The sequence below is a fragment of the Quercus lobata genome, chromosome 11, assembly GCF_001633185.2.
Source record: "Quercus lobata isolate SW786 chromosome 11, ValleyOak3.0 Primary Assembly, whole genome shotgun sequence".
Lineage (NCBI taxonomy): Eukaryota > Viridiplantae > Streptophyta > Magnoliopsida > Fagales > Fagaceae > Quercus > Quercus lobata.
In genome coordinates this window covers 38962372-39032936 of record NC_044914.1, presented here as the reverse complement: position 1 = coordinate 39032936, position 70565 = coordinate 38962372, and the positions used below count along the sequence as shown (strand labels likewise).

Below are 70565 nucleotides of genomic sequence, written 5' to 3'. Positions count from 1 at the left end.
ATATATTTACAATTGAGAAAGGCTTAAGACAATTTGGTTTTCCTTTGAAGGAAACAAAGAAAAAAAAAGTGGGTATGATAAAGAATGGATCTAGGAAGATTACCTTTTTGAGATTTGGCTTAGAATCCACAAAAAACAGAGATACTCAACCAACGACAAGCGGCTAATAACTGGCTGTGAGTAGGGGTGTGCAAAACTTCACCGGAACCGACCCAACCGACCGCCGCCGACGACACCGTCCCGACTGTTGCGCCGACCGAATGAGCCGAGGCCGGCATTCGGACTTCGTCCTCCATTCCGATGCCGGTGCGGTGAAATCACCGGATTGACAAATCCGAAACCGAGCTGTGGCCGAACCGAATCGATACAAGATCTGTTCTGTCGTTTTGTTTTTTTTTTTTTAATGAAGCTGATAAACGACAAAAATTAAAAAAAAAAAAAGAAGCAAAACGGTGCGTTTTATGCTAGGTTTTCAGATTCTCAGGGGTATATAAGTTCGTATGTTTCTCTCAGTATCTTTTAACTCTCTCTCTCGCTCTCGCCTCTCTACTCAAGTCTCGCCTGACGCAGAACACCGGTAAGCCGTAAGCTTCTTCGTGTTTTCAGTTTTGTAGTTTGTCTTCGTGTTTTACTGTGTTTGGGAAAGCTGAAAGCAAGAATGATTTTATTGCCATTGCTGTGTGACTATGTGACTGTGTCTCTCAAAGCAAAGCTTGTGTGAGTGTGACTGTGTCTGTATTGTGTCTTTCTATTTTGTGGGGGGTCCAAGTTGGACTAATGTGAGCTGCTTACACTTCGATATATGTAAGGTTGGATGGATGTAAGCAGCCTGAAAGTTTTATCATTCACAAAGCTGGATACACAGTGTAATCATGTCCAACTCCAAGTAATATAATATTATATATATATATATATTATATATAATACACAGTGTAAGGTTGGCTGCTACACGAAGCTGGATACACAGTATATTCATGTCCAACTCCAAGTAATATAATATTATATTATATATTATATATAATACAGTAATACACAGCCTGTGAGGAATACAAAGAGATTGAGAGGAAAGGAACGATAACGGTTTCCGTTGGAAAGCCTGTTTGATTTGGACGGAGTTATTGGACAGAATGTTGAAACAAAAAATGGAGTTATTAGACAGATAACAAAAATGTGGTTATCTTAGTATTTATGTGCCATGTGGAGTTATTAGACAGATTTTTGTTTCAACATGGTGGGCCTTTTGAGCCCAATATGGTTTTAACCTAATGGGACCCAGTTATGGGCCCAAAATAATGAATTATTGGGCCTATCCAACCAGAATACTGTTTATTCTGTTAATTTTCTGCTGCTAATCTGTTTTTCAATGGCCAAATAAAATTTAGACAAAATTCTATTTTTTTGTGTGTGGAAACTGAGCTATTGGTCAATTTGAATTGTTTTTGTGTAGAAACTGAGCTATGATTTATTTTTTACCCCAGCCTATTTTGTATTCTAGAGTTGATTGAATTGTAGTTTTTATGCACACACTAAGATAATCAAATTGAATATATGTTTTTGTATGGAAACTGAGCTATTGGTCAATTTGAATTTTTTTTTTTGTGGAAACTGAGCTATGGGTTTGAATTTTTTTAGTGGAAACTGAGCGAGGTGAAGTTATCAGCTTGCTTCTTTTGTTTTTGTATGGAAACTGAGCTATGATTTATTTTTTACCCCAGCCTATTTTGTATTCTAGAGTTGATTGAATTGTAGTTTTTTGCAGACACTTAAATAATCAATTTGAATATATGTTTTTAAATATAATGAATGCATTGAATATTTAGTGGAAGACATGAAATAAATGAAATTGAAAAATAACAACATGCTACTAGAGAATCGATGTTGAATTCCAATAGCTAATGTCACATCATTTGGAAAAAAATTGATAGTTTTCCCGTGCATCGCACGGGTTAGCGACTAGTTACTTTTATAGACATGAATTTCAAAAAGAAGAAGAAAGATAAATAAAAAAGAAAGTTGGTAGGCTCTGTAGTCTATACCATTAGCACAAAAGAAATTGGAAAACGATGGGCGCTCCAGAATTCAAATATTAAATAAATAAATAAAATAAAAGACACACTAATCTGATCCTTATCCACCTAGCTCACCGGCTCTAACACACCGCCGCGTATATCAGATCCAAATCCAACGCTCCAGATTTATCTATAGATCCTCCAAACAATCATGATCCGTCTGTCCTTTCCTAAACTCACAACCCATGGTAACAATAACACCACCCAAATCACACAAACGTTAAAAAATAAATATCTTAAAATTCCCAAACAATAAAAAAAATATCTTAATCCTTATCCACTCTGTCTCTCTCTCTCTCTCTCCAATTCAGCCATTGAATCTTTTGGTATAAAATGTAAAAACTGTATCTTCGCGCATAAATTATCTCAAATCCAATCTGAAACTCTCTGATACTAGCATTGGCGTGTGTTTGGACACGATGATAAGGTCATCTCTGATCCGTTCTTCTTGCTATTCTCCTCTTCTCCTCGAAGCCAAAGATGTTACACGTTCATCTTCTTCTTCTTCTTCTTCCTCTGTAAGATTTGCCTATACTACTACTGTAACCTCTTGCTCTTCAAGAAGCGATGCTTTTATTCCAAAGCTTGAGCCTTTTAGCCGACCCAAGTTCGAAAGGATCCTCAAAGACCCACCTTTGATCGAAAAGTCAGAAAACGAGCTCGCTGGTATTAATTAACATTATTTTGCTTTTTTTATATGTGTGAGCTAATGTTTGTGTGTTTTTTTTTGATTGACCCATGTGAGATCTTTGTGAGTTTGGTGGGTTTGTTTGCTTTTTTTTTGGTGTGTTGGTGGTTTTGGTGATCTTTTTGTATGGTTTTGTTTGTTGTTTCAGATTATTGTTCTACTCTAGAAGGAGATGATTCTTATAGCTGTTGGAGAGGTTATTTTGAACTCAAAGAACTTGAAGTAAGTTATTTATTTATTTTATATATATATATATATATATTTATATATATATATATAAATTTATTGTTATTATTATAATTTATAAGTCTATATATGCATCTTTTAAGGCTTCTGGGCATGAGCATAAATTGCTTAGCCCATCAGGGATGAATGAGTTTGTTTTACTGGCTAGAAGGTAGTTCAAAGAATCTAAAATTAATCAAATTGATGTTAAGAAAACAGAGTAAAAGAGCAGAGAATATACTGGGTCTTGTGCTATATATTGCTTTAGTTTTCAGTAATTTAGAATTTTTAGTTTTTGTAATTAAAAAAAAAAAAATTGTTGAGTATAGATATAGTATGTTTCTTTTTGTTTGCCTACATTTCTTGGCAGTCAAATGGGACATGGGATTCAGTTTCTGTAACTGCCTGATTCTGAATGTGTTTGGTTGCTGAGAATATGGAGGGAAACGAAAAACAAATCACCTCCATGTGTCTGTTGGTATGCACGTGCGAGTTGAAGTCCCATGTGGAGGAAAAATGAAGAGCTATAACGTAATTGAATTCAATTTCTTAGGGTTAAGCCTTTAGATAACTTGGTGGTGTCTCAATATGTTATATTAAGCTTCACTTGGAGTCTTCATAAGGTGTATTCTTCTCAAGAGTATCTCATAAAATCCGGAGTTGTTTCCCAAAAAAGAAAATGAAGACATAAAAATTCAGCCTCATTGAGCTATACATACTTAATTCAAGATTGATAATCAGTACAAGCTGTTCATTTTTTTTTTTTTTTCTTTATGGTATTGTTCTTCAGAGGCAGTCACCAAAAGAAGATGTGGAGAAGCTAATTCTTCAAGCAGGGGGCTTAAAGTCCTTAATTGGAGTCTTACACGGCATTGCTGCAATGTTCAAAGGAAAGACTAATGAGTACAATATGGCCAAGCCATTAAACATTGAGGAAGGAGAGAAACTGTGTCCAATACCGGATGGATTGCCGAAATCAACAGAAGAGCTTGAGGAAGAAGAGCAAGCTAGAATGCCTGATTCGCCATACACCCGGATGCTTAGAACCAAGGGGAGGTTCCCTGCATGGTACTCCCCTGCCCCTGACCACGAAACTGACTGATTATTGTGAGCTTTGTGCTGTGTTGAAGGGTTGAGCGAGTTTGAGTCCAGTGGTTAGCTGTAGATATACATTACGGATGTGGTGGTGATAGATGAAAGATTTTCAGACAGGTTGTGTCGAGGCTTTGAGATTTGTCACCATAGGAGTTTCTTGTAAAATTGCTTCAAGTAGCGAACCTTATCTCCTACCATTTAAATCAAGTTTGAGTATATTTCAAAATAGTGTTTGATAATTGATACTATGTAACTATGATATAAATTAGGAATGGCTAATAGCTTGATTTTAGTTGCATCTTCAATCCTCAATGTTTTACTGTACTGAAAATCACAGTTTATTAATGATTTTTCTTGGGAAAATTATGTTGCTCTCTCATCTTAGAATATTTATAATAAAAAAAAAAGAAAAAAAAGAAAGAACCGGTTACGCAGCTGGAGAACCGTTTAAATTTCTTCAAATTAGTGCTGGCAGCCTGGCACACAGAATTAAACCAATTGTTAGCGCGCGTTTGGATCCGCGTTTTAAGTTCAGCGTTTGCATTGTTTTGTTTTGTTTTGTTTTTTGTTTTGTTTTGTTTTGTTTTGTTTTCAAGTGTGTATGAACAGTAATCTATAATGTTCATGCACATGTGCATTCATTGTGCAAGAGATAAATTTTATTGTTCACAGGTTTTACTATTATTCACATATTTAAAAATTATTTTGTAATAATATTTTCAGTTTTCAGCAAAATAAGTTGTATCTAAACAAATTTTAATGTACAATTTTTTTTTTCCATAGTAGTAAATTATGTTGCATCACCACTACAAAAAGGTATCAAAAACCAACGTTGTCAACACCAAAAATATATTCCATCTGCCATGCTCATGAAAGGAAGTTTTGCCTTGAGTTCAATTGATCTATCCTCCTTTAAAAATTACCATGATTTTTAAGTGGAGTTGTAGTGTGTCTTTGTGTTAGAACTCTATTCTCTCTTGTGTGTATGTGTATATGTATGTGTATGTATATTTGTTTTTAATAAATAAGAATGGGTAATTATCTTACGTTGCTTAAGAGAATGTGTTATGTGTAATATAAATTGCTCTATTATCTCTTAAAAGTTACTATGAATTTTTATTAGAGTTGTGATGTGTCTTTGTATTAAAATTTCTTTCCTTTTTTTTCTCTCTGTGTTTATTTAGAGGTACTCTAAAAAAAACTTTTCTTGGGAGAGAGATGAAAGATATCTTTAGGAATAAGTATCAAATCTAGAAAAGATCAATAAAGAACCGCGCCAGCCAACAATTTCCAAAAAAATTAAAACTGTGACAGAAACTCCGGGTTCCTAATTGGTAATTACATGATTAGCTATACAACCCCTATAAATATATATTTTATTGACGACGGTGACTCATATTGCAGCACCCAATGAACTTGAACAACAAACTAACAAGAAAATCAGAGATGTAAAAGATATTTAACATCAGCAGACTAACTTGCAGCACGCCACATTTAAGAATGGTTACAAACGCCCTAAATGCAGAAATAGCTGGGATGATACCAAAACCAAGAAAAATACATTCCTGCCAGCGTTCTCATCATCAAGGAAGATTTTCCGAAAGAGTAATTCTTCAACCAAAGAAAGGGCTTTTAAACGTTCAGATTCATAGAAAATATAAAGTAATTGAAGAAAATAAACTATAGGATGTTCAGCCAAATTAGGAATAATAAATTTCATGCAGACCTTAGAGGCACTCAAAAATCCAACACTTCATGTTGTTCAGCAACTTTAGCTATTGACAAAAGCTCCTGGAAAGATAGCAAAACTAGAGCAACAAGAACAAGCAGGGCCGCCCCAGACATTTGGGGCTAAGGCAACAATTAGAATGGTGCCTTTTTATATTTATGTATTAATTAAATTAATGAATATTTTTATATTATAATCTATTTAATTTAAAACCTATTTTTCTTACCTTTTGATGTGCAAATTGATTAATTAAATTTTTGTATTCAAATTCTTGTAACATTTTTTTTAAAATAATATAGCTAATTCACTTAATCTTTTTTAAAATATTGTGGATCTTAGATAAGATTTTTTTTCTAGTACCTCTTTTTTTCCAAAAGTTTGGGCCCCCCTTCCACTTGGGGCCTTAAGCAATGGCCTAATTGGCCTAGTGGAAGGCCAGCCCTGGGAACAAGTAAAAAAGAGAAGTCATACAAAATCAATGCAGCAGGGGATAACTAATACTTGCAGATATTTATCAAGCTGAATGCATCCCTGTTGACCAAAATCATCCTCTGTACTTGATGAGAATGTCCTTCAGGAGGAAAATGTATTGTATACAACGTCTTTAAGATGCCGATGTAATCGCTCAAAATTCCTGTATCAGCAGTAAAAAAAAAAAAATAAATAAATAAAAAAACCCAAAAGAAAATCCAGACTTGGATGGTGAAACTCCACTTTCTCTAAAATTAAAAAGTAAGCAGTTTGAACATGCATAACAATATAACATAGTAAGTACTAAGCAGGCGTGAATTTCTGACAAGGCTGAGTACAAAAAATTATTTTCACGAACCAAGTCCTATTTTCTGTATCTGTCACTGCTATTTATTAAACTGCAACAGATTTTGATCCAAGTTTCTCAAAGTATGCTCCCATAACCCGCTGAGGCATAAGTATGTAATGCAAGAATTGAGTTAGAATCAGAGCGAGCATTTATGGTGACAAATCCTACCTAGCAAAGCCAAGAAATGTTCTAATATATAACCTCCATTTCCTAATGATTCTACAAGCAGTTCATATTACAGATTTGTAAATCTCATGAAATTTACAGCAAAACAAAAATGCTCACCCGGCACCTGAGCTTCTGAACTTGCCATCCTTCACTGTGAAACACCACGTCTGTAGCACTCATACCATGAAACTCTTCACTGTGCCTGCCGCCAAACTTGGTGCTGTAGACCTCTCAAATAATGGTCCCTCCATGCCCTCCTGTAAATGTCCTTTCTGTATCACTTTGGACTACAAAAGCAGAAGTGCTATGGGATCTCTTAAGCCAACTTTGATTTCCATCAGTTGCAAGAGTATTAGTATGCTCCAATTCACCAAGAAGATGCCCACTCTAGAAAGACAATTCCTTGTTAGGGTCCTGAGAGAAATGCTTCCCAGATTTGTTCGCATTACTTTGATAGAAGATCAATACCAAGTGTTAGCTGCTTTACAGTTCTCTCATCTACTCCTACAGATATTTCAGGCCTGTTGTTTAACGTTTCCGTTCACAGATCTTTACTAGGTATAGATTTTTTCGTTCCAGAACCCATTGTTATAGGAACGGCTATAACAGATCACCTAGTACCAGATGACATTGTTACCAAACATTGAAGTCCTGGTTTTGGAAAGTTAATTTGGCAACCATTCAATTAAAGATGACTTGGTCAATTGTCAATTTTTAGCTATGGTTTTCTTGTTTTATACACGCATGTACACCATATACAATCCAAGCAAAACAAAGTTTCTATATTTGTACTAACAAATTAGAGGAAGCTCCGAATTTTGTGGGTTCTGAAAGAGCAACCACATTTCACGGTGCTAAAGCTGGAGACCTGTTATTCACAACCTCGCAATACCTTTCAATCCACAACTCTCCTCACCCTCCATATAACACCCTTCCCCTCTTTACCTCCCCTGCCTACTATAAGCAGCCTTGGGCCAACCAAGGTGGTCAGCAATGGCTAAACCTCAAATAAAGCAGGCCTTAGGCTGCTTCCTATTCCTCTCCCTTCTCTTCTCTTCTTTTTCAACCTTCTCTCTTGCTTTGTCTGATGCTGAAGCTTCCCTCATTGCTCACCGCCAGCTCTTGTCTCTCCCAGAAAATGGTGATCTTCCCCATGACTTTGAATACGAGGTCGACGTTGTCTTGACCTTTGCCAATGAAAGGCTCCGAAAAGCTTACATCGCGCTTCAGGCATTGAAAAAGGCCATCTACTCTGATCCACTTAACACAACCGGCAATTGGGCTGGTGCTGATGTTTGTGCATATAACGGAGTCTTTTGTGCTCCAGCCCTTGATGACCCCAAATTGAGCGTTGTTGCTGGTGTTGATCTTAACCACGCTGACATTGCCGGATACCTTCCAGTTGAGTTGGGACTCTTGACCGATCTTGCACTATTCCACATTAACTCTAACAGGTTTTGTGGAATTATCCCAGAGAGTTTGTCAAGGCTTACACTTATGTTTGAGTTTGATGCTAGCAACAACCGCTTTGTTGGCAAATTCCCTAACGTCGTCCTCACATGGCCAGAGCTCAAGTATCTTGATCTCAGGTTCAATGACTTCGAAGGGAAATTGCCTCCAGAAATCTTTGAGAAGGATTTGGATGCGTTGTTCTTAAACAACAATCGGTTCAAATCCACCATCCCCAACACACTAGGCAAATCCAAGGTTTCTGTTGTGAGCTTCGCAAACAACAAGTTCAGCGGTTGCATTCCACGTTCCATTGGCGACATGGGAAACACATTGAATGAGATCCTATTCATAGGCAATAACCTTGGTGGTTGCTTCCCTCCAGAAATTGGATTGCTTAACAATGTGACCGTGTTTGCTGCAAGCACTAACGGGTTCATTGGTACCTTGCCAAAAAGCCTGTCAGGGCTAAAGAATGTGGAGGAATTGGACATTTCAAATAACAAGCTAACAGGATATGTGCCTGATAATGTTTGCAAATTGCCTAACTTAGCGAACTTTACCTTCTCTTATAACTACTTCAGTGGGGAGGCCCAAGCATGTGTGCCATCTCCAAAGACGCAAGATGTGGTCTTGAATGACACAAGCAATTGTTTGCCAGGAAGGCCTAAGCAAAAGTCAACCAAGATGTGTTTCCCAGTGGTGACTCGACCTGTGGATTGCAGCAAGAACTGTGGTGGCTCCTCTCAACCTTCTCCAAAACCATCACCACCTAAATCTAACCCAACTCCATCTCCAACACCATCTCCAAAACCATCTCCAACTCCAACTCCAACTCCAAAACCGTCTCCTGTACCAGCACCAGCACCAGGACCAGATCCATATAACAATTCACCTGGTGAAAGGAACCGCCCACCTCCACCACCATCACCCTCACCATCACCCCCACCACCACCACCAGTTCAGTCTCCTCCACCACCAGTACACTCACCACCTCCACCTGTGTATTCTTCTCCACCACCACCACCATCACCCTCACCATCACCCCCACCACTACCACCAGTTCAGTCTCCTCCACCGCCACCACCACCAGTACACTCACCACCTCCACCTGTGTATTCTTCTCCACCACCACCACCACCAGTTCAGTCTCCTCCACCACCAGTCCACTCACCACCACCACCATTACCACCTGCCACCAGTTCACTCTCCACCCCCACCACCCCATTCACCACCTCCACCAGTATTCTCACCTCCCCCACCAGTCCACTCACTCCCACCACCACCACCAGTGTACTCACCTCCACCTCCAGTCCACTCTCCACCACCACCACCACCACCACCCTCCTCCGTTCACTCTCCCCACCACCAGTCCACTCTCCTCCACCCCCAGTTCACTCTCCTCCTCCTCCAGTGCACTCACCCCCACCACCAGTTCACTCTCCACCACCACCACCACCAGTCCACTCTCCTCCACCTCCTGTGCACTCTCCACCACCCCCAGTTCACTCTCCTCCTCCTCCAGTGCACTCACCCCCACCACCAGTTCACTCTCCACCACCTCCTGTGCACTCTCCACCACCCACCGGTGCACTCACTCACTCCACCACCGGTGCACTCCCCTCCACCACCGGTCCACTCTCCACCACCTCCAGTGCACTCACCCCCACCACCCGTGCACTCAACCCCACCTCCGGTGCACTCCCCTCCACCACCGGTCCACTCTCCACCACCTCCAGTGCACTCACCCCCACCACCCGTGCACTCCCCTCCACCTCCGGTGCACTCAACCCCACCTCCGGTGCACTCTCCTCCACCACCAATCCACTCTCCACCACCTCCGGTGCACTCACCCCACCGGTGCACTCCCCTCCACCTCCGGTGCACTCAACCCCACCACCGGTGCACTCCCCTCCACCACCGGTCCACTCTCCACCACCTCCAGTACACTCACCCCCACCACCCGTGCACTCCCCTCCACCTCCGGTGCACTCAACCCCACCACCGGTGCACTCTCCACCACCTCCAGTGCACTCACCCCCACCACCACCAGTTGCTTCTCCTCCTCCTCCTGTACCTGTCATTTCACCACCACCACCAGAGATCATCCTCCCACCAAGCACCGGGTTCCAGTACTCATCGCCTCCTCCGCCACTGTACCCTGGCTACTAAGTAGCGTAATATCATACATATCTTTGCCTTTTATTTCATATAGTAGTTTCAGAACGCTACGTATACACACTCAATTTGTAAGCTCAGCTTCTCATCATTGAATAGTAATATGTTTCTATAATTTTTATTTTTATTTTTTTTATTTAGTAACTTTTTCCCTCAGATAATATTCAATTCTTTATTTTTTTTTCCCTTGTTTTTGGATGTAAAGCAGTTTGTTTAGATACTTCTATGTAACTATTTTTAGTCCAGATTTGGACTAAGCGTACAAATGTGACATTGCAGCTCATCGTTTTCTTTTTTTTCTTTTCTCAATATAAAGATAGGACTAGCTAATGGATGAATGTACAAGGTGTGAGATCCAAGTGAGAGTTCTGCATGCGTACACTCATCATTTTTTGGGCCAATATGATCATGAAATAATCAACTTTCAATGTTAAACCAACACAAACAAATAAGGCTATCATAATTTAGAATCTGTGACTAATAAATTGTTATGTTTCTTCAATATAGCTTTGTATACTTATCCAGTATCTAGATCTTAACTGGGTTTAATACATAAAATTTCTTAGGACCTGTACGCGAAACTTAACTGATTGTGAACTAATGACTAGCTTAAGTTGCAAAACTTTAGGTTCTGAAAGTATGACCAATTTCTGCAAATGATTTTGAGATTATGCCAAAATACTAATTGGATTTACGTGTACACGGTGGCAGGCTAGGATTTAAACACAAGTAATTTATTTGACGAAAATGAATTTTATTAATTTAGTTAACTGAAACCTATTATAACAACATGCACCTGAAAAAAAAAGTGTGTTTTTCTTTTATAACATGGTACAAATTACATCCCATGCGTGTAATAATGGAGAACAACTTTTCGTTTCATCTAATTATTGTTTCATATTCTCTTATGGTTTGATATAACTTTTTTGCATAAAAAAAATATTAATTCAACGAAGTAATTATAAACAATGAAGTTTTAAAAATCTGTAAAGAAGAAAATAAATAAAATAAGAAGGAAGAAAAAAAAAAGCCATACCAAACCAAGATTTTATATATCATTAACTTGCATAATTGCTATTAATTATACTCATTAGCCATTACCAAGAGTAAATTTGAGGAAAAAAAATGTTTTTAAATGCTTGAATTTAACTAAAGGCCCTAGATCCAAATACTAAACAAAGTAAAAAGAGATGAAATCTTAAGTGCAACAGAATATATAGCATCATATATATATTTATATATATTTTTTAAAATTAAGGGCCCATGTCAACATAAGCTTGGGAGTCTAGCCCATAACTTAATGTTAGCCCAAGAGAATGACCAACAGTGGCCAATGTTTTCTCAATCCCTAGACCCACCAACCCAAGGCCCAAATTGCAGAAAAAATGATTTGTAACATATTCTCAAAATTCATTTTAATATAACTGAAATAACCATCTTATAATAGCATGTCAGCATGAGCAATATAAGATAAATCCAACAGTAAATAACTTAGAAAGATGATGACAACCATTGCATCTCCTATTCTATTAGGAAATCTATAAATGAGATACAAAATAATAACAAACACATCATATTCATCACCAGTGAAACTATAATATGATATGAGTTCTTTCATTATAATCATATGGCAAACGATGGCAAACTTGGTTTAGTTGAAGGGAGAGAAAGAGTGTCTAGTTGTATACTGCAGTACTTACTTCAAGTAAGCTTTCTTTCCCATGGGGTGTTTTATGATGTTAAGATGGTGAGGTAAATTTTGTGAAGCTTAGGCCCGTTTGGTAGTTGATGCCAAACATCGTTATTTAAAATGATGTGAAAATTATGGTTTAAAAAGTGTTGGTGAAACACTTGTTTTTAGTGTTCATAAAACAAAACAAAAAATGTGTTTGGTGTCATGATTTAAATAACATGTTTCAGTGTTCGAAAAACATAAATATGTGTTTGGTATGTGTGTGTTTGATTTTTAAAAAAGTTGACACCTTGTACAAAATGAAATTTTTTATTTGAGGAGAGAGAAGAAATCCATATTATACCGTTGCCCTTCTCTTCTCATCAATGTTCCTTTTTTTTCCCTTCTCTTCCTTGAGAGTAGAAAACCAAACCCACACTGTCGTAGTCCTCATCTCCATCGACGCAGCAGAAGATCCACTGTTGGGCTTCATGTTCTTTGGATCTCATCTCCACTGTTAGCACTCCAAGACCTAGCAATGAATTAAGATTTTCTCGCTGTTGAAACCAATGGAAGAAGGTGCCACTTCAACACCGACAACCCGCGGGCCTGCTGCAAATCCAAGTTTGAATCTCACTTTCACCTTGGTTGTTAATGGGTTTTTGTCTAAAGATTGTTATGTTCCTTCTTCATACACTTAATTGAAAAGCTGTGACAATTTAGCAAGAGGGGTTTTGTGAGAGGGTTTGCACGAAATGATAGAAATTTTCAATCATTTCATGCCTCTCATTTCTAGCGTTCATTTGCACATAGGACTTTAGCTCTCAACCCCAATATTACTTGGGGAGAAAAAGACTGTAAAAAAGGTCTACTACGTCTCATTTTTTTTTCTCAACTCCAATATTCCTGTAATTCATTGATCTTAAGAATTAACTTTCTTTTGTTGTGTAGAGGAGACTGAATATTTTTTTTTTAAATTGCAGATTAATAATATTGTCAAGCAATGATGTAATAAATTTATTTGTTTTGGTAAATTTCGGTGTCAATAAGAAAACTATGTTAGGTTGCTATAAATGATGAATATTCCAAACTTTACACTTTGTTTGAACCAAACAGTGCGTAGTTTAGCGGTCGTATTGAGTAATTGGGCATGTAGTCTTTACTGTAGGGTTCGATTTCTTTAGAATTCTATACAATATACTCCTGGGAGTGTGAGGCCCTTTGAATACCAAGCTGAAATCATACTTGGGGGAATCAAATTGTGGAATTTTGTCATGCCTTGAAAAAGAGCTTATTTTAGTTTTAGGATCTCCATCTTCTCTTAACCATGCCTTCAAACTGTTGAGCAGTTCTTCTTAAGGCATTCTGTATTTGGTTATCACTGATCCAAATTGCAATGGTTGTAATGTCTTCATCACTGAATTTTGTCTATTGCTTGTCACTTTTATGTTGAAGTTAGATTATATCTAAATGGTGAAGATAATACCTCTTGAATACTCTGCTACTGTGCATTTTTGACTAACTATCTTCAGTAGCAAATACTCTCGATGTCGCTTCTATACAATTGAAGAATAGTGTTTCAGACCTCTTAAGCTTAGTAAAAATGCCATCTGCTTATGTGCTGGTGCATATCATAGATTTCTGAATATGTACTCAGTTTTCATTGACAAGACTTGAATTCCTTTTATTTTTTTGGTAATATGAAGTAATAATTTACTTCACTTGGCAATGTGCCCTTGGAAGAACTAACGAAGCTTTGTGAATACCAACAAACTATTTTAGGAGGGTGCAATCCTATTTTTATTGGTTACCACTATATACGATTGTAAACATTCTTGCCTTGTATGCGATTGTGCCTTTAATATGATTGTTGAGATATTAGTGGCTTCTTTTTGCAGATGTCGAAAGCAATGCATACTGATATTGATGACGAGCTTCGATTTTGAAATTTGAACTGTTTGTGTGGCTTGAGAGCAAGCGTGAGGATTTCGGATAAGTGAAATGAGAACCAATACAGGCTTTTCCAATGTTGCCCAATGGATGAATGTGGGTTTTTTCAATGGTGTATTCCCTTGAAGATGCCATTGTCATATGCAGAGGACTTACAGCAACTACAAGTAGAGCTGTGTGTATTGCGAAAGGAATTAAGGGTCATGTATGACAAGGTCCAACCTATTGTTGAGACAAAAAGAATGGTAAAGTTTATGTTCATTGGATGATGCCTGCTATGCACCGCTCTTGCACTACTGCTTACTATAATAACAGTGTAAAGGAAATTGTTATGATGGCCACTTCGTTTTTGATGTGTAACCATATTAATTTATTATGTACTAGGGACTTCTCATGAAGCTGACAAGGATACATAGGACAATTTTGCTGATGTTGTGTAATATTTTTGGACAATCTTGACTCTTGTATTTTGCTAGTGCTACATATATGTATGGGGATAAAGTGCATCCATGTCAGTAAAAGTTTATGGGGATGAACTGTAGAATTTCCACTTATTTTTGCATGACTCTCTTGCCTGTTGTTATGGGATAAGTTTTTACGCTATGCATACAATATTTCTCTTTGTTGAACTCTTTTTTTCTGATTCAGGAACTTTATCACAAATTAATGATAGTTCACATTATTGTAGGACCATTTCAAGATGTAATTGCAAAGTACTTTGTAATCATGCTAATGGCTAGGAGGGATTAGATGATCAAATACCCTGTAAATTTAATAATAATAATAATAATAAGGATAGCATTCCAATTTATTTTGTTATACTCATTTACCATTTCAAGATGTAATTGTAAAGTATTTTGTAATAATGCTAACGGCTAGTAGGTTCTTTGTTTAAGAAAAAAAAAATAACAAAACATTAACAACTGACTTTATCGAAATTCATTATGACTTTATCGAAACTCATTATGGTGAATAATTTATTAAATATTCAAAAATAACATAGATCTAATACCATTAATAATAATTAAGTCATTGATCAATAAGAAAAAAGTCAGCCAAGAAGATTTCCATTAACTATTGGACAGCAGCATGCTTCTTAATCAAATATGCACACGAACCCATTCTCAACATGGTAGAATGTATGGTATGATTTCAACAATTTGAATTTATAAAATTGTTTCCTTGTCTGTAGCAATGATCAACTATAGCAGGATTATTATGTCCTCATAGTTGGTACTCATATGGTCAATGGTTATAGATCTATAATGATTTAACTGTGGCCCATGCATGCAAACAAAGAAATTCAAATTCAAAGGTAACTTTTTCACTTATCAAAACGTGGCTTCAGTGTTGCTCATAAGGAGTTTGTCATACTCTTACAAATATTTTCTCTCATCCTTTTAGTTTTAACTTCCATAACACAAAAACAATCAAAGAGTTGGACCTACATCCTTACAAAGTATGCCACCTTCCAATACTACAAACTAGAAGTGCAACAATTTTAACAATATTTACAGGGCCATCTTATCCACAAATACATCTTCCTAGAAACCTCAACCACAGTTGGCTGTGTAATTTGTCCACATGGCAACAATTATCGCATCACGATACTTAGTAATAGTTCGTTGTGCCCGAGGATTAAAAGCTTCTTCATTGCCTCCAGTGCCTACTCGTGCATCTCCTATTATGCTTGCATTGTTGCTATGCATATTTGTACCTTCCCACACATGGAACATTTCATCCGCCCAGTTATACATGCGTATAAAGTTGTGCAGTGCATAGCAAGCGGTCATAATCAGTTGTTGTCTAGATTGTGAGAAGGAGTGCATTTCATTCAAGATCGAGAACCTCGCCTTCAACACGCCAAAGCATTGTTCAATCACCATTCACAATGACGAATGCCTATAATTGAATAACTCTTGTGGGGTTGTAGCCTGCCTGTTTGCACCTCGATATTCCTCGGCATGGTATTGTATAGACTTGTGAGGGGGGAGGAATGCAGTGCCTATTGCATACCCTGAATCAACGAGATAGTACAAACTTGCAATAAGAGTGATTACTTTCTTAATTTTACTTTTTGAATGACATATTTGATTCGTGCAGATTAGTCAATAATGCGTTGTGAAACAAACCTGCACTAGAAGACTTTGAATATATCATTACAAAGTGGCAAAAAATAATTGCATTGGGACCAAAAATAAAGTTACAGTCAATGGCCAGCAAAATCAATTTTGTTTTGTTTAGTTAAAAAGAAGATAGCGCCAAGTACTTGATAAGATAAATCCTAATAGATAACAATCCTAAACTCACTTACAGATAACCAATGACTCTTTTTAAATAAATAATAACAAAATTACACTTTTAAATCCTTGATCTCACCTAGAGACGTATGACTCCCACTTTTTCCATTGGATTCATCTCTCAATTAATAAATATACAGTAGTAAACAAGAAAAGTCAGTGGGTACTTCGAAGAAACAATATAAAGTTGAGACTAGATCTGTCCAACAATGCATTTGCTTATCATTCTTTTCTTTTTCTTTTTTTCATAAACTTCAAATTTCATTCAAAAAGAAAGGAACATGAAGAAATATCCTTCATACAGGCAAGGTTTTAAAACCCAGACTGGACCGTACGGTCCGACCGAAAAAACCTCAAACCGTTCATTTTTGCGGTTCTTTTAGCCTCAAGAACCGCTCTACAGGAAAAAAACAGGGAGTCCTGCGAACCGTGGTTGGACCTCACAGTTCTGAGAACCGTGACCAGACCGCTTCTCACAGTTCTCTACTTCCCTTTGAATCTAAACCTAAAAAATAAAAATAAAAATAAAAATAAAAAATCAACAAAATGGATATTATAGACCGTGCACGGGTTTTTTGGTCAAACCTGGGCTTTTTGTTTGAAAATATTCACTGAAAACTTGCAAGAAGTTTTGAATCTTTCATCGTTGAGAGGATTATCTTGTTTGCTAGAAGTCGAAAGTAGTAGATCTTGTTTGTTAAATTGATGTTTTAGGGGAGATTTTGCTCGGATCTGTTTTGGAAGAAAGGGAGAAGAGTTTGCTCAGATTATTTCTGGAAGAGAGAGGGGCAAGAGAGAAAGAAAACAAGAAGCCTATGAGGGAAAGAAAGAAAAGACTAGCTGGCCTAGTGGTAGTGTACTAGTGGAGTGGGCAGGGGTCTGATGGTTTATGAGGATGGGAAATACTGACATGGGGAAGAGAGTTTGTTTGGGGAAAGGGTAAATTAAATGCATGAGTGGATGTTGCAATTATTTTTATATTTAATTTTAAATGTTAAACTTTTTAATTTAATATATTAAGATAAACAAGAAGCCTGTGAGGGAAATAAGGAACAGACTAGCCGGCCTAGAGGTAGTGTACTAGTGGGCAAGGGTCTAATGGTTTTATGAGCATGGGGAAGACTGACGTGGGAAAGAGAGTTTGTTTGGGGAAATGGTAAATTAAATGCATGAGTGGACATTGCAATTATTTTTATATTTAATTTTAAATGTTAAACTTTTTAAACGTTGAACTTTTTAATTTAATATATTAAGATAAACTTTAAAGTAATATTTTAAGCTAGAAAGTGTTGCATCTCTATATTTATTTGTACTATTTTAATAAAATATTCTATTTGTAATAATTTTATACATTTATTTATATTTAAAATAATTATTAAATTAATTATGACGTTATCACGGTTCGACCCCGATTTGATCTCGATTCGACCTCAAAAACCTTGAACCTCTCCCTTTTACGGTTCAATAAACAGTTCGAGTCTGAAAACCTTGCATACAAGTAGAGTAAGCTACACTAGGAAGATTGTCCTTATTACAGCAAATAGACTCTTTGAAGACCAGGGAGTGTTTTGTAGCAATATGAGCTACAACATTGCACTCTCTTTTGACCCAACAGATGCAAATACTAACAAAGTAAATTTTAAGACTCAAAATGCTGTTAATGATATTATAGATAAACCAATCTGGAGGGACATTATTGGCAAAAAGTGCATCAAAGCAGCCTTCATGGATAGCAATTTGCAATTTGCATTTGCTTATCATTCAACTTACCATTAGTTAGGCACTTTTCTTACTTTTTATTTTTTATTTTTCGTTGTTGGCTTTGAGCAAAACAAATAAAATGGCCAGGACACCCATTGCACTTTACCTATTTATTTTTGTTGAAATGAGAGAGATATAGCACACACACACACAAAAAAAAAAAAAAAAAAAAAAAAAAAAAAAAAAAAAACACACACACACACACACACACACACACATATGAAAAAAAAGGCTGGCATAAGGAGCAATGTACTGATTAGTGGTCCAAAATGCACATCCCTTCCCATAGAAACATCTACTTAGACAACTGAGCATAAAGAGATAGGTTAATTATATAGAATTACACATTCAAACTTACAACAATGAATTAAATAGCAATAACAAATTAGCCTCATATCACACATTCAAATCTTCATAAACTAAACAAATAAGGGTTTTTTTTTTTTTTTTTTGGTGTCAAATGAAGTAACTAGAGAAATTTCTTATTGAATATTTTTCAAATGATGCTCCCAAGTCCTAAACCATTGTGAAAGAAATTAATAAATTACCTTTAGGCGGCCAAGGGAACTCATACTTGACTTGTCTAATTGCGTCATGCGTAACTCTTGAATCATTTGCACTCTCTTCCCATCCTGCATGAACATACGTAAACCGCATCTCGAAGTTGCATGTACACATCACGTTTTGAGTGATGTCACTCCTTTTATCTCTGAATGTGATAGTCCTATTAGATGGCGTAGAAGCACTGATATGTGTCCCATCAATGACTCCCACACATTTTTGTTAACAAAATAGTAATGATTATTATGTATAGGAATCAAAACAATAAAAGCATCGTTCATTAGCTCTGACCATAAAGTATTGTAGGGTGTATTAGGAACTACCTATTGTAGAAGAAATATTTTATAAATTAGAATGAATAAAATGAAGAAGATGTTGAATTCATATTTCTAAAGAAAACATTGTCCTCTATATTTATAGCATTATACCAACATTCTATTAGGTAATGTGAACAAATTGACCAATGTAGACAATCATTGAATTAATAATAAGATACTAGTATAATCTCATACCTCAAACCATGGATAATATTTGTTATTTTTGCGAAGTGAATTAGGAAGCTTGGTTGCATCAGTGTCAGGCCGAAATGATGAGACATCCCAGTGCATGGATAGCCCGTAATGCATGCCGGAACTGCCTTTGAATGGTCTCAAGAGAATGTTTAAAGTGGTTGGAAGTTAGGCGAAAGTCAATATTGTGTCCAACAATAAATAACAATGTTCCAACCGACTCCTCCACTGACACAATACTAGTATCCTCCAAATAATGTCATAACAAACTTGAGGATTTCCTTCTGGAACTTCTTTAACGTACAACTTACCACTCAAAATATTAGTGCACATTGGATGTTTCATGTAGTACTTTTGAACATACGCTGTGGCAATCTCAAGCTCGACATCACTATCATCGTGATTTGAATCGAAGTTGGTCATGATTGAATTACACCTATGGGCAGCCAACAGGTTCACATGAGCCACTGTATATAAGTACACACACACAGATATACATATATACATATATATGGATAGATCTATATATATTGGTGTATGTATATATGTTATTGAATGTATGTATATAAATGTGTGTGTATATATATATATATATATATATATATATGTACGTATGTATGTATGTACATAAACACACACACACACACATATATATATAGTAATATATATGTGTGTGTGTGTGTGTACCAAACTAGGAGTAAAGAACACAATAGTAAAACATATGTGAGCAAATAGGAGGTAAAGAAGACAACAACAAAGCATATGTGATTGATAAATAGCACTAGTCCAAAGCATTATAATAATAAAAAAAGACAACATGCAAACATTTGTCCAAAGCATTGAAATAATACATAGTTTGATCATGGAAATGAAATCAAAATAGGACTAATATGTTCAACCATAAAATCTCATGCCATGACTATCTAAACGAACCACACCATCAACCACCCCTACCACTTCTGCGGTCCCCCACCAACAAACTCAATCTAAGCCTTTCTTCTTTCTACTGTCATAGCAAAGAAAGTAGCCATACTTTGGGGATTATGGAGCTCTGTTATAACCTTGCAATATGTGAAATGATCCACATCTACGTGTTCGTTGAGCAGTTTTACTGCTTGTGTAATTTACAATTGATCACCCCCTACAATAGACTCTCCTGATTAGGGCATACTGTCGATGGACTTATTCGGCCTCCGGCTCCTCATCTCAGTAAACCCCAAAATAGCCTCAGTCATGGTTTCAAGGGAGCCTCATTTCTTCTTCTTTTTTTTCGCTTGAATGAGCCGGTTCAGCTGCTCGCTTTTTAGGTCACCTTCGGCTTTGCCCTTCACCTGGTGTAGGCAGCTCCTCCATGTCGTCCACACTATCGGCGTCGACATTGACATGTACCCCCCGATGATAAGAAGGCTGCATCTAGCTCTCGTTCTTTAGAAATATTTGGAGCTAGTTAGGCAGATGATATATGTAGGAGTTTAGAACCATTTGGAGCTGGTTAGGCAGATGATATATGTAGGAGGCTCGTGGCTGTGTTCGCATTGAAAAGCCTGCCCAACAACTCGTAGTGTTGTAGCCCCTTTTTTGCAAAACTCCTAGCATCGATGGTTGGCCTATTAACAATCATACATATGAGATTAAATAATTTATTTATATAAAAACCAATACAAATGATTTTGGTAATTAATTATGTTCAGCACTTACCGCAATTGCATTAGCCCATTCGCCATCACTTTCTACAATCGTTTTTGCAATGGGGTCCCATCCTATTCTCGTACGTTTGAGGAGCTGGGAGAAGACCCGGTGTCGAACTTTCAATCTTTGATATTTTTGCCTAAGTTGTTCTTTGTTGTAATTTTTATTTGCGCGTAAGTTAAACTCGCGCACAATGAATGTCCATAGTCTTGTCTTGAAATGGCTTAAAGGCATATTCCTTCTAAATTCCTCATCTACTAATATATCTATGAAATGCTTCTCCACTGGGGGAGGCCACAACTTTCCATTTTCAGCATCATTTGTGGCATTTGCCATCTAAATAAATTTTGTTATCCTCATATATACTCCTCATTTGAAATTTTTCGATACAAATAATCAAACAAGAACTTCTTACTTGCTAAACTACCAAGCAACAGACATATAAGAGTGAATCCAACTTAAACAATCTAAATTTTTTTTTACTCACATATTGAAATTTTACAATACAAATAATCAAACATGAACTTCCTATTCACTAAACTACCAAGTAGCAGACATATAAGAGTGAATCCAAGTTAGACAATCATCATGTGCTTCATAAGGTTATAAGGACAAAATGATGAAAATGCCATAACAGAGTTAAAGGGAGAGGTTCATCTTCAAGAGTTAAAGGCAACAACAACCCAAGAAAATGGAAAATAAGTATAACAAGTACATAAGGTATCACAACCATAGATTGATCTGTTATAATTGTTGTATTGTAAGAGTAATAATCATAATATTGTTTTTTCTCACAATACACTGAACAAATTGAAGTGGACATCATATACCAAAAATAACTTCATGAAAGAATATCCAAAGCATAAATTGCTGACTACTCAACAAGTTTACAGTTACACATATAGAGCACAAGGATGTAAACACAACAACACAGAGGCCACAAAATGAAGACAAATTATATCAAACTAGCTACAAAATGATGAACTAGCTACAAAATTATAACAGAACATGCAAAAAAATGACAACAAATTATAATCACATATATAAGAAACTGAAGGGAACATGATAAAATTACAATTTCATTATATAGATGTAGACCAACTAGTAAGGGAACATGGTCAGGGGAGGATGCACTCAAGGGTACTAATGTTCTGTATGGCATCACTGAGGTGGAGGAGGATAAGGATGCAGTGTCTGATTGCATTTGAATGAAGAAGTGAGAGTAAATAAACAACTAACGTGGGTTAATGTGATTTGAGATGAGGTAGGTTTAGATGTGAAAGAAAGCTACTAGAAAATTTGGATAAATTTTAAACATCTTACCTGACCAAACCCTAGGCGACTGTGTGACAAAAGCTCAGAGTAGAGTAGCTGTGGGTGGAGTGAAATTCGTACAAGACTTAGGTCTTTGATTGGGCCTGTGACGGTTGGGGATCTTTACGAAGGGGCAGTTGGGCAAAGAATCTAATTTTTGAGCAAGGATTAAAAGGTTTTACTTCTTTTGCTTATGCGTTGTGAGGAAGAGAGCTTCTACAAGAAGCCGTTGATGGGTCGGTGAGTTATGCGCTGATGGGTTTAAGATGACTTCTGAATTCTGATTTGTTGTGAGGGAGAGCTTAGTGGAGTTTTGTGAGATGGGTTGGTGAGGAGAGTTAATGGCGCAGTCGGTGTGAGTTATGTCACTGGGTGAGTTTATGTGAGATGGCTCGGTGAGAGGTGCTAATGGGTGAGAGTTTAATGCTCTGCTACTGATGGGTGAGAGTTGTTCATTGATGTTGCTTTTGAATTCTGAATTGTTGTGAGGGAGAGCTTAGTGGAGTTTTGTGAGATGGGTTGGTGAGGAGAGTTAATGGCGCAGTCGGTGTGAGTTATGTCATTGGGTGAGTTTATGTGAGATGGCTCGGTGAGAGGTGCTAATGGGTGAGAGTTTAATGCTCTGCTGCTGATGGGTGAGAGTTGTTGATCGATGTTAATGTTATGTGGATTCGGCATGTTAAAGATGAGGCAGAGGCGGGTCTAATGAGAAGAAGAGAAGAGAGAGAAGGTTTGTCACATCAGATGGGACCCATGGGATTTGAAAGTATTTACTGTGTTGCCACTAGAAGTGTTATTTGTTGTTTAAAAATAGGTCCTAGGTGATTTCAAAAAGCATCGTTTAAAACCCATATTTTTAATAACAATTTTCAAACAACATTGAACACAGATACCCTACCAGACATGTGTTTTTTCTTTTGAACACTAGTGTTCAGTGTTTAAACATTGAACACCAGTGTTTAAAATCGGTAACCAAATGGGCTCCTCAAAGTGTAAGACTTCTATGAAAGAGATGAGATGGTGAGAACTATAGCTTTTAATTGAGGCTTTAGTACTGATGGGTTTTACTTAGTAGGTGGTTTTCTACTAATTTCCTCCATTTTATAGAGTTGTTGGGAGTGAAAAGATGAGAGATGGTAGAGATAGAATATGTTTGATCCAGTAGACACTGAGTTTTGACCATTCTTCCTAATTCTTAGCAAAAATGGCAAGTTTGTTACAGTTAAGACACTTGCTCCTCTTTCATAATCCATGCAAGAAATTAAAACTACAAGATTGAATCTTTTCTCAACATTTAAGTTTTGGTTAGGTTTCTAGGCTTTGATTAGCTAGGGAGAATCTCATAAACCCAAGTAATGTTAATTGTAAAGAATGCATGATGAAGTTGGCTTTTGGTTGCTGCACATGAATCACCAAAAGCCTAGGACTTAAAAGAAGACATGCCAAGCTCCTAACCTAGAGTTGCTAGATCTCTACTAGACGGACCCTTATGCCTCCCCAATGATGTTCCTCTAGTTTTCTCTCTTATGATTCATGAATAAATAATATCATTTTTCATGATGAAGTCTGGCCATAGGTGGAAGAAATAAAAGTTTCCCTTCTAATGAAGTTTTGGTCCTAACTTCTCAAGCCATGATTGAAACTTCAAAGAGAAAGAATGTTTTTTCTCTTTATTCCATTTTTGGTGAAAGAAATAAGAGTCTAATCACAAATGATGCTCCAACAACCTCTCTAAATTGAAATAAGTTTTTTTTTTTTTTTTTTTTTTTTTTTTTTTTTTCTAATGAACAGTTACTCTCTTTGCCTAAAGTGAATAGTTAGAGTTTAATTTTTAGAATATTTTAATAATATTTTGGTATCTATTTTTTAACTTGAGTATTTAAATATAATATAGATTTGTTGTTAGCATAAGGATTATAGATGATTTCTTCTCCACTAGCAACTTTCATGGCTAGCTGGCAAATAATTGCAAACCAAGCAGTGTTATTTTCCCAACAATCCCCCTTGGAAATTTTTGTTTCTTTTTGCAATTTGGATGATTTGGAAGTCTAGAAACCATATAGTTTTTAGAAATAAAAACATGAGCCCAAATCTAGCTAAGGAAATCAATCAGCACACCGTTCAATTTTTCCATTGCGTTGGTACATTGAAAGAGGAAGCTTGACCCGCCTCTCCCCGCTTTGCCCCACACGAGTTTTTCTTACCCAATAAGAGGATAAATTTAGATTTTTTAGATTCAACCCACCCCTCCCTGCGTTGATAAGGGTTAAATTGTAAAATTTTCATAAACTAAAACCCTACTATTTAAAACATATTATTAGCTTATTTTATTCTACTTAATGTGGTTCTCTACCTCTTTTTTCTCTTTAGCAAAGTTGGAAATAAGGTACCAATTTTAATGTTTTCTTTTGCTTTTATTAGAAACAAATTTATATACTATTGAATCATTGATTTTGTACTATGAGACTTTTTGTTTTTATTGTGATATTGTCTTGTTAAACTCTTGGATAATATTATTTAGTTTTTGCTAAAAATTATTTTGATTTGATAGGATAAATTTATTTGTAATTTCAAGTATATTTTTATTAATGAAATAGGTTTTATTGAAGAAAATTGTAATAGTTGTGGGCAAATTAACAAGAAGTAGAGTTTTACAAGGTGGGGTGGGGTTTCATGGGGCCCTAAAGGGTGGGGATAGGGCAATAGATTTTTTCTTGTCATGTGAGGTGGGGCGGGGATGGGACAAGACAAAACAATGTGATTCGAGGGCAAAGACCTCATCATTCGACCCCACCCTGGCCTATTGCCATCCCTAGTGCCGGGTGGTTGAAACTCAACACAAATGGTTCGTTACTTGGAAACCTAAGGCTAGCAAGAGAAGGGGGAATTATTCGTGATGAGGATGACAATTGGGTCATGGGATTCTCTAGGAAGATTAGACATACAACTAGTTTCTTAGTCGAGATGTGGAATCTCCTAGATGAATTGATTATTTGCCTCAACCAAAATCTCTCTTTTGTTGAAGTAGAATTAGATGCTAAGTCTATTGTTGATGCTTTAGCTAATTCTTCTCCCTCAAATAATATAGTTTCTCCTTTTGGATGATTGTAGGCAATTGGTCTCCCTATTTCCCCAAGTTCGTATTAGGCACTACTTTTGAGAGGCAAATCGTTGTACAGATAGATTAGCTAGAATTGGAACTAATCAAAACTTAGATTTTATTTTGTATGAAAGTCTGCCTGTGGACTAAGTTGAGATAGTTGAGGCTAATCTTGATGGCATGTATCAGGCTTTTTCCTATAACTCTTTTTGCCCTGTTATTTACTTTTTACTTTTTATGCTATCCTCTTTTTACACCAAAAAAAAAGAAAAAGAAAAAAACTAAACTAGTCAAACTATCGGCTAGTTCTGTTTGGACACGATTCACGAAAGTAGCTACCCAACCGCTTTCAATTCCTTGCTTTGTTATGGGCTAGACTTTGTTGCTTTTGTGCATGGTTTGGAGATTCAAAGTGGGCCGGGGGCCTTTGTTGAGTGAAATGGCCTAGGTGGCCTCTTTTACCCGTGGGAAACGTATTTATTATCCTTCTCCTTTGGGTTTACGTTATTTGTGGTCCCTTTTGGGCTTTCATGCTTATTTGGTGAAGTGATGAAGAAATGGGTTTTCAGGGCATATTGTGTAATCTAGTGTGGAAGGAAAGTAATATACTTGTGGGCTCAATTGGTTAGGCTATCTAGATTTTTGGCTTTTTGTTTTGGTGCAGCATTATTGGTTTACCCTTTTTTGTGAGGTGATGTATGTGGAAAGAATGTTACGCAAAGCCCAACTTGTAGAGTCATGTAGGAATAATTTTATTCAATTTTTTTTGGGCTAATCAAGTAAGTATTACCCCTTTCTCAAAAAAAAAAAAAAAGAAAAAAAGAAAAAGAAAAAAAGAAAAAAAAGAAAGTATTACCCAATAAGATTGATCCCCGTGGCGTAATGTATATGTCCCTTAATAACAGTCTGCAAAATTTTAATATGAGATAACTACAATATTGTTTCCAAAGAAAAAAAAAAACCTACAATATTGTGGATTTGGATTGGTTTAATTGATAAGGTTTTATATAGTAAATGAATAATTTGAAATTGAATCTCGTTTAATAATTTTAAGTTAAGCAAAAGAAAGCTACTTTATTTTGAGAGAGAAAGAAAACTACTTTCATTGTGACTTCTTGTTCTTCTTTATAAAAAAAAAAAAAAAAAAATTTGCAAAAAAGGGGGGTTGTTTTCACTTTTCAATTACAAAAGTTATCTATTTATTTAAAAAATACACGTTAATAAGTAGAAGATGAAAACGACACCGTTCTTCTGACTTGAATTTTACGTTTGGATTGGGAAAATCAGATCGCAAAGACCCTCTCTATCTCTCTTGGTCTTCTCCGAAGAGAGTGTTAAGTCTTTAGAAATTTGAAACAAAGAAATAGTAACAACAGCTTTTACATTTTCCAGAGAGTGTCGACACAAAAATGGAGGGAGAGAACAAACAGTTACTGAACGATGAGAAAGACAAAGAAGCAGTAAAACCGAAACCACAAACAGAAGAAGAAGAAGAAGCGAAATCGGAAACACCGAAAAAAGCCAGTGTCGGTGGTGGTGGTGGCGGAGGAGGAGGAGGGTGGGGCGGTTGGGGTTTCTCTAATCTCTCTGTTTTCTCAGATCTTCAAAAGGCCGCTGAAGAAATCTCTCGTAATGTACGCATTCACATTTCCCCTCTCTCTCTCTAATGTCTAAGCTGTTTTTTGTTTTTTATTTTTTTTTGGGGAAATTAGGGTTTATAGTTGAACTGGTTGAATAATCAAATCCAATTGTTTTTCATTCTTTTTTTCTTTTAATCAATCTGATTGGTTTAGTTTAGTCGCATTGTGCTGCACTAGTTTGGATATTTATTTGAATGTTTGGACAATGTAATTAGTTTTTGGAAATTAGGGTTTTTAGGTGAACTGGTTGAGTTATCAGATCCATTTTCTTCAATCAATTTGATTAGTTTAATGGCATTGTGCTGCAAAAGTTTATTTTTAATATATAATAAATTTAAGTGGTTTCTAATTTTGGAAATTAGGGTTGGTTTATAGGGGAATTGGTTGAATTTATAAGTTCCAATTTTTGGTGTTTGGATTGTGCTGTTTTTGAATGCGTGGCAGTTTTGTTAGTAAAGAATAATTGCATTGTAGATGTTGGTGGTTGTTCAAGAGGTTTGTGAGGAGTGAGGGTTGTGGTTTTGTAGTTTCGGATGTTGAATTGGCTGTAGTGGATTTTTCCCAAGGGGTTTTGGTTCTAGTTTCGCTTATCAAGGAAGAAATTGAGATTGAGATTTCCTCAAGACCAAAACACGAAATTATTTCTTGAAAATCTCATATTATGTCTGAATGTTTCAACTTTTGAGAGCAATGTAGCCATTGTGAATATTAAGCAAAATTATTTCAGAGCATTAAACTATAGTTTACATTGATGTCAAGTCCATAGCTGGGTTGGGCCAATGAGCTATAGCTTAATTGGCACTTCCTTCTCCCATACTAATTGGTTGGAGGGTGAGATCATGAGTTCAAGACCCACCAAGTGTGTGTGTAACTTACCAATTGAAAAGAAAAAAAAAAAAAGTCCATATCTCAATTTTTTCCTATGATCATAACCGATATATATTTGGTATTTTCTCAACTAAAGTCCGGATGTTGAAGTTTTGTACAGCGAATGGTTTTGGAATCTTACATATGTTGCTATCTATGCAACATGAAAGCATTGAATAATGGAATTTTTATGAATTGAGTATCTTAAAATTGATAAGAATTCTCTTCCTTAAAGTTAGACTTCCTTGGAATTGAGAGGGAATTACGTAAACTTTCTGGGCACAGCAGTCTTGCTACTCAATTAGATATATCCCTGATTGTTCAGAAAATGACTTGCTCCAGCAATGTAGTATTAGTGTTATTTTCTCATTCTTCCACCCCATCATCCAGCAGTTTGCTGTTCAATGTCCTTGGTAGATTATTAGATAAATGGTGAGTGGCTATCACTTGCTCAAACATTTCAATTATCAGTGCACTATTATGTATTTTGCATTTTAAATTCCAGTAGTTTGTTGTTCAGTGTCCTTTGGCCAATTATTTGTATTTTTGTTGACCTTGTGGGTGCAGGCTGCTGCTGTTGCTCAGACCGCAGCTAAAAGCATTTCAGACATGCAAATTGCAGATGAGGACACTGAATCTTCTAAGGATGAGGAAGAGGCAGAAGACTCGACCAATGAAAAGGAAAGTGAAGATGATAAAGACAAGATACGGAAAGCTGCTTTGGATAAGTTGGAGAAAGCTAGTGACGAGTCAATCTTTGGCCAGGCAAGTCATACATACGAGTGCTGAAAATTTTTGTTTGTATTGCAAACTCTAATCTGATATTGCATTTCCACTGACCGTGTTTATGGTATGCATTCTTTTGCCATCTCAAATATGGGACATGCAATGGTAAATATGTAATCTTCAGCCTTTACTTCTCTGTTGTTTTTATTGTTTTATTTCTCTATTCTTTTATCCATTGCACTAAATGTTCTTTGATGCTATAGCTGGCATTAATGCAACTTTTTCATGTTTGTCTCTACTCTATTCATATATGAAGAATCATCATTTATTGACATTGCTGTCTAGATTACTCTTGAAAATATGTGGAAGGTATTGATTATGGCATAGTGTCACAAAATGCTTATATTGTAGTTTTAGTCTAATTTAGTTACACAGTTTCACCAGAAATGAGTGTTATTTAATTGATATTTTTATCATTCTCATACTTTGTATTCTGTGTCATTAACCATAGATTGTTTTAAAAAATTTCAATATTTTCAGGGTTTGAAGGTTCTTGACAATTCTGTAGAGAATTTGGCTTCTGGAGCATGGCAAGCGTTAGGAAGTGCATGGAGAGGGGGTTCAGATTTTGTTCACAAGTATGTTCTATTTAAGTTGGATGTGTTTATAATTATACTATTGCTCAATTCTTGCATTTACTTTTAGATAGAAAAAAACAAAGGAGAATATTGCTAGCACATGAGTATTATGTTGTTAGTTTTTGGAGTAAACGTGGTACTTACTGATGCTTGTTTGCCAGAAAGTCGCTTCAATTCCTCCATAAGCTCAATTCTTGCATTTACTTTTAGATAGAAAAAAACAAAGGAGAATATTGCAAGCACATGAGTATTATGTTGTTAGTTTTTGGAGTAAACGTGGTACTTACTGATGCTTGTTTGCCAGAAAGTCGCTTCAATTCCTCCATAAGCTCAATTCTTGCATTTACTTTTAGATAGAAAAAAACAAAGGAGAATATTGCAAGCACATGAGTATTATGTTGTTAGTTTTTGGAGTAAACGTGGTACGTACTGATGCTTGTTTGCCAGAAAGTCGCTTCAATTCCTCCATAAGCTAACTAATATATTAATGTTTTGTTTTGGTACATGGGGCTTACACTTTTTAAGTTATGGTAATCTAACTTGCATTTTGGATATATATTTCTGCGTTTGTCATAGGGCATATTTTCACCCCTAATTTTTGCCTTGTGATGGCACTAAGTATGACTTACTCTCTTAGTTAACAACCCAACAAATCACAAGTGAGTCAACTTTGAGCTTGAGTGAATGCACACACTCAAGCTTACAGGAAGTACAAAGGAACTTTGAGGTGTTTTCCTCACTCAAAACCTACCTTAGCCTGATCAGCCACCCAGGCTTACAAACCCACTGAGTTTACAATGTTTCCCCACAGAGTACACTCTGATTTTTCTCATACACACCCCAACAGCCTAATGTTACTGCCCCTCAACTTGCTGCCACATTATGGGAACAAGTCTGTGCTGATAGAGTGTATTCTTTCTATGTTTCATGATTTTTGAAATCTGTGTGTCTGGATATAGCCAATATCTTATGAAGTTTGGTAACGTAGAAAGATATAATTGTTTTGGCTAATTTGGTAAGTAGGTTAGATGTATCTGAAAGAAGAAATATAAGATATTGTGGGAAGCATAACACAATAGTCAGTTTGTGTTAGAAAAAAATTTAATGGCATTCTTTGCTACATCTATGCCTCTTAAGACAAGTCTGTCGTGATCAGATGCAGTGTTGCTTGCTCCTGTGTCTTTATCCGTGCATTTTGAAGTTGTGAAAATGTAGGATTTAGGGCCTTGTACAATCAGTACAATCAGGCTAGAATGTGTTGTATTAGGATTCAAGTTTCTGTGGGGATTCTTTACAGGTATTGAAGTTAGATACATCTCTAGATTTTTTGACTATGTTAGCTATGTTATTAAAAGCGTGTTTAAAAGCTCGAAGCCCCAGGGTCTAAGTGCTTTGCTTGGCCAAAGTGAAGCTCATTTCAGGAAGCGCGCCTTAGGAACGCTTTTTTGGTGCTTTTTGAAGATGCACAAAGCATGCCTAGACACACCTTTTGATTTTATTGCTAAAAAAGATATTTATTCATAAAATTAATTGCATGATCTTGAAGGAAATGACATGGACCATTGATTTGCTATACATACACCAATCTTAAGGTGTTGTATTATTATTTTTATTTAAATGTCAAAAGATGCAGAAAACGCTAATGTACTATTCCTTCTTATGTTTTTTGGTCTTTGCCTTTTAGATGTATGTTGATTAAACCATATACATCATTTGATCATAACTAGCATGGTTACGTATTTTTATAAAGCACAGGAGAATTATAGAAAATGTAATGTTAAAACTTTTTACGACTAGTTTATTACTATATTGTTCATTGATAATTGTTTTCAATTTACTATATAAAAATATTAAGAAATTGAAATAACTTAAAGTAAAGTTTGAACTTACAAATTATACAATTGCACTAATAATGGGTCAAATATAAAAAAAATTTGAATTTGAATTTGAATTTTCATTATATGTCATGAATATTTCTAATAGAGGTTATAAGATATTATATCTGAAAAATGTGTGCTTTACTTTAATAAGGCAAGCACTTGCGCTTTGTGCCTAGACTCCAAGAGGCCTTTGCGTTTTAAGTATGCTTGATGCGTTTACCAACACTGTTTGTTAGTGCCTTTTACATTCCATACCTTGGGTGTATTTTGGGCATCCCCAGCTCTATTTATTTTCTAATATATTCTATCTATTGGGGAGGTTGGAAGGAAGGAAAGAAAATGGAAAACCCTTGGAGTAGTTCCATTCCATTAGAATTTATGATAGTAAATTCTGCTTAGATTTAAAGGTGCCTTGTTTCTAATATCATTTCATTTTGACAATTTCTGAATTCAGCTCTTTATTTCTTTCACTGGATGATAGTAAATTATGTTCCATTTGATTAGAATTTATGATAGTCTCTTGTTATTATGCTCATCACAAGCAGCTGTTTCATTTGTTGATCAAATGAGTTTTATGTTTTATCTTCTTCAGGATTGAGCATTCTGCTGTTAACCTGGCAGAATCTATTCAGCATGGTGGATTACCAGCACCTGGCTCTGTTGCACCATCAATATTAGAGGTTTGCATGAGTGTGATGATCCATACCATGTTGCTTATTAATGTTGCCAAATTGCTTATTCCTCACCTTCAATGTTACAGACTGGAAAAGCTTTTACAGCAAAGGGAATGCAAGTGCTTGAACTTGTAGGCAAGGAGACCATTGATCTACTAATTACTGAGACTGGTATTGAAGTTGAGAAGAATTCAAAAGAAACTGAACAACAAACTGATGAGGATCAGTTGTACGAGGAAGTGACATTTGATCGATGCTTCTACATATATGGAGGTCCAGAACAGTTGGAGGTCATTTTCTTAACTTTGGAGTTGAATTTTGATAGTTAAAACAATAGTATCATTGAAATTGTTAAAGTTTAATACTGGCAGGAGCTGGAGGCATTGTCCAACCATCATGGCCTGTTATGTAACCGAAGAAAAGCAAAATTATCATCGGAACAGAGACCTGCATTTGATGGGAAGCTTAAACAGGTCCAGCAAATTTTTAGTTTGAGTACTGAAATGGATGGAAATGGTGTAGAGACAGACAAAGGGAAGAAAGTAGAGTCTGGGGCTGAGGGAAGTGATGATGAGATGAAGAAATTACACGACTCAAGTGTTAGCAAGGCTGCTGACATGGCTGTGGGGTAAATTTCTTGTAAAGTTATCATCTTCTCAACAGTTAATGGATGTTGCATGTGATTCTGCACTGGTTTGTTAGTTGTCTTGCTTCAGCTTGCACTTATATATGATTTTTCATTTAGTTCCCATTATCTAATTTCCAAATCTTGTATAGCTGATATGACTGCATGTTGTAATCACTGTTGCTTTATAAAATCCTCTAAGTCTCTTTTTCTTATTACTTATCAAAAAAAAAAAAAACCTCTAAGTCTCTTGTTTATTCTGACTTCTTTTCCCCTCAAGTTCTACATTTTGTGCAAACACAAAGCCAGGATCAAATTATACCAGCTGTAAATCTGTGGATATTTTGATACCAGTAAATGACTTTTTGTGTGATACATTTTGCACTAAGCCCATTTTTAGAATATGTCATTACTCTGTGCCAATTTCCCTTCTCAACTATTAGGTAATTGGAATTGGGAGCTGTCTTGTCCATATTGTACTCAAACTTGAAGTTTCTTTAAAGAAATTTATCTTTGGATTCAGTCTATTTCAACATCACATTCATTTGACATTTGGCATGGATCAACACATACGGGAAACATATAGTTAAATGGTGGAATTGGGGACAGTTGAATGCTTTAGAAATTAGATAGTGCAAGATTGTTAGTTTTAGACTAGCTTTGTAGTGCCAAGAGCCCCCATTCTAACTATCAAATTTATCAAAAAAGAAGAAGCTATTTTTAGTCTAGTGGTTATTCAATCCTCTGTCATACATAAGGGATTTTAGGGTGTGTAGTTTTCTGTCCTGTAGTATTGGTGATACCAGCTGGGTTACTGTTAATGAAATTCTCCATGACCTTGGTAAACACCGTTTTCACTATGCTGCAATTATTGCTTTCAATATTCCAGGTTCACTAATGCATTAGCAGGAGTAGCTGTTAATGATATGATCCAAAGGACTGCTGGCAGAATAGACTCGCTTCACTCAGAGGGAGTTCATGTATGTAGATATTAGGGATTTTATTGGAAACATGTGACCCAAATCTCTTATTTTCAATATGGTTGCTTAATTTTTATTGTTGGTAGTTAAAAATGAAATTATTATTTATATATATATTTTTTGCAGAGACTCTCAGAAATGTGCTGTTTTGCTGTTTCTCAACTGTTGATGCTTGGTAAATCCATTCTTTCTAATGCTAGCAAAGTTCAGGATGAAGTTGCTGATGAGGATATTGCCAAAATTGACTGGCCTGAGGATTCTGTTGAAAAAGCTAAGATAATCAGAACAAAGGCACAGTCAATGACAGGATATGTGGAAGCTGTTTCCAACAGCTTTATTACAGGTTGGTTGTCTAGCACTTCATCTCTTTAGTTGAACTTTTTATTTTTATCAACAGTGCTTGCAAATTAAATATAGTCTTTTTTTCCCGGATACAATTTTCTGTTAGTTGGGAAAACTCACCTCTGATCACTTCTAGTCATATCTTGTTATTTCATATAAAGGAAGTGGCACAGTTTATTTATTCAGAAGTTCACTGTCCAAGATAATGAAGTGATTGCAAATAGCCTTTGAATACTTTGTAGAAGTATAATGTCTTATTTTTCATCAAAAAAGAAGGATAATTTCTTCTGAGCCAATTGATTTATTACTAAGTGAAAGGTTTAAAGATTTCACTACTTAAAAAATTAGAAGACCATGAGATAGTTCTGGTCTATTTAACATAATAAAATTTGAATATCAAATATGAGAAGACCATGAATTTGATTCTGATTTGTTTTAGCATATAGATTTGATGGGATGGAAAAGGATCCCCTTCCATTTAAATCCCCCCAATTTTCTCTAATTTTAATCCAGATGTAAGACATTTGACATTTAAAGAATCCAGAGGTCTTAAAGAACCCATGTGAACTACACAAAATCAAATAAATGCTTCATTTCTCACATCTGGATCTTATACTAAGACTGATTTTATGTACTTTGACATAAAGGTTTGTTTTCATTTATGATTACACTAGACTACAATGTTGAATAAGGGGGATGTATGTCATGAAGCATTCTTTATAATCAAGCAAGGTGTGGACCTTGATGAACTGAGATACCTATAAACTAACTTTAAGTAAAAACAACATTATTATAACCAAGATTTACTCCTATATATTTTTAATCTTTATATATTTATATTTAAGAACTGGTGATGTTTGGTGATGAAAGGCAACTAATTGTGTTGTTAGGAACATTCATGGAAAAAGCTCTGAGATTATGCAGCAAATTCTGTGTGTGTGTGTGTGTGTGTGTGTGCTTGGGAGGGGGAGGATAGAATATGGCTTTATGATGGACAGTCTTTGATATCTTCAGTTATGTGTATGGGACTGGCATGATTATACTCTAACATTAATTTTGACTTTAGAAGATAGCTTTTGGATAAAGGTTTTAAATTTTTTCCCCTACATGCTTTTAACATTTTGGACTTTTTAATATGGTAGGAAGTATTCAGTAAGATGCTCAGTATTTAGTATGGTTCTGGCCAGTTTTTCATTCTTTTATTATTGTTCGACATTTGAATTTTAATACATTGGTCAGGCATATCGGACGTAACGGAAGCTTATTTAGCAGCCATAAAGGGTGCCACAGCTGAATCCCATGAAGTTATTCCACAAACTTCAATCCAGGAAAAAGCCAATGCTTTCTCTGAACATCTGCGTGCAGATCGGATCACAGCTGTGTGCAAAATCCAGGATGGGCTCCAATATTTATCTTATGTAGTCCTTTCAACCTCCATGCCTTCTGCTTGAAAATATTGCTTCCTCTGTGACACACCCTTATTTGTTCAATTAGTTCTGCTTGTAAATAGTTACAGTTTAGAGTGGGTATGATCCCTGATATTGTTTGAAAATCTATGCGCTAACATTTGTTATTGAAGTCAGCCAAGAATAGAAGATACACTCTCTGTCTCCGGAAGTCTTCAACTTGTTTGGAAGTTCCGATTACTGGACATTTTATTTTCCCTTCGAATCATAAATAAATTAAGGAAAAGGAAACATGAAGAGAGAATAAAATTTATGGTAGGCATGGATTTGAGAGCTTGCAGGTGCATTTACCTCAAAGAAGTTTGGCTGCATTCATGTATCCAAGTTTATCTTATTTGTAAGTGCTTTTGAATCCCAATTCCCAATATGGTTTTTATTTTATTTTATTATTTATTATTTCGTTTCTCTCCCAAAAACAAAAAAATAAAAAACGAAAACAAAAAAATAAAAGTTACAGTGGAGTACTGGTTTAAGTGAGTTAACTAGAATAACTTTGGAAAAAGTATCTTATGCATACCACCTCCTAATTTTGTTTTGTTGCTATTTAAAAGAGGCAATGATATTTTTATTTTTATTTTTTAATTATCCATATTTATGTTTCAAAATGTAGACAATTGTACATGAATTATTTATATTTGTTTTGTTGCTATTTAAAAGAGGCAATGATACTCTTAATCCATTTTTATGTTTCAAAATGTGAACAATTCTATATCGGTTATTGATATTTGTTTTGTTGCTATTTAAAAGAGGCAATGATACTTTTACACTTTTTTATTTATAAATTATTATTCATTTTTATGTTTCAAAATGTGAACAATTCTACATCAATTATTAATATTGATGAAACAAGTGAAAGTGGATGAAAATGAGTGACAGAGAATATATATATATATATATATATATATATTAAAAAAAGAACAAAATAATAGAAGTATCTTGTGAGTTGTGACAGGTTGATTATATTTATCTTCTAACTTGTCCCAGTGAAATTGAATTATTTACAACAATCTTTTATCTAGATTAGTAGATTGTTCCAATAAAATAAAATTATTTATAAAAATCTAATTGACTTCTAAAAACTTGGTTTGGAATATTTGCAAAATTAACGATAATTATAGTCAATCCACCTACCTTTGTGTTTCTAATGGACATCAAATTCAAAATTTCCTTAATTTTGGAGTTTATATATGTGTGTTCTAATAAGTATTACTGATTATTAAAAAAAAAAAATTAATTAAAACCCAAGTTTGACTGGAAAAGTACAATTAGGCGTAAGATAAGGATTACAATAACAAAAGTCATAAGAAAGCATTAGTGATAGTTTTCTTTTCAAAATCTCACCAACCATGAGAGACGACGTTCCCACCAGCTTCCCACTTTGCTCCGTCATGTTCAAAATACGCTACCCGTAGGCGGGTGGGAATAGTACTATTTTTCACTGCCTACTTTTTATTTTTTTATTTATTTTAATAACACAAAAAATGTATAACTTTTGCCATAATTCTTTGTGTGACTGAGTGTGATTGGTAAAAAAAGAAAAAAGAAAAAAAAGGGGTTTGTCTGAAAGTAATAGGCAGCGAGTTATCTGCTGGCAAGTAAGAGAGGATTGTAGCAAAAATTGTGAGTGTATTTATGGTAGGAGTAGAAATTTTTTTTCATTGTCTTTTTTCAGACAGCGCTGAAACACTTGCCATCCATGCAATCACAATCTTCCAAACTGTCCAGCTTCATTAATCTAACCAATCCTTTTCCTTCACCCATGAAAAGTCTACATTCAATGAATCTAAAATTAAAGATCCAAAAAAAAAAAAAGAAAGTAAAATACGAGCATAATTCTAAAGGACACACATAATATAGTACGGAATTAATATCTTTCTACACACCAATACCAAAATACTACAAAGAACAAATCGATAGAATGCTAAAAAATTGAGCAAAGAAAAAACCATTCTTATCTATATAATTTGCCTCATCACTACATAAGAACAAAGAAGATTCTAGCAAATAACATTTTGACAAGGTCAAAATAAAACACCACCTAATACCACCAATCATAGGCTCTGCTTTTGTTATAAAATCAACAAAAGGAAAAATACCCATCACATTTCTTTGTCATTGAGTTTCAGCCATGGGAGAGGTAGACTCAGCTTTCATACAACCCATTGACCACAGGCCAAAGCTCAAGCCCATCGAGGTAACTGATGAAATCCCAGTTCTTGACCTCTCCAGTGTGCTCAACTCTGAAAACAGTGACCAACAACTCATCTCTGAGATTGGCAGTGCATGCCAGACCTGGGGGTTCTTCCAGGTGATCAACCATGGAGTCCCAGCTGAGCTTCTCAGAAAAGTAGAGGCTGTGGCTAAGGAATTCTTTGCTGGGTCTTTTGAGGAGAAGAGGAAGGTGCAAAGGGACGCTTTGTATCCCATGGGGTACCATGATAGTGAGCACACTAAAAACGTTAGGGACTGGAAGGAGGTGTTTGATTTTTTGGCCCATGATCCCACAGAGGTACCAGCCTCGCATGAACCTGATGATGAGGGAATTAGAGTTTTGACCAATCAGTGGCCTCAGTACCCGCCCGAGTTCAGGTACTTATTTATTTATTTTATTCAATGAAAGAGTCCAGGTACTTTAATTTGCTTATCCTAGGTAACATGCATGTGTTATATGAAGTAGCAAAAAGTATGTCAATTTTTTTTTTTGATCAAGGTGATTTGGTTGAACTGAGAATAATTGTTATTTGTCCGAATAAAGAAAAAAATTGAATGCAAATAGAATTTGAGGAGATATAGGTACATCTGGTCGAAAATTCTGTTAATAATTATTGGTGGATTTATGAAAGGGAGAAATAGATAATTCCAGAGTTCTACCAATTTGTTAACTTTTCATAAATCAATTGTGAATTTCTACAAAATCATGGATTACGTTGGTTGTCTGCAATTTTTTACATCAAGAGAGAGATTAAAATTTATAGAGCCATGTCAAAATGTCTAAGTCCAGAACATGGTAGGCCTCTAACAGTGCTAATGGCCACATGGGATTGACATTCTGCAGTCTAGGTTTGTGCACAAAGCTGGTTTGAACCTCCAAGATTTTGGTCCAAAATCATATTAAGTAGCAAAAAGAATTTTGTTGGCAACAACATTTCCAATTGGCATTGCAGATTCATGTTCTGTTCTCATATCCTATACCAGGGAATTTGTTTATTAGGCACTAAGCCATGTTAACCTTCTAAATTCTGATTTACTTACTATACCCAGAAAATAAAAAAGGGGGGGGGGAATCTTTTTGCTACTTTTTTGTTTTTGTATTAAATTTTATTAGCCATTGTTCACTTAATTCTGTCTTGGAAGTTAAATAAAATTCCATTTTGTGGGGATTAATTTTTGTGTAATGTACTTGATATTTCCAGGGAAATATGTGAGGAGTATGGCCGAGAAGTAGAAAAGCTGGGTTTCAAGTTATTGGAACTTATTTCCCTGAGTTTAGGCTTACCAGAAGATCGGCTAAAGGTCTTCTTCAAGGACCAAACCAGCTTTCTCCGGTTCAACTACTATCCTCCATGCCCTTCCCCCCACCTAGCTCTTGGTGTTGGCCGCCATAAAGATGGCGGCGCCTTAAGTGTCCTTGCACAAGATGATGTTGGGGGACTCGAAGTGAGGCGGAAATCAGATGGAGAGTGGATTCCCGTTAAGCCTATCCCAGATGCCTATATCATTAATATTGGTGATGCTGTTCAGGTACTATTCATGAACTTTGAACGTTCTGTCAAAATTTAATTTATGTTATGTATCATAGGTGGTAATGTGTGAATCTATCATACAGGGTGATCTTTTAAACATATGATTAGATGCATCTCTTACCCTATCTAGGTGTGTGAGTTATGTTTAATTACCAATAAAAAATGTAGAAATTCATTATGTGATCCTTGTGCAAATTAATGAGCCATTAACACAAAGAACTTGAAATTGATCACATACCAATGATTTGCACAAAGGAACCAACCCCACCCCATCATTTCTAGTCCAAATTCATTTGTTGTTCAACAAATGTTACCCTTCCATTCCTATTGGAGTTAGTATCAAATATTGACCATTATGTCTGTTTATTAATGGACACGGGATTTATATAAATAGTGAGATAATGGTGGTGTTTATATAGGTTTGGAGCAATGACAAGTATGAGAGTGTGGAGCACAGGGTGGTGGTGAATTCTACCAAGGCAAGACTGTCTATTCCATTCTTCTTCTTCCCAGCCCATTATACCATGGTGAAGCCTCTAGAGGAGCTAGTCAATGAACAGGACCATGCCAAATACAGAGAATTCAACTGGGGAAAATTTGTTGCCAATAGAAACCGAAGTGATTTCAAGAAGCAAGACGTGGAAAACATCCAAATTTCTCATTTTAGAATATAAGAGTAATTGTGGCAGTGTAAGGTTTATAAATCTACTAGCAAGAATGGGTTGTTTTAAATTCTTGCATTTGACATGCTAATAAATAAAGAGTCTCAGGCTGTGGATACATATCAAAAGACTCATATTGGTTATCCTGTAACTTATTTCTGGATGTATATCTTTCTGTTTTGAAGTGTTTTGTTTAGCCCAATTTCAATAAGAATTTTGAAGTGGAAGCTCCAAATCAAACTGACCTTTTACACCAAGAAATCTTTTAAGTCCTACTTTAGGATCAAACAAAATCATTCCACACATTTTTTCCAGAAACAAATGGTCCACTGTTTTCACCTTTTTAGTGAAAATTTTCCAGAGTCCGACTTGAATGGCATGTGTATGTAAAACCAAATTTAGACTGACAGGATAATAGGCTGAAATTCAAATATGTAAAACCAAATTTAGCAGTTGCGTTGGACTGAGATTAACACAAAAGGAAAATTGGGTGATTGTTATAAATTTAGCAAGAATGCGTTTAACTCTTATCTTTGCTTATAAATTAGTAAATTTTACGTAACTAGCACAGAAGAATTTAATTGGTGTAGACAAATTTTCTGTGGCTTGGGTTCAAATTAGTTCAATTGATAAAATTGAACAAATAAAAAATATTTAAATACAAATTAGACTTTTTGAACTCGGTGATTTGTCATTTTTTCCCTCTAAAGTTTAATTTTATCATCTCCAAAGTTCAAATTTATGTTTGTTGTCAACATTAGTACTCTATTAACTATTTAAAAAAAATACATTTTAATACTAATAAATTAATAAGATTTCATTTAATTTTTTAAAAAGAATACAATTTCTACCCTTTAAGTAAGTTTAGTGAATTATCATTAAAAGAAGAGTTTTAATACTAAATTGACATTTTAGTAATTTTTTAAAATAAAATTTTAGTAATTTCTTAGTATTAAAAAAAAAAAAAACAGTTAACAGATTTTATAGATGAAAGGACTAATGTTAATAACAAATATAAATTTTAAGGACTCAAATGGTAAAAATGAAACATAAGCAACACAAATGATAATTCACCAAATTTAAAGGATACAATTTGTAATTTAGCAAAAAAATAATTTTTTTTAATATATTGACTTAATGGTAAAAGATAATTATCATTGAGTGAATATTATAAGTTTAAATCCTATTGTATTAGAGGGGAAAAAAAAAAGTCAGACTTAGTTCTCACTCTGCATCTTGGGTTCAAGTTATGCCATGTGTATCGATACAATAATAACGGTTAAGTTTTAGGCCCCTCGAAAACACAATATGTTTAATATAATTTATTAGCCAAGTTCTTACTTAGGTTAATTATTCAAATTTAGGTTAAACATTCATCAAATATAACATGCACAACGGAAAACTAAATAACACAAGATGTGATGACCCATGAAAACTAATGAAACAACTTGTTTCAAGGTAAAAAACCTGGGGGGAACAATCCAAAGAGAACAATCCACTATATCAAATTGAGATTTACCAATTCGTAGTAAATCTAACACAGTTAAGCTATGAACTCCTCAAACTTGTTTGATGTGGATATGCTCTCACATGAACCTCTAGTTCACACTTTAGATCTCCCACATAGACCTCTAGTCTATGACTCCAAGACCACCCTTGAAAGTTTAGATCCTGTACCTTTGATGATTGGTATGTAGCAACTTTAGGTCTATCGGTTCAAATTGTGTGTAGAAAGATTTCTGGAACTTTTTAGATCTCAAAAGAGAAGCTCCAAAGTCATAACAAAATGTGCCTTAGGGTTTCCTTTAAATATTAAGTGAATTAGATCTAAAACCCTAATCACTTATTGGGTTTAATGGGCTGATGGGCTGAAATTAAAATTTGCAAATTCGTAGTTTGATTGGTCGAACCTTCTTCTCAATCGGTCGAGCTTGACAAGTTTTGTTTTCTTGAACCTGTAGCTTCCTTGAGCATTATCTAATATACCCTATAGACTCTAAGATCTATATCTAAACAAGTTTGAGTTCACGATTTGCCAATTGTTCTAAATTTTTAGAACCTAATAATAACAATAATAACAACAATCAAATCGTAGTGTGCGTTTGGCATGAATTATTTTTGTCAACTTATTTTACTATTCAGCTTATTTTTAGTATTATTCATAAGTCTCACTGCACTTTTTAGTACTATTCATGGGTTCCACTGTACTATTTCAGTTAACTTTTACCTTTATTTACAATACTTTCAGCAAAAAATTTTCAGTTTTAGCAAAATAAGCGAATCTCAAACGGACACTTAGTCTCAACTTTCAAAAATTTTTAATCAATTGTGGATTCTCAGCAAATTAATTAGGATTGGCCACATGTTTTAATGTAGTTGAACAATTTTCCTTGGCAGTACTAAACACATGCACAAATGATAAATCACATTCCTTTATCCAAACGCTAAAGTGGATATGGATTGTACTTCCTTGTACTCCATATTTTATATTTATATGCTCGTTACATTAGCAAGCATATGAATTTATATATCATGTCATGCTCATTAATGTGTTATACTATGGGGTAACCCTATACCTACCCTGTTTCATGCTTTGATTTTCTTCTTCTTTTGTATGTCAAAAGAAAGAAACGAGCTTTAATCTATTACCATATTGCATTCCTTTTGAAGTGAAAAAAGTAAAAATAAAAATTTAAGGGCTTGACTTCCTCTCCTGCAATCTTTGGGCCATTAACTTCATGAACAAAATTTCTCTCTAAACTAATTTGGAGAGAAACTCTTCAAACTTCTCATGTATTTATTTTTTTAAGTGTGAATTTTGAAAATCTAACTATTGAATTTCATGTTCCTTATGTTCTTAACATGCAAATCAAATTTCATTCAAATCGGATATTATTTACTATTCGATCAATATACTTCATTTTTATACATAATTTAAGATTACAAAAATTTGAAATTTTAACATTTCTTTGATGACATAGAAATTGATCTTTGATTTTCTTGAAAATTTTTCAAGCATGAAATATATAATAAAAACATTCAATCCAACGGTTAGATTTTCAAAATTTACACTCAATATAAAGATATATGTAGGGTTTTTCTCCAAACTAGTTTGGAGAAAAACTTTGTTTTGTTCACAAAATATTTAGACCTGGCTTTGGGTTTAAACCTAGTAGATCTATTCAATTGAGGTTGTTTGCATAAAACTTGTAGACAATGAGCACAAAACTTTTGGACAATGCACAAAACTAGTAATCCCCATGCCACAAAAAAAAAAAAAATGCAGTGCCGCTGAAGACATAAAAGTGCATTCCACAATTTCAATTTTCAAAAGGAATTTTTAACCATAAACATATGAATATATACATATGATTAAAATCTTCAAGGTTATACATATGTTTTTAAAATATATATGAATATAAAGATATATTGACAATATGAAAGATAGAAGAATACACTGCGTTCCTTATATACATTTTGAAACCGCCCATATTTTGGTTCTCGTATTTTGAGGAACCTTAAGTTGAACTGTTGTATCAATTTTTGTTGGTAAGTTACCCTCTAGGTTCTAGTTAATTTTGTTTTTTGTTTTGTTTTTTTTTTTAAAATAACATAAAATTTATATATTTGCACACAATTATTTTTTTGGATGAGTCGTAGTTTGAAGTCGTGGAAAATTCTTAGGTGCTACTAATTTGGAGAAGTTTGGATTTGGTGGTTGGCTTTGCCGCTGAGGACAAGGTGAAAGGAGAAGAAGAAAGAGATTGCATTTACTCTTAATTTTAAATATGATATTTATTTTGGGGGTGGGGAAGAGAGGGATTAGCATTGAAATTTTCATGAAAAACAAGGATTTATGGAATTGATCAATTTCACCTGTTTGTTTTGCAATGGGCCTTCTCAATATTTCTTCAACAATTGGAACTTCTTATGCTTTTTATTTTTTTATTTAAAAATTTTTTCTTTAACAATTGGAAATTCTTATCCTATGATCTTACGTCTATTAAATTGACAATAGGTCTTCCAAAATAGGTCGATCCTTACACACGCAGATGCACACGCGCCCGCACACACACACACACACACACACACACACATATATAAAACTTTCATAGTTTCTGTCAGGAATTCTTTAATAGGTTTTAATTCTATGGCAATGACTTACATTTCCTAATAGCTTAAATTTTTGAGATAATTGGTAATTTATCATGGTATCAAAGTGAAATAAATTAAGTTCAATTCTTGTCTATTCTCACTTTCGTTTAAAATGTTAAAAATCCAATGTGTTGGGCCTAATTTAATAAGAGGGAGTTTGGACCCACGCATGAAGGGAAATGTTATAATTAAGGTTAAATAATTGAATTTACCATTTCCTAAGTGTTTAAACTTGTAGGACAATCCATAATATATTAATATGTTTATACATATACATATTTAGGTATATTTTTATGTATATGTGTATATGTATGTATGTATGTATGTATAATGAAAACATTCAACTTAATGAATTATGTTGGAATCATTAATTAAAGTTTACATTGTAAATGAAATGGGAGAAGAACAAATAATTTGCTGTAAAAAAGAGGGGTAGGACGATTGTGAAAAAAGTTGCTACTAGTGTAGGTTATGTAGCCATAAGGGGTAAGATTTTTTATTTGGCTATAAGTTGATATCGAACAGTGCTTGCACTATAGTAGACGATTCTTAGACCTGCCAAGTTCACCAAAGGCTTCTTGACCTTTCGAGCCATTAGATTTGTACAAAGCAAGGTCAGTGTTAGTAACAGCACAAGCTATAATATGAACAGTATTAGTTATTTAACGGTTTAAGTATCTTGAACCTAAGACTCCATCTCATCGAAGAGGTGTTACCTCATCGTGTCATCTATCGAACACTATGAGAAATTTCTTGCAGGCTGTTGATCTTAATATCCCTTTGCTAGGGGTACTAAACTTTGGTAGTTTTGGTCACAATGTAGTTGTTTATGATCTTGAAGACCCCTAGGTTTGTACCAAGGCAACAATTGAGTTTTTCTAATATACAATAGGGGTAACTTGGAAAGACACAACCTTAAATGGTGAAGGAAATTCACCAATAAAGGGTGAAGGGGGAATTAGACTCCGCCCTCAATAACAGCCACAATAGGCAAAAAGAGCTTATTGCTTTCGACTTGTATTGAGTTTCAAGAAAGGTTGTACCACACATTAACATCATCAAGGGTGGTGCATGCATATCGAAAAATAGCCATTGTAGTAGGGTAATGTAGATACTTAGTATACTTCCCTATCTATAAGCTAAAGACCTTTGGAATAACAAGAAGAGAGGGGAAGAAAGGACTTACAAGGAAGGGGAAGCTATTGACAAAGAATGTATAGAGCGGTAAGATGGCAAAGATTGTAAACTAATGGGAGAGAGTTGCAAAGAGGTTAGAGAATTTTGTAGATCAAATGGCCAAAATGAATATAGCCCTAGAAAGCTTAAATTTTCTAGAGGAGAAAGGGGGGGGGGGGGGGGGGGGGGAAGGTGTATAACTGGAGCTTGAACTAGTACAATAATTGTCTTCATTAGCTGAAAAGAAAAAGCCCAAAGTCCCATGCCTCTCACAAACAAAAATGATAGGTATGCATGAAGTATGAAGTGACAAGACTAGCTACAATCATTATTGTTATTGTATACCAACAAGCAACAACAACACATTGCTTGGATTTTTGACTACTGCTTTAATAAATTTGAGAATGGTAGCATGGGGGATTAATATAAGATACATGGGCAAGATTGTAACTTCATTGTTAACACTTGTCAATTAGGTTGAAGACTGGCATATGTGCCCAGTCTATAAATCATCTTGATATGTTGTTCACCATGCCAATCTAAATAAACTCACAAAAAGCGAATCAAGAAGTCTAATCAGTCATAATAGCGTTTATTACGCCAAACAACTCACGTATCATTTAATGCGATGTGGCATGTGCCCTTGACGGGAGTCCCAACCATTTTGGAAGCATGCATAGACTGGTAAAACAAATGGGGGCTTGTCACATTCATTGAAAGTTGCATGTTAAAGCAATGATGAATTCCTAATGTCAAGCATCTGCTAATTGAGATATTAACCCCCCCGCCCTCCAACAACATTACTGAGGGTATGAAACTCAAAACACAAAAGCTTCATTTTAGTAATTGATCCTTCATAATACTAATTTAAACTTCAGAGTGTTTATCATTGCATTGTGCATGCTATTTCTAACTCATATATCAACATCATGATGAAACCCCTTCCAAATGATTGTAGGACCCTAACGAGGAACTTCACAAGCTAGATGACTCAACACATCTTCAAGGAAGCTACTAGTGTGCTAATGTACTAGCTAAATTCAGTGACTCTCAATATATTGATTATGTTGCTTTTGCTAATCCGTCGTTTGTGGTGGAGAACTTGCTCGATTTTTATAAGGTCAAGCTATTTTGTAAACGAATGATTAGTACCTAATATATCATAATGGTGTCATATTACCAAGAGGGAGAAAAAAGAAAAAAAAAATAATGTTGTACTTATTGTGTGCAAAAACTGGTGAGACTAATCTTTTGTAAAAGTTGCCATCAAATAACCTTTTTCATTGCCTAACCCACTTATAGTTTTCACATATTATATGGGCTTATAATTGGAGAAATTGAGTGCCTGACCCATTTCCTTTTTAATACAAATTGATAATAAATTAAGACATTTCCCTTCGTAAGAGCATTTGCATTGGGTCTTGTAAATGGTATATGTTGGGGAATTTTATAATAGTGTTACAGTACTATCTTACTTGTATAACGAATTGTAGCAACTAGTATAATATTAAATTAATTTTTTCTCTCTACTCCTCCCACTCTGTCTCTCTGTCTCCTACTCTTCCTTTGATCTCACTTCCCTCTTCTTTGATTCTCTCTCTCTCCTTTAGTCCTCACTCACTCCCTCTCTCATAGATTTCTCTCTCTCTCTCTCTCATGGTGCTAGGTTTTTTTTTTTGGCATGGGTCCAGCATGGGTGTTGTTGGTTGAGATTGGCGTGGGTGTGCTTGGTTGGGTTTGCTTGGTCTGACGTGGGTATTGGGTTAGTTGAGATTGGTTGGGCCTCCAAGTTGACAGAATAGAGAAGCAAAGATCGGTCTAATCTCTACCGATCTATTGTGTTTCAGTGGTGGATGGCTATGGTAGTGGTGGGTTTGATGAGTGTGGGTGTGTGTGTGGTTGGGTTTGTGGCTGATGTGGTGGTGGGTTACGGTGGTGGTGGGTGTTGATGATGGTGGAGGTGGAGGTTGCCATGGTGGTGGTGAAGGGGTGGGTTGGGTGTTGATGATAGTGGATGTGGGGGTTGCCATGGTGGTGGTGAAGGGGTGGGTTTTTGTTATGGGTCATCTGTGGGTGTGTATGTGGAGGTGGGTGTTGCCATATTGGTGGTGGGGGGTGGGTTTCACTGTTTGCTATTGTGTTGTGGGTCCGATTCATAGGTGGTGGTGGGGATGGGTGAATGATGGTGGTGGTTGATTGTCTATTGTGGTTGTGGTTGTGGAGGTTTATGGATTTGGGTGTTGAGTGTCTGGTAGTGGAGTGTGTTGATGTGGTTGTTGGTTGCTTTAAGGTAGAATGTGAGTGGCAGTGATTTGTTGGATTGCGAGTGGTAGTGGTGGTGGTCTTTAAGACATAGTAAAATGGAGAGGAAGAGTGGGTTGATGGTGGTGGTTTTGGTTGTGTTGATGGTGGTTATTGATGACAGTGGTGGTAAATTTTTTATTTTTTTATATTTTAAAGGTGGTTGGGTTTTTTTAATTGTTTTTTATGAAGAGAAAGAGGGACAGAGAGAAAGTGTAGAGGAAGAGAGTGAATGAGGTGGTGAAATTAATATTTTAATAAATAGTATGGTATAATATAAAACAACTTTTTTTTGAAATAATAAAATGGGAGAATTTTTAGAAACTAGATGTAAATGTTCTAAAAGACATTTTGTCCATAAATTGGCTCCCAATATTTGTGTTGAATTACAATAAAAAAAATTCAAAAAAAAATCCATCATCCATACATCACAATGACATGGCTTTGGAAAACATAGGTAGAGGACCCTTTTCCGAGGAAAAAAGCCTTTTTGGTGGTCACCCCGAATGGCCAGTGATGACTCAACATGCCTAATTTCCTGGTAATTACAGTGACAGCTACTTATCTTAAAACAATATTATCTGCCGCATGACGCATCATCCAAGGGGGTCACGTCAGGGTCTTCTAGTGTTCTTGCCGATGATTAAAAAATGAAATGTTGAGAAGAAAAAGGTGCAAACACTATGAATTATTTTGATTTCAAGGAGCTTATACATTTTGATACGACTCTGAACTTAAACAAAGTTCAATGAAGTTATGATAAGAGCATTGGTAAAAAGCCCTAGTACGATCACACTTAATTAATGCTAGAATCAACTTCACCATGTTTTATTTTGTTTATAACTTTATAATCCTCATGTAATTTGTTGATGTCGTTATTCTTCAATTAGTGATGCTCAAATGATTGCTGTAGGCCAAACAAAATAAATCATTATGATAGCCAATAAAACATTATAAAATATGGTATATTTATTGGACTATGTTGGATTTTGTAGAGTTTCGTTGTGTTTAATTCAAATTATAACCCGACCCAAAATAATATTATTATGATTTTTAATTAATGAGAGATTTTCTGAGTCTTAGTTCATGGAGCGGAGGCTTGGGCTGATAGGTTGCCCTCGGGAAATTTTTTGGCCTGTTTGGTAGCTCGTTGTGAATCCTATGCATATGATAGAAAAAGAAAACTATACTATGATATCTTGTATTTTTTTCCCCCTAAAAATGGTGAAATCCTTGCAACTCCATAGATATAGGCAAATTGCCGAACCACATAAATATTGTCTTGTATAATTGTTTTCTTTGATATATATTTTTTCTCCATTTTTACATCTCACAAATTTGAGAATTTATTTCGTGGATATTCCTTTCTTACTATTGTTCATAACACAACAATGTTTCTTCTGGATTTTACCAAAAGGAATTCGGGCAAGTTAATTGACCAGCACGTTAAACATTTTTTTTTTTTTTTTGGATAGGAGCACGTTAAACATTTTTAAATTATCAAATACTTATCCTAATCTTCTTGACCCTATATTATTATATCAGAAAGTTATTTGTACTCTTCCCATAGCAAATGGGAAAAGGATCCCTCCTTTTGAAATGAGAGATGTTTTTTCCTGTTAAATTAAAGTTTCCATAGCCATCACCAAACTTGTCTCCCAAGAATTGTAGGATAATATTTATGCAAGGAAAAAAAAAGTACCACGACGTTTTATTCAAGAAATACTGAATAATTAATCATCAATCTCACGCTATAAATTAAAACCTACACCCTTCCTCCCTCTACCATCTCTTCTTACAAAGAACAAGAAAGTAAACCAATCTCTTTGCACTAACAAAATCACAAAAAAATGGGAGAGGTTGATCCAGCTTTCATCCAAGAACCTGAACACAGGGCTAGAATCTCCTACATCGAAGGTGAAGGCATCCCAGTAATCGATCTTTCTCCATTGCACTCCCCCAACGATGTTTCTGCTTTTGAAGGCCTTGTTAAAGAGATAGGCAATGCATGCAAAGACTGGGGGTTTTTCCAGGTGATCAACCATGGGGTTCCTTTGGAGAAGCGCCAGAAGATTGAGAAAACATCTAAGAGGTTCTTTGCGCAGAGTTTGGAGGAGAAGAGGAAGGTGAAAAAGACTGAGAAGCTGGTGTTGGGTTACTATGACTCTGAGTATACCAAGAATGTTAGGGACTGGAAGGAGGTGTTTGATTTTATTATAGAGGAACCCACTTTATTCCCGAATTCACATGAGCCTGCTAATGACAAAGAACTCGCAGGGTGGACTAATCTGTGGCCTGAGTACCCACCTGAGTTTAGGTAAGCCCTCAGTCCTTTGCCTCAATCTTTCTACATGCTTGTTTGCTCTAGCCCAAGCAATCTTAGATTAATCCTGTAATCTTTGTCATATGTACGCGTCTTTATAACTAGTCCTTTTTCTTTTTTTTCTTTATTCCGAGAAGAGTCTTCATAACTACTCTTCTTAAGGTTAACATGTTAGTGATTGTGTGCATGGTTTCATAATTGTAACTGGGAGAAGTTAGAACTCCAAGCCAACCATGCATAAGCACCGTGGGATCAGATTTTTTCTATATATAAATAAAAGTAAAAAATAAAGAAGTTCAGGACAAGTCTTTTTAAGGTCCTTATGAGTTACCATCGAGCGTGAAGTAAGATAATTTGGTAGGACTCAGTGCTGATTGAGTTATGGAAAAAGTTATGTAAAAACAATTTTCATCTATTCACTAAAAAAACAATGAAATTTGAAGTCAAGTTTGAGACCCAATTAGAGGGATTCTTTCTGTTTGATTTTATGGATTCCCTTAACCATTGCCCAGGGAAACATGCCAAGAATATATTCAAGAGATGGAAAAACTAGCATTCAAGTTGATGGAACTTGTGGCTCTGAGCTTAGGCTTACCAGCAGATAGGTTCCATGGCTTCTTCAAAGATCAAGTCAGCTACGTTCGACTCAATTACTATCCGATATGCCCTTTTCCTCACTTAGCGCTTGGTCTAGGTCGGCACAAGGATAGTGGTGCCGTGACCATCCTAGGTGAAGATGGTGTTCCAGGATTAGAAGTGAAACGAAGAAAAAATGGAGAGTGGGTTCGGGTCAAACACATCCCAGATGCTTATATCATCAACATTGGTGACAATATTAAGGTATCATCCCTGTTCGAGAGGGAGAGAGTATACCCCCGAACTCCCCAATAACAAATTGTGTTTACTTGTAGGTGTATATATACATAACATAATTATCATGTCAGTTGTCACATTTGTGTCTTATTAAATCAATAAGGTTAGGTAAGGTTAGGTGTGTGTATAGGTGGGGCTTACCCCTTTGTGAGAGGGAGGGAGTATACTCCCAGACTACCTAATAACAACTCATGTTTACTTGTGGGTGTATACTCACTCTCTCTCATATAGGGGTGGACCCTACTTATATATATATATCTGCGATGGCTTTAGGATTTTTTTTAAGGAGGGTCAATAGTGTTGTAATTTTTGTGTGCTAAAAGTGGTGTAATTTTTTGCTAATAAAGAAGAAAAGTGTAAGGAAAAATAATTTCATTCCACGGTCAATGGCAAAGTAAGAAAGAGTTCGGAGAGAAGGTTTATTTATTTTTAAAAAAGGAGCAATTTTAAGAATAAAGCTATTGACACAACACTTTCACAATAAATTGTAGGTGACAAGTTGTTAAAGATATGTAAAACAGTGATGTCAATTGTAGGTCTATATAAAAACCAATTAAAACTTATCACTTAACTTTTATTGTAAAATTATTGTAAAAATAATATTGTGGAAATAACACTAAGAGGATCATATTCAAGCTTATTTTAGTCGGGATTAAACAAAATTTAGGATTAGGGTGTTCAAAATTTTATTTTAGGGGTCAAAAAAAAAATATTTGAAAAATTATATATAATTTTTGTTTTTTGGCCAGATCAGTGAACCCCCTGGGTTGGCTATGGTATGGAGCCGCTCTTGATATATATAGCTTGAAATAAGGTTGGTGCATGCATATATATATATATATAAAGAAGGGTGGTGTTTATATATATTATACACAAGTTTACATACACATAAAAATGCATGGAAGTTTACACACCTATAAAATGAACAATTTTTTTTTTGCATTTTATTGGTGCGTGTAAATTTGTATGTAACAAGATGTATATAATAGTATTTACCCATATTAATTGCTTAAGTAATGGTTATTACACACAAATTGTTTACACAATTTTACATGCACTCCAAAAAGTAATTGAAAACATAAATTAATGACATGATTTTAGTTACTTTTTCAGGTGTGTGTAAAACAATTTTTGTGCATCAAATTTAACCCTAAATGCTATCTTTAGTGTCATACTTGTAACCAAGGGATATTTATTCAATCTAATTATGTTTTAAGAAGAGTTTCGGCATGATACTAACATGCGTACTTTTCAAAAGAATGGAGTATTTTGTTGGAGTTAATTTTTCTTGAATGCATCAGAATTCATACTCTCCTACGAGCCTAAGTCTGATATTATTAGGACAGGAAATGTGTGAGAATTTTGATAGAAGTAAGAGGGTAAGAGCATTTACGTTCAAAAAAAATAAAATAAAAAATAAAATGCATTTTGTATTACCCAAAAATTGCTTTATCTATTTTAGGTAAATTACCATTCTACGTCTCATGCATTATTTTCTTACCAGTTACCACTATATATATATTTTGTTAATGTGGAAATTTATTTTTTAGATATTACTCCGGTAAAATGTTAAAACCTCAATAGTGTTGCATTTCCAGGTGTTGGGGTCATTATACGCATTTGGTGTTACAATAAATGTAAAATAGATAAAATGCATTTTAGAGCACCGGATGAAAATGTTCTAAGTTGTCTTATCAACAATGTTTAAATCCTAGTCTGTGTAAAATGCTCATATATTAATTTTTTGTGTGCACTCCATACATGTATGTATCTAACAAATGATGATAAAATTACTAGCCAAATTAGAATTAATAATCTATCCCTATATTAGAGCTTAAATGTTCTTAGAGGGTTTTATAATTGACTAGTTTAACTTAAGCAATGGAAATTGTTCAGGTTTGGAGCAATGATGAGTATGAGAGTGTAGAGCACAGGGTAATGGTGAATTCAGAAAAAGAAAGGTACTCCTATCCATTTTTCTTACTGCCGGCACTTTCCACTGTGGTTGAACCCTTGGAGGAGTTGACGAATGAGCAAAACCCTGCTAAATATAGGGCATACAATTGGGGAGAGTTTATAAGTAACAGAAATCAGAGTAATTATCAAAAACAAAAAGTTGAAAACCTGCAAATTAGTGATTTCAAGATATCAGAGTAAGCTGGGCTGGAGTAGTATGATCAATTGGCAAGGAACAAAGTTAAGCTCTATATTGTTCAGGAAAATGGGACTTTGAAAGCATGATTTGGTTATCTGCTTGGAGATGAGAAACACTGTGAATAAATATTGCATGTTTCCATAAATTTTCCTTATATCATATTACAGAAACCGTTTATTATATACTTTATGGGAGAATAATATATGAATTACGATGGTTACGAATTGAAGTTATTGATGTAAGTGTATCAACCTAATAATTTCAATAAAGTTAATGTTTGAATAATTATGCATTTATGAAAGTTAGACTACCTATCTTGTCTCTACACGTATAATAAAAATGAACAATACTACAAATACAACTTTTTTTCAAAACCATTGAGTTGCAAAGCTTTTATAGACTCTGGTCTAGATCCACCACTGATTTCACTTTATTACCTGATAGGCCAAGAATGTATTGACCCATTGTAATGAATTAATCTATTAATTATCCAAGTTAATTAATTAATTTAATTTGCATGCAATAAGCATGGTAGCACAAACAAATCACCAAATAACTAAATGTAGTGGAAATTAAATGGACACGGTGATTTGTTTACGAATGGGGAAAACCTACACAACAAAAACTCCACTGGGTGATTTTAAGGTCACCACTCCTGAGAATTCACTATTATCACAACAAGCGGTTACAAGTAAAGGAATCCTAGACCTTATACCAACTTATAGTTGAACCCTTACCCTAATACCCAATTTGACTTGTTTTGTAGTGATAATCTCTCATTTTCAATGCACGACTCCCAGTATATGATTAACCAATTTGATGCACAGATCTCAATATGCAGCTTACTAACCAACTTAATAAAGATGTTGGCTGCAAAGTTCTTCAGTTCATCACACGATGAAAATCACAAAACTCCTTGGTTACAAAATCTTACGGTGTACAAACATAGCAGCTTCTTCAAAAGAAAAATGAACTAAGACAAATTCTGTCTCCGGTCACAATTTACATGAACACAACTTTATTTTATACTTGCGCAACCTTTGATGGCCCTTAAAACAATCTTTATATATGTTTAGGGTTGTGAGAAAAGAAAACCCAAACATGTATTCACGGATTGGATTGAAATCAGCTCTGAAAAATTGAATTTCATAAATCTCGATAGATAGCTTATCTGTCGAGTTAGCTGTCGAGCATCGGGCTTCAGCAGCTTTTTAAACCTCGATAGATACTAGTTGTTGAGCTTTAAAATCTAGCACTTCTTCATTTTTTTTGGACGGACTTGCTTAACTTTAACACTTAATCTTGAAATCTTGTTCCTTGAAGCATTAAACATATCCTAGATCTACCTAATTACAAGTAAAATGCGTTTTGTCAAAAGATTAGCCAATTCTATATTGACACATGTTCCCGACATTAAATCACATATGTCCTAACAATACTCACCATTAACAGCTTGCCATTTAAGCAAGTGTGAAATTTTTTGTGTATCTAAATTTATTAAATAAAAAATACTTTCGTATTTTGGATACAATATGGGTCATTTTAATAGATAATGTATTACATTGGCCAAGAGAGTGGATCTTATTATTATTATTTTTTGGTGAAGTAACCTTAATTAAAATGTTAAGGTTACTTCACTTTTTTACCCACCATATATTAACAGCTTGCCATTTGTTGAGGACAAAATTTTCACATTACATGACTTTATTTCATTGGCAACCCGCACCACATCAAAATTATAATGGATTTTGGGAAAATCTTCTTTGAAGCCCAAAATAGCCCATATTTACACAAAAAGGCGTCAAAGCCCATGGTCCAAAACCCATGGCAATATTATCTCATTAAAGCCCGTAGTTTAAACTCATGGCATATCATCTCATTTTTGGCTCATGATCTAAGCTCATAGTCTCATCGGGAGAATTTTGGGAGTCGTGGTTTGGAGGGCCAAAAAGTATGTTTAGTAAAACTCCAGCAATTCAAAGTTGATAAAGGAAAACATGTTACTTGGCATGTCTTTCCCAATTCCCTAAACTCTAATGGGCCAGTGTGCAATAGGTAGCATCTGGTAAGCCTCTCATATCATATAACACTTAAAATGATAAAACTCCTCATACTCTTTATATAAAAATTAATGTTCATCATATAATATAAGTTTCAAAATGTAATTATATTATTTCATATAAATTATATTATTATTTTTATTTAAATCAATCCCAAGCACATGGCTAAATCTATATTAATATCTTATATCCAGTATTAAATGCTCTCCTTTCTATCCAAGATTTGGTCAAAACACAAAGAGACCATAATTACATTTCTAAAACTTTATCAAATATCAACCAACTATTCTATTACTTACTTAAATTACATTGTAATAAAACCATATATAAGTTTCAAAATGTAATTATATTATTTAATATAAATTATATTATTATTTTTTTTAAATCAATCCCAAGCAATGGATCCTTTAATGCTTGTTGATTCCCATCACCACCGATAGACACATATTACTTGGACATGAACTATTGCTTGATGTGTAATGTTTGGACATAAACCACAACTGGATATGTATTATTTGGACATACCTTATTATATTAGACATAAACTACGCCACAGCTGGATATGGACTATTGGACTCATCTCATTATTGGACATATGACACTTAATTAACTACTTTCTAATATTGGACATCACTTAATATACATAATAATAACGTTCAACTCACCATTTAATCAAATCTATTATGCTAAACAAATTATTTATTTATTTCAACCATTATCATGATTCTAAGATTTTGGATTTTATCTATTTTGTAGGCTTAAAAATGCACCGGAAGGCATTGGTCTATGCGGCCCAATGTCGAGTTCTGAATTAAACTCCTTAAAAGAAATCCAGGTCTAGCAGAGTCACACCTCCAGTGGAAGACACATGGCTATGCGCAAAAAATCCCCTGACACTATTTAAGTAAGTGTGAAATTTTTTGTGTATATAAATTTATTGAATAAAAAAAATTAGGTGTTTTGGATAAAATATGGGTCATTTTAATAGATGGTGTTTTACAGGCCAATATAGTGGGTCTTATTATTATTATTTTTTTGGTGAAGCAACCTTAATTAAAATGTTGATGCAAATAAATATAATATAATATATTTATAATATTTAATAAACAGGGGTTATTTTATTTGGGAAAAATATTTCAAACGCTTCTTATATTTTTATTATTGAATGTGAATTTCAAAAACCTAACCATTAGATTGCATGTTGTGGACACAATAGAAGGGTGTCGGAGTAGCCACCTAGTTTTTGCAAAGGTCTAGGAACCATATATATAGCGTCCTCTCGAGGAAGAACCTTTTGATCTTACTACCAGAGATATGGGTTTGAAGTTTAGGTATGTTTTTAGGAAGATGTTAGGCACCCGAGACCACCCAATCCTAAGGTTGGCCTCCCCTCATTGTGTCTTACATCTTAACCTCATTAAAACCATGCTCAACACTTGTATCTATACTCACACACACACACACACACACACACACACATTGGCATACATCTAAGCATACAACATGACATCATTATCCCAAAACACATACATATCTACCCTTAAACAAAAGAGATCCAAACCCATACATCCATGAAAAGAACTAGCATGTGAAACCCTATCATATCATCCATCTAAAATGAGATAGCAACTCAATCATGGTAGCAAGGTATCATGGCAATCATAAGATCATATGAACATCCATGCTCAAAATGAAACATCATATGGCATCAATGCATGGACATGTGAATGAATGACATGACATTAAAACTAAGAAACAAAAGGATAAACTCTAATCTAAACATGTTAAAGACAAACAAGCATGTGAACAAAGTAAACAAAAGCTTAAGAAACATAAAACATGTGAAAAGAAACCCAAAATAGAAAACATATTATATGAAGCAAAGAATGAAATAGAAGAATTACGATTTCTAAGCAATGGCCTGTGTACGTAGATGAACAAGATTAAAACAGTAAAAGAAAGGCTAAAAAAGAGAAAGAAAAGTTGAAGCTTGATACCTCAAAAGGAGTTCCCAAGCTTTGATTTTGACCGTCCCCTTCAGTCAAATCTATCATAATTTAATAAAACAGTGATTAGAAAATTTAAACTCAAAGGATTGACGCCAAAAAAGGTCCTAATAATATAAAAATGACTTAAGGGTGTTTTGTGGAAAACTCCCTTTTGATTCACTATTTTCTAGTGAATCTTAAGTTTTTCCTGTAGGCATTCTGTGTGTTTTGAAAATGTACCATGTAAGGCTTTATATAGTGGAAAAAATGGGGTTTGAAATGGCTCCCAGATGATGTGAGATTTATTCCAAATCTCAGCCATTATTGCAGAAAATTTGCCTTTTTTATGTTTCTGAAACCTTAGCTGCATATGCAGGAGTGTGCCTATGTACGCATGCTTTGGCTTATGTACGCAGGCTACTGCCCACGTATGTGGACCGAGGGCCACTTTGGTCTTTTATTTCCAAAAATAGATTTTTACACATTTAAAAGGTTATATTTTTTATTTTAACACTCCCTAAGTCAATTTAATATCTAATTGAGCTTTAAACTGGTCTTAAGCCTAGAGTTTGAGCATCATTGGGGAACGGGGGCCCGAGTCGTAAGGGGTACAAAATGTGGTATCTATACATGTATTTTTATATTCTCCATACTTGCAAAATTCCAAGAAAATAAACAAATTAATAAATATGTCATTAATCAAATATTTAAATATTAAATTTTTGTGGTCTTCAATTATATATATAAAAATTAAGTTTATTAATTGAATAAGAAATAATATCCAATTTAAACAAAATTTGACATGTGTATTAAAAACAGAAAAATATATAATCTAACGATTAAGTTTGCATAATTCACATCCAATAAAAAATATATAAAAAGAATTTGAAAGTTTCTTTGTACCTTTATTTGGGCCTTAAGACAATGCGGAGCCACCTCGGACAACAACAATAATGGAGTAGTTCTGTAACCGACGATTATTGCCATCAGGAAAATATCCATAAATTGAACTTTGAACAAAACAACTCACCCATATCAATATGCAAGCACAAACGTCACACCCTTAGCAAAATAGCAACCACATATACAAAATCTAACTTAGTTTTAATCTCCTCGTGCCTATCGGAAACCAAAAACCCGTCCAAGTTCAAAGTACATAAATAAAACTCAAATCTCACACGTATAAAAGTACCATACAAAATCTTATCTTAGTTTTAATCTTCTCGGACCAATCAGAAACCGAAAATCCGTCCAAGTTCAATCTACGTAAATAAAACTAAAATCTCACATATAAAAGTTAAAAAACCTACCATTCCTACATCACCACCCCAATTCTTACAAAACAGTAAAAAAATCATCCACCAATTATCATGGGAGAGGTTGATCCAGCTTTCATCCAAGAACCTGAACACAGGCCAAAAATCTCCTACATCGAAGGCAAAGGTGTCCCACTAATCGATCTTTCTCCAATACTCCCCTCCAACAATGTTTCTGCGATTGAATTTGAAGGCCTTGTTAAAGAGGTAGGCGATGCATGCAAGGAGTGGGGGTTCTTCCAGGTGATCAATCATGGGGTGCCTTTGGAGAAGCGAGAGAAGATTGATGGTGCCTCGAGGAAATTCTTTGCTCAGAGTTTGGAGGAGAAGAGGAAGGTGAGGAGGAATGAGAAGAAGGTGACTGGTTACTATGACACAGAACATACCAAGAATGTTAGGGACTGGAAAGAAGTGTTTGATTTTGCTGTAGAGGAACCCACTATAGTCCCTGCCTCGCATGAGCCTGATGACAAGGAAGTCATTGAATGGAAAAATCAGTGGCCTGAGTACCCTCCAGAATTAAGGTAAGTTTTTTTAACAATAATTAATATATGGAAATCATTATTATAGGACTATTGTGTCCTAATTCCTATAAGAGATGAACGTGTCTTCGTAACTGTTATTTGGGAGGATCCTATGTAATTGATTTAGAATTGAGATTAATCTATCAAGAATTATGATCTAGTTTGAAGCCCAATTCAAGGGATTCTATCTATGTGATCTGATGGACTGCTTTGATAACTGACCAGGGAGACATGCCAAGACTATGGTCAAGAGATGGTAAAACTAGCTTACAAGTTATTGGAACTTATTGCACTGTCCCTAGACTTGCCAGCAGATAGGTTCCATGGCTTCTTCAAAGATCAGACCAGTTTCATCCGTCTAAATCACTATCCACCTTGCCCAACCCCTGAGTTAGCGCTCGGTGTCGGTCGGCACAAGGATGCTGGTGCCTTAACCATCCTTGCTCAAGATGATGTTGGAGGATTGGAAGTGAAGCAGAAAACAGATGGAGAGTGGGTTCGGGTCAAACCCACCCCAGACGCTTATATCATCAATGTTGGTGACATTATTCAGGTAACATTTCCATATATTTAACTTTTCTAAGTACAAATCATTAATCATTCAAATTAGTACTCGTCCAAAGGATATCTATTTAATCTAATTCTGTTTTAATAAGAGTTTCAGCATGATACTAAACATGCGTATTTTTCTTTTTTTTACAGTAAAATGATAGAACATGCGTACTTTTCAAAAGAATGTATCCTGTTGGGATTAATTTTTCTAGAATGCATCAAAATTCATACTCTCCTACGAGTTGTATTACCAAATGCTACCTATGTCTGACATTATCATGACAAGAAATGTGTGTGAAATCTGACAGAAGTAAGAGGCTAATTAAAAGCATCCAAGTCCAAAAATAAAAAATAAAATGCATTTTGTATTACCAAAAAATACTTTATCTACTTTAAGTACATAACCACTCTATGTCCAATGCACTATATATTCTCTCTCTCTCTCTCTCTCTCTCTCTCTCTCTCTCTCTCTCTCTCTCTCTCTCTCTCATATATATATATATATATATATATATTTTATTGTGAAAAGAGAGATCGATTCAAAAAACCTATTGAGAGAGAGAATATGTTTTGTGATAAGGACGGAACTAGGATTTGTACCACGGGAGGGGGGGGGGAGGCAAAGCTCAAAACCATTTTTTTTTTTTTATATTTTTTTTTATGAAAATAAAAAACTAACATCTATTTCATATTCAACAAAATACTGCATACAAAATAAGTATTTTTTAAACATTTCATATTATAAAACACATCAACAAAGTAAAACATACAAAATAAGTGTTTCTAATTTTGTTATTTTGTGCGTGATTTTTGTTTAGTCCATATTTATTTATTTATTTATTTTGTTTTTGCAATTAAAATGGCATGAATTTTATTTATTTATTTCTTTTCTTATAGGTCAATATCTAAATATTTTAGAGAAGGAGAGACAAAGGACAAATCTTAATTTTTTTGTATACCAGTTTTTTTTTTTTTTTTTAATTTAATTGGGGGGGGGTGGTGGTGGGTATTAGCTTATTTACATATATTAGTTTTTTTTTTTTTTTTTTTTTTTTTTTTTTGGTTTTTTTGGGGGGCGGGGGCGCAGGGGGGGGGGCATGGCCCCCCTCTGCCCTAGCGTGGGTCCGTCCCTGTTTTGAGAGATTGAAATAATTGAGGGTAGGAAATTTATTTTTTAGATATTATAGTAGTAAAATGTAAAAAATTCAATAGTGTTGCATTTCCAAGTGTGGGGGTGGATTTTATGCATTTGGTGTTCGTATGTTACTTTTTCTTTGTGCACTCCATACATGTATGTATCCGAAAAATAATGATAAAATTACTAGCCAAATTAGAATTAATAATCTATCCCTGTATTAGAGCTTAAATGTTTTTAGAGGCTTTTGTAATTGACCAGTTTAACTCAAGCAATCAAATTGTTCAGGTTTGGAGCAATGACACATATGAGAGTGTGGAGCACAGGGTGATAGTGAATTCAGAGAGAGAAAGGTTCTCATATCCATTCTTCTTACTACCTCCACTCTCCACCATGGTTGAGCCTTTGGAGGAGCTGACGAATGAGAAAAACCCTGCTAAATTTAAGGCATACAACTGGGGAGAGTTTATAAATAACAGAAGTCGAAGTAATTTCCAAAAACAAAAAGTTGAAAACCTGCAAATTAGTGATTTCAAGATATCAGAGTAGGCTGGATTGGAGGTAGTATAATTAATCGGCAAGCAATAACATTTTAGCTCCTACTTTATGTTGTTCAGAGTTGGGACTTCGAAAGCATGATTTAGTCATCTCGGAGATAAGAAATATTGTGAAGAAATATGCTTCAATAAATTGTCCTTATACTATATTACAAAAACTGTTTATTTTATACTTTATGAGAGAATAATATATGAAGTACAATGGCTACAAATTGAAGTTATTGATGCAAGTGTATCAACCTGTAATTTCAATAAAGTTGATGTTTTAATTTTCCTGAATATATGAAAATTAGGCCACCTACCATTCCCTTATCCCAAATTACAGAAAAGTAGGAGTTTTATGCACTTGGTACAATGTTTGTTTTAGGGCATTTTAGCAAAGGATTAACTCTAATTAAAATTAAACCAAATCAACAAGAGGGAGAGAGAGGACATGTGATGTGGAATTAAGAAATAAATCACCAAAACACATCAATCTCAAGAATAGTTGTCAAAATCATAAAAAAATTACTCATCAACCCATAATAGAATTTTCAAAAACATAAAAACTCACCAACTTAAACCAGAGTTTCAAGAAATTAAAAAAAAAAAAAAAGTCTAGCAAAAGAACAAAGGTGTTAGAATTATAATGGTTAAATGATTAAATTCACTATTTTCTAATAATTTAAACTTTTGGAACAATGAGTAATCTATCATGGTATGTTAAAATTATGATTAAATAATTAAATGCACTATTTCTTAATAGTTAAGCTTAACTTATTTGGACAATTGATAATTTATCATATATAAATATATATATATATATATACACACACACACAAGAGAGAGAAATTAATCTCATTTCTTTTTTAGACAGAACATGGATTAAATGAGAGAGAGATGCAAAGAGGGAGTAATAGAAAAGATGGGGAAAAGAGTCAAACAGGGAGAGAGAGAGAGTAACGGTGAGAAGTGGAGAATAATATTGGAGAGAAGAAGCACCAAAAAAGGGATGAGAATGGTTGAAGGAAGAGTAATGGTAAGATTTGGATAATAAGGAGAAGATGAGTAAAAAAAACAAATGGCAGAGAAGAGTTGGAAAAAAGTGATTGACATGGCACAAGAAGAGATTAGCAAACTTAATTGCTAATTCTTGATTATTATATGAGGGTAATTCTTAGGTACTCTCAGAGTATGGAGAATGGTGCTTCCTCCTCTCACATTCATGGTGATGTCAACTCAATAAATTCATGGTACTATAAATGTGAGAGAATGGAACACCATTTCTCCATGATTCGAGAGTATTTAAGAATTTTCCATTATATGATAATGCAAAGAATCTCGATAATTACACGTCCAAACAAGCTTTGGAAGACCTGCAAAATATGAACACCCGAAGTTCAAAGTAACACAAGTGTGGTGTGGCCAAAAATTCTACAATGATTAAGTTAGCACTCAAAATTCCTTAAATTAGAGTATAGGAGTGGCATGCCAAGAAAGAAGTCATATTTAAACATCTTTCAATTTGATTCTTTAGTCTGATGCTCTGATGATACTGTATATAGGCCAAAAAAATCAATATGGTTATCAATATCAAATTAAAAATGTTCTTAAAAAAAATTAGCTTACGTCGAATGTTGGTTTAGTCCTTAACGTATTAAATGTGTTAATTTAATTTTTAACCTTTTGGTATTGTGTCAAGTGACAGATGAAAAATGTCAATGTGGCTAAGAGTAATATTTAAATATTAATATTAATACCACCTAATTAAGATGCCATATAGACTGGTCACATGACAATTTTGTGAAAATCTCTCTTCGCGGTGAGAACCCTCCCTGTGAATGGGAGCCTTCATATTTCAGGTTGTGGTGGATGAATGATATCATTAACTTTATGGGATTGTGATGCAAATCCACTCCTATGCGTTTGGTCCTTAGGCAAAGGATTATTTGTGGTCATTTCAAATTTTCAACTTCCGAATTAAGCCAGGATTCACATTATTACTGACTTGTTTCTATGCAGATGAAGATGTTGCTTAGTCCCCTATATTATTTTCTCTCTCATTGTTTGGATCCACCAATTCTGGGGTTTTATTTCAGACGTGTTTTGAGCTGGGCTTTTGGGATTTGGTATTTTGTATTGTAGCCAAAAGCATCAAATTATAACCTTAAACTGAAGATTGACGACCTCCATCTCAGTCTCTTTCTGGGACATGATGATTAATTGTGTTTACCGATTTTTTCTTTTTTAAATAAGTTTTATGGGGCCATGCTGATTTTTGGATTTAATTTTGTTATGAATATCTTGAAGGAAGGTATTCATTGCGGTTTTGAATTGACTGAAGCAGCTTTGTAATTTGTTTTTGAATATTTGAGAGGCACACATTTGATTTGCTGCATTTGAAATGAACCAACTGCAGTGACTTTTTTAAAAAATAAAAAATAAATTAAAGCTACTATCTACATCTTGGCATTAATATTAATATCATCGTTAGTTAGGTTTACGTTTTTCATCCGGTAGCGGAGCCATGTTGAGACCGCCCCGGGGGGGGGGGGGGGGGGTGTTTGGCCCCCTCTAAATTTGTTAAAATTTCACTTACTGCCTTAATAGATTGAAAAATTATATATAAGTTGTTTGTAAATTAATTTATTGGCCCCCCAGAATTTGAGGAAAAAAAAAAATTATGGGTTCAGTACCCAGTTAAAATTCATTTGTCTCTCACATATCTTAAGATTCATTACGAAAAACCTTTTTTTTTTTTTTTTTTTTTTTAAATCCAGTCCATTTCTTGGCCCATTAGCTCCTCCAAATACCAAGAATAAAAATCTTTGACATAAATAGGTTATTTACTTAAAATAAATACGAATAAAACAAAAAATTCCTTATTGCTGCTGCCGCCACAGTCTTAGCATTGCAACGAACTCAACAATTTTCTTTGGTTCTTGTCGTTTACTACACTTCGGCCTTTGTTCAGGTGAATCAATGACTAGGGACCTCCAGATTAGTGGCCAGTAAACCAGTGGTAATGTGTGAAAGGCCAAGAATGTATTGGCTCCTAGTGATATATTAATTGATTAATTAGCCAAATTTATCAATTAATCAAACTAACATGCAATGTATGTGGTAGTACAAACAAATCACCAATTAACCTAAGTATGCAATAAAAATTAATTTGACACGATGATTTGTTTATAAATGGGGAAAATCTACATAGCAAAAACCTTAGTAGGTGATTTTAAGGTCACAATTCCCGAGAATCCACTATTATCAAAACAAGCGGTTACAAGTAAAAGAATTCTAATATCTTATACCAACTTACAGTTGAATCCTTACCTCAATACCTAATTGGACTTGTTCTATAGTGACAATCTCCCCTTTTCAATGCACGACTCCCAATATGTGACTAACCAATAGATGCGCGGATCCCAATACGCGACTTGATCACCAACTTGAGAAGGATGTTGGCTTTAAATTTCTTTTGTTTATCACACGATGAAGATCATGAAGTTGCTTAGTCACAAAACCCTATGGTGTACAAACACAGTAGCTTCTTCAATAAAAAGATGAACTAGGGCATATGTCTCCGATTCATAATATGCTTGTGAAATTTTTTTGCATTGAGTTGCATCATCTATGACGGCTCTTAAATTGATCCTTATATATGTTTAGGGTTGTGAGAAAAGAAAGCCTAAACACATACTCACGGATTTGATGAAAATCAATTTGAAAAACTGAACTTCAAAAATCTCGATAAATACCTTATCTGTCGAGCAGCTGTCAAGCCTCGGGCTGAAACGGCTCTTTTAAACCTCGATAGATACTAGCTGTTGAGCTAGCTATCGAGACTTAATGAACATCACTTCTTCACTTGATTCATGGACAAACTTGCATGACTTTAACACTTGAACTTGAAGCATTAAACACATCCTAGATCTACCCAATTACAAGTAAAGTGTGTTTTGTCAAAGGATTAACCAATTACATAAAATGTTGACATACGTTTTTAACATGAATCACATATGTCCGAACAATCCCCCTCTTTGGTAATCCGTGACAAAACCATAACAATCAAATGAACATATAAAAGAAGTCATAAATCATTCAACTCATACTCTCTTGTTGAATACAATAAAATCTATCTTAACACAAACTCTTGAAAATTTTTGCAAGAAGAGAGTTTATGGCAAGTAGACTTTGACAACCTATATTTTTGAAACACTTTAAACAAAACTCATAAAGGTATTTTAGTGTGAAACAGAAATATAAGATTGCATACAAGATATAAGAAGCATGTGCACAAAGAGAAAAAAGAAACAACACATGTAAAGATAGGTGAAAGAACTGTAATAACAACCTCAAATGTATATATAGCAACAAGTACAAGGTTTACTATCACAACATGATCACAAGATCTAAGGTACATGAACAATGTATCTAAAACAGAGAGAAAAGAAAAAGATACATAAAGTCCTCACTAAATCCCTTAAAATATGAACACTTCCTTTAACAAAAATCTCCTATACTAACTCTCCCTCTATGAGTATGACTACTCTCATATCCAAAACTACTTCCCATTTTTGTCATGAGTGACAAAGGGTAAGTATATTAAGTAGACATCTCATCAGCACTGGAAGAGCTGGCACCATCATCCTCAACATCAGAAGCATCAACATCACCATCATCGTCCTCATCCTCAGAAGCCTCTGGAATAGGAGGAGGAGAATCAACGAAGCCACCTATGACAGCCTATCGTTGTGCAATATGACCAACACGGGTGTTCACCTGACACAACTCATCATTGAGAGTGTCGAGGTGAGCATCCATGCGCACAAGCTGTACCATGATGTCCTCGAAAGTCACACTACTTGTAGAAGAAAAGGGAGCGGATGTGGATGAAATTGTAGCAGTTGGAGGAATTGTCATCTCGGACCTCCTCGAACGTAGCTACGCTTCGCTCTGATTAACAGTAGTGGCATCTATGGCACACATGACATGGAAGTGGTCTGAAACGGGAAAGGGGACAGAAAAATGGCGTAGAATCCTCTTGATAGCCGAAGAGAAGATGAGCTCATCACAGGTCGCCGTATCCTTATATACATCTATGAGGGAAAGAATAAAATGAGAAGAAAAATCTAGAGTAAGATGCTCTAAAAGGGAAAGCAAAAGTCGAGCACGGGTCTCTGTAATGGAGTTGTAATGAGATAAAGTATGCAAAACAAAAGTCATAACCATGTTAATAAACCTAGGACCTTTAATAATGGCCGAACAAGAAGTGAATTGATGATCACTCCAAACAGAAGAACGCTTATAAAAAGAGGATATAAGCTCGTCTTTAGATACGGTCTTAAGAAGATCACAACCAGGGTAGTCAGGATAGGCTACCCTGGGGACATGGATCATGTCAGATACAATATCCGGAGTAACCATTGTAACATTGAATTTTATCAACCATCTTGTTGGCTTTATTCAATGCCAAATTTTCTTTTATTTTAGCAATTAGTAACCCTGTATTTAGATGGGAATAATGTAAGGGTAGTGAGTGAGAGAGTGTGAAAAAATGCTCAAGATTGTGCAAGGATGCAGAGACTCGCGACTGGACTCGCAGGTGACTCGCGGCTGGCAAGCCGCTAAAGTTAGCATACGTGCGGAGCATGTAGGGGAGTTGAAGAGTCATGCTAGCTATTTTATATGAGAATTATGTAAGGGTAGTGAGTGAGAGAGTGTGAAAAAATGCTCAAGATTGTGCAAGGATGCAGAGACTCGTGGCTGGACTCGCAGGTGACTCGCGGCTGGCAAGTTGCCAAAGTTAGCATACGTGCGGAGCATGTAGGGGAGTTGAAGAGTCATGCCAACTATTGCACTACAGGACAAAAGTCCAAGGCTGGCCAGGCCGTTAACTCGTGGCTTGAACTCTCGACTCAGCCTAGTCGCGAGGTCAAGTCGCTAGACCACCTTGTTTGGGAAAAACTGACTTTTCACATTCCTTCTCACCCTATTATATATATACCCTTATACCCACGATATTTAGAGAGCTTCCAGAGAGAATTTTGAGAGAGAAACCCTAGAGAAAAACAAGATTGATTCATCCACAATCTTCACATAGAGACTCTTCAAATTCCTCTACTCTCTTCCTCTCCATTGTCAAATCCTTGAGAGGTACATTACCAAAACTTTTTCTCATCATACCCATATCTGTGAGGAGACCATTTGGTGTTTGGGAAGTAGTTAAGAAAGGACCAATTAGATATTGGTTGTTGTTATGGTCAAGTAGCAGAATCCGACAAACTAAAGAAGAAATAGGTTCGACGTAACCTCATTGGAGTAGGAGTTTGGAGGGCTTAGGTACATTGGGTAGATTAGGTTTGGAGGGTCTTCTGCTGTTTATGTATCCCAACTACATTCTTTAGTGGATTATTTATCACTTGGAGGGCGGTAGAGAGGTTTTACGCCGAGGGCTTCAGTTTCCTCTTCGATAACACATCGAGTGTTGTCCTTGTGTTTGCATCTCTCTTCCCTTAATCTTTTCCATTTAATTTTTGTTGTGGATGTGATTTTATTTAGTTTAGATTGTTTATCAATTCTGTATTAAGCTTATGTTCATATTCCGCACATTAATTGTTTGATATTAAACTTGAATTGGTAATTTGTAAATTGAAGGTCTAAACGTTCAAGGTGTTTTATACATTTATTGAACTTTCAACCATGATGCACGTACCTCGAACGAGAGTGAGAAAGAGAGATACTGAATAATCAAATCCATGAATATTGGAGTAGAACTCCTGTATAAGTACGGATAGACAAGTGACCAGGACGTCACACAGTGACTCTCAACCCCTACTGTGAATGACAGTGGGTAAGTCAGTGTTAGAGAAGTCTGACAAAATGACTTGGCGTTTCGAATGAATGCCTCGTCTAAAAAAGTTCTCCGAAAAGTCCTATTGTGCTTTATCATCATGGAACTGAACATGAGAGGGAGTAGGATCAGAAGAAGAAGATGCCCAAGAACGAAGAGGGTTCCAGGATGGAGTAGATTTTCATTTAGGTGCCATAGAGCAACTAATCGAGAGAGAGAGAGAGAGAGAGAGAGAGAGAGAGAGAGAGAGAGAGAGAGAGAGAGAGAGAGAGAGAGAGACATGTAGAAAAGCACCAATCACAATCAATATATAAGAATATAGAGAATGTAAGGTATGTATGCATGAAAATGCATGAGCATGTGATATGCAATAGTAAGAACATCATAGGCTTAGCCCAATTTAATTCTACCAGCACATAATCATTTCAACAAAGTAAACACACATCTAAAATGCATGAAACAGTGTTATAATGCAAATGTGAAGCAATGCATGATGATTTAAAGCCATTTTCACAAAGCCCATCCCAAAAATTTCACAAAAACTTTATTAATTTTGAAAAACCCCAAAGTTTATCAAAAATCTCAAAAGGTAGGTCAGAAGATATGAAATGCATGAGAAAGAGGGGGAAATCAACATACCAGATGAAGAAAAATGATCTTTAGGCCAAAAAACTCTTGAGAAAGAAGTTTGAAGTGAGAGAGAGAGGTTTCAGGAGGTAAAGAGTCAACAAGAGTCGAGAGAGATCGAGAGAAATGAACCTGAAATTGTGGATCCTATATATAGAACCTCTTAAATCTAGGTAGATCAAGAGGTGTTAAGGTTTAAACTTCGACAGATGCATCTATTGAGCAGCTATCCAGAGGTGTCTATAGCAAAAACAGGCTCGATGGATTGAGGAGCTATCGAGGAGACAAAAACTTTCTCGATGGATCGAGGAGCTATCGAGAAGCTATCAAGATTGTGATAAAAAGAAGCTGAAGAGCTTGATAGATAGCCTAGTTATTGAAGAGCTATTAAGATTGCTTAAAAATAGTTTTCCAAGAAGAGAAAAACACAGACATGAATGCAATCAAACAAGCAACTCAACCAAGGATCCAAAAAAAATTTTAAACTCTCAAAACATCTCTCAATCAAGAAAAATGTAAGTACATAGATCCAAAACACACACACACACACTAAACAAGTTTAACCAATTTTATATTTCAAAAACAAGTTAGTACAGTTTAGTGAGTATACATTAACACAAGTATTCCTTGTGATGACCAAATCACATTGTACTTGCACATGTATCAAAAGTAGCAAAGAATTTTGCGTATTGTGTGTGAAAAACATCATAAGATTACCTAAGTGTCTACATGTTATGATGATTTGAGATATAAGAAAATCACTTTAACTCACACATAATCGTAACTGTTTGATGGGGACTATCATTCAAGGTACATCCTATAACTCTCATATCTCCTAGAATATACGCTTGCAATCATATGTAAAGCATTTTGATTTTTTTATTTTTATTTTTCTTTGCATATTTTTCTTTTAAGCAAACTATGCATGGGCATATATGAGATAGAAAAGAAATATCCAATGATGTTAAGCATTTGACATTCCACTTTTGCTATGCCGAAGCATACAAATGTCATTTCATGATTGGTGGCTAATAGTGGTGAGATGGTTATTTATGCATTTCTTTTAGGATTTTCTAGTCCTTCTCGTCAAAAATAGTGATACAAGTGTTAAGTACAAGAGACTTCTTAACCTTACTCATCACAACACACAAGCCACAAAACTTATTTGCTTAGTCGTGCAGAGAGATGCTCATCTAAACTACAAAAGATACAAAGTTTAAAAAACTTTGTTTCAATAGCCATCCAAGGTACATAAGTACCAATGTACACAAACACACACTATTTTTGTATTTTTCAATTTATTTTATTTTATTTTTATATGAAAAACAAAATAAGGCAAAACTGAAATGAAAACAACCAAAACATGTTGAACAAGAACAAAGCAATGCATAAAACTAGACTAACTCAAAACTAGAAAGCAAAACACACAAGTAATGCAAAATCAAAAATAAGAAGGTGAGAGAGAGAAAAAGTGACAGAATCACTTGGAGCCTTTTTCCTTCCACATCTTGGAAGAACCTTTCTGTTTAGCAAACCCTTGATCTGGTGGTGAAGGGGAAGAGTCAAAACCGTTCAAGTTCGAAAGGAACATGGGGGCTTTAAGAAGATCTCCAAAAGGAGTAAAAGAGGATGGAAGTTTATGCTAGTTTCCCGATGCAATCATGTTGTTGCTCTGTTGAGTGGCTAGCCACTTATAGTAATTTGGTCAAGTATGTCCAGCTGCTAATTTTTTTGTTTTGGCTTTTGGGAGTTTTCCTTCTTAGCCCTAGGGTTCTTAATTTCTTTCTTATCAAGCTTAAGGGGTGCTCCTAAGATAGATTTACTCTTGTCTACATTCTCACTCGCTAATTCACTCTTAACATCATTGTTCTTAGTTTCAACATTATTAGCAAGAGGAACAAAAACAGTAGTACTAGTAGAAACAATACTAGGAGAAGAGAAATCATACCCTAAATTGGTTCGATCGGAAGCAGATTTTTGAGGACTGAGCATCTCATCAAGCTTAGCATTTGAAGTCCTTTTTAACTGAGCTTTGTCTTGGAATAGTTCTACCTCAAGCTTCTTGGTCTTCTCAGTCAAGAAATTATTCTCAAATCTTAGTGCTCTAATAGTCTGATTGGCTTCATCAAACTTTGTTGAGATTTCTTCTCACTCAAGCTCCATATCACTAGGCTTCTTGGTGGCCAACCTATACAACTTCTCATGCTTTTTTGAGATCTTGTATAACTTTGCATAGGCTCTGTGGATGTCATCTTATGCATCCATCTTTCAAACTTAGATTCCACCAATTCCTCTTCTTCATCCACATTTTCAACAATCCCTTCAGTAGGATTCATAGTGGCAATGAAGGTATTTAGGATTCCATCATCCTCAAGCTCAGTGTCACTCAACATAGTAGTAAATGCCTTGCTCTTCCTGATGGTATTGAGATAAGTAGGGCACTTTTTTTTCATATGACTGAAACCTTGACA

The 70565-nt window shown here is 35.1% G+C and overlaps 5 protein-coding genes and 1 pseudogene across 5 annotated transcripts; all 6 read left to right on the top strand.

Moving 5' to 3' along the window:
* Window positions 1-2347: 2347 nt before the first annotated feature.
* On the top strand, window positions 2348-4430 carry LOC115969630 (CCG-binding protein 1-like). The gene is made up of 3 exons (XM_031089326.1): window positions 2348-2735; window positions 2906-2979; window positions 3773-4430. The coding sequence occupies exons 1-3, from the start codon at window positions 2489-2491 to the stop codon at window positions 4082-4084; spliced, it is 633 nt and encodes a 210-aa protein (XP_030945186.1). The 5' UTR covers window positions 2348-2488; the 3' UTR covers window positions 4085-4430.
* Window positions 4431-7759: 3329 nt separating this feature from the next.
* Window positions 7760-10522, top strand: LOC115969629 (annotated as a pseudogene).
* Window positions 10523-26521: 15999 nt separating this feature from the next.
* On the top strand, window positions 26522-35456 carry LOC115969087. The gene is made up of 9 exons (XM_031088653.1): window positions 26522-26911; window positions 28352-28549; window positions 29051-29148; window positions 31621-31708; window positions 31789-31992; window positions 32074-32330; window positions 33217-33307; window positions 33434-33650; window positions 34889-35456. Exons 1-9 carry the CDS (start codon window positions 26687-26689, stop codon window positions 35098-35100), a joined length of 1590 nt encoding a protein of 529 aa, XP_030944513.1. The 5' UTR covers window positions 26522-26686; the 3' UTR covers window positions 35101-35456.
* A 1544-nt stretch (window positions 35457-37000) lies between these two features.
* On the top strand, window positions 37001-39747 carry LOC115969579 (protein DMR6-LIKE OXYGENASE 1-like). Its single transcript, XM_031089255.1, has 3 exons — window positions 37001-37704; window positions 38529-38856; window positions 39278-39747. Exons 1-3 carry the CDS (start codon window positions 37244-37246, stop codon window positions 39530-39532), a joined length of 1044 nt encoding a protein of 347 aa, XP_030945115.1. The 5' UTR covers window positions 37001-37243; the 3' UTR covers window positions 39533-39747.
* A 9239-nt stretch (window positions 39748-48986) lies between these two features.
* LOC115967345 (protein DMR6-LIKE OXYGENASE 2-like) lies at window positions 48987-52505 on the top strand. The gene is made up of 3 exons (XM_031086422.1): window positions 48987-49469; window positions 49988-50315; window positions 52245-52505. Exons 1-3 carry the CDS (start codon window positions 49003-49005, stop codon window positions 52503-52505), a joined length of 1056 nt encoding a protein of 351 aa, XP_030942282.1. The 5' UTR covers window positions 48987-49002.
* Window positions 52506-57792: 5287 nt separating this feature from the next.
* On the top strand, window positions 57793-60782 carry LOC115967697 (protein DMR6-LIKE OXYGENASE 2-like). Its single transcript, XM_031086835.1, has 3 exons — window positions 57793-58391; window positions 58617-58944; window positions 60367-60782. The coding sequence occupies exons 1-3, from the start codon at window positions 57922-57924 to the stop codon at window positions 60625-60627; spliced, it is 1059 nt and encodes a 352-aa protein (XP_030942695.1). The 5' UTR covers window positions 57793-57921; the 3' UTR covers window positions 60628-60782.
* Window positions 60783-70565: the final 9783 nt, after the last annotated feature.

Bases quoted from the DNA above. Each gene is read 5' to 3' on its own strand.
- LOC115969630 (XM_031089326.1), top strand. From the start codon at position 2,489: ATGATAAGGTCATCTCTGATCCGTTCTTCTTGCTATTCTCCTCTTCTC. The intron at 2,736-2,905 runs GTATTAATTAAC...TTGTTGTTTCAG, and splicing joins GTCAGAAAACGAGCTCGCTG to ATTATTGTTCTACTCTAGAA. The intron at 2,980-3,772 runs GTAAGTTATTTA...ATTGTTCTTCAG, and splicing joins TTGAACTCAAAGAACTTGAA to AGGCAGTCACCAAAAGAAGA.
- LOC115969087 (XM_031088653.1), top strand. From the start codon at position 26,687: ATGGAGGGAGAGAACAAACAGTTACTGAACGATGAGAAAGACAAAGAA. The intron at 29,149-31,620 runs GTATGTTCTATT...TATCTTCTTCAG, and splicing joins GGTTCAGATTTTGTTCACAA to GATTGAGCATTCTGCTGTTA. The intron at 31,709-31,788 runs GTTTGCATGAGT...TCAATGTTACAG, and splicing joins TTGCACCATCAATATTAGAG to ACTGGAAAAGCTTTTACAGC.
- LOC115967697 (XM_031086835.1), top strand. From the start codon at position 57,922: ATGGGAGAGGTTGATCCAGCTTTCATCCAAGAACCTGAACACAGGCCA. The intron at 58,392-58,616 runs GTAAGTTTTTTT...ATAACTGACCAG, and splicing joins GAGTACCCTCCAGAATTAAG to GGAGACATGCCAAGACTATG. The intron at 58,945-60,366 runs GTAACATTTCCA...CAAATTGTTCAG, and splicing joins ATGTTGGTGACATTATTCAG to GTTTGGAGCAATGACACATA.
- LOC115969579 (XM_031089255.1), top strand. From the start codon at position 37,244: ATGGGAGAGGTAGACTCAGCTTTCATACAACCCATTGACCACAGGCCA. The intron at 37,705-38,528 runs GTACTTATTTAT...TGATATTTCCAG, and splicing joins CAGTACCCGCCCGAGTTCAG to GGAAATATGTGAGGAGTATG. The intron at 38,857-39,277 runs GTACTATTCATG...GTGTTTATATAG, and splicing joins ATATTGGTGATGCTGTTCAG to GTTTGGAGCAATGACAAGTA.
- LOC115967345 (XM_031086422.1), top strand. From the start codon at position 49,003: ATGGGAGAGGTTGATCCAGCTTTCATCCAAGAACCTGAACACAGGGCT. The intron at 49,470-49,987 runs GTAAGCCCTCAG...ACCATTGCCCAG, and splicing joins GAGTACCCACCTGAGTTTAG to GGAAACATGCCAAGAATATA. The intron at 50,316-52,244 runs GTATCATCCCTG...GAAATTGTTCAG, and splicing joins ACATTGGTGACAATATTAAG to GTTTGGAGCAATGATGAGTA.